At 36.1% G+C, this 54,117-nt stretch overlaps 2 protein-coding genes across 2 annotated transcripts; both read right to left on the reverse strand.

The window, feature by feature from the left end:
- Window positions 1-40,443: 40,443 nt before the first annotated feature.
- On the reverse strand, window positions 40,444-41,166 carry LOC137944641 (protein transport protein SEC23 D-like). Its single transcript, XM_068790346.1, has 2 exons — window positions 40,636-41,166; window positions 40,444-40,533 (listed from the first exon to the last, which is right to left on the reverse strand). The coding sequence occupies exons 1-2, from the start codon at window positions 41,011-41,013 to the stop codon at window positions 40,444-40,446; spliced, it is 468 nt and encodes a 155-aa protein (XP_068646447.1). The 5' UTR covers window positions 41,014-41,166.
- Window positions 40,730-43,026, reverse strand: LOC137944642 (protein transport protein SEC23 D-like). Its single transcript, XM_068790347.1, has 3 exons — window positions 42,512-43,026; window positions 41,869-42,360; window positions 40,730-40,781 (listed from the first exon to the last, which is right to left on the reverse strand). The coding sequence occupies exon 1, from the start codon at window positions 42,935-42,937 to the stop codon at window positions 42,578-42,580; it is 360 nt and encodes a 119-aa protein (XP_068646448.1). The 5' UTR covers window positions 42,938-43,026; the 3' UTR covers window positions 40,730-40,781; window positions 41,869-42,360; window positions 42,512-42,577.
- Window positions 43,027-54,117: the final 11,091 nt, after the last annotated feature.

The following is a 54,117-nucleotide window of genomic DNA, read 5'->3' on the forward strand; positions in this document are numbered from 1 at the left end:
ATAAGTTCCAATGATATTGCACAATAATCTCATAAGGTATTATATAATAATCCTAATTATAAGTAATATATAGGTAATATTCGCAAAACAAATCCCAAAAACTGTTTTATTATCTTATTAATTAACCAAATATACATAAAAAGGTACAGCGGCGTTGTGACAACCGAGAGCAACGCTTGGCTCAACTGAGGCAGAGGCGTTTGTCAGGGCTTAGCCCTCATCCAGTAGTTTCCAGCCTTATATACCTTTCTGTAAAAACGTCTTAAAATAAGGTAGTAAATATGAACAAAAACGAAAATACTCAACACCCAATAAAGCAATAAGTATTAGGGTAACAAGAACGATGCCTAATATTATGAAAACTATAAGCATGAAAGCAATCATGAGAGAAGGAAAAGATAATTGTAAAAACTTCAAGAAGGTAGTTCCTTAAACGCTTTTGTCTTTTAATGTTCTGTCAGAACACTTAGCCAAAAGGTAGTTCCTAAAACGCTTCTGTCTTTAATGCTCTGTCAGAACACTTAGCCTCCCTCCCTCCCTCCCTCCCTCTAGATACCAATTCGGAGGGGAACTACTTTAATCTGCTTTAATCTGGAGTATTTAGAGGTGAATTATTTGGGGTTCTTCTAATTACTTGTCTTCTAGGTATAAAGATTGGCCTAGGAGTCTCTACAAATCTTCTGTATGAATATAAAGAGAACGTAAAACAAACAAAACTAAAGATAACTAAATTACAGATGACTATTATTAAAGCTTTAAAGATAAAAATCATGTATCTAAGGTTATATCTATGATTCTGGCAAAAATATTAAGGAATAAGAATATATCAGAGGCTAAAAGATTATCTACTTGTTCTGGGAGAAATATAAAATATCCAAATAATTCTAATGCTATTATTACCAAGAACAATATGTACCTATAAGTTCCTATGATATGGCACAATAATCTCTTAAGGTATTATATAATAATCCTAAGTATAAGTAATATATAGGTAATATTCGCAAAACAAATCTAAAAAACTGTTTTATTATCTTATTAATTAACCAAATATACGTAAAAAGGTATAGCGGTGTTGTGACAACCGAGAGCAACGCTTGGCTCAACTGAGGCAGAAGCGTTTCCCCTCACCCAGTAGTTTCCAGCCTGATATACCTTTCTGTAATAACGTCTTAAAATAAAGTAGTAAATATGAAGAAAAACGAAAATACTCAACACACAATAAAAGCAGTAAGTATTAAGGTAACAAGAACGATGCCTAATATTATGAAAAGTATAAGCATGAAAGCAATCGTAAGAGAAGGAAAAGATAGTTGTAAAAACTTCCAGAAGGTAGTTCCTAAAACGCTTTTGTCTTTTAATGTTCTGTCAGAACACTTAGCCAGAAGGTAGTTCCTAAAACGCTTCTGTCTTTAATGCTCTGTCAGAACACTTAGCCTCCCTCCCTCCCCCCCTCCCTCTAGATACCAATTCGGAGGGGTACTACTTTAATTTGCTTTAATCTGGAGTATTTAGAGGTGAATTATTTGGGGTTCTTCTAATTACTTGTCTTCTAGGTATAAATATTTGCCTAGGAGTCTCTACAAATCTTCTCTATGAATATAAAGATAAGGTAAAACAGACAAAACTAAAGATAACTAAATTACAGAAGACTATTGTTAAAGCAATAAACATAAAAATCATGTATCTAAGGTTCTATTTATGATTCTGGCTAAAATATTAAGGAATAAGAATATATCAGAGGCTAAAAGATTATCTACTTGTTCTAGGAGAAATATAAAATATCCAAATAATTCTAATGCTATTATTACCAAGAGCAATATGTAGCTATAAGTTCCTATGATATTGCACAATAATCTCTTAAGGTATTATATAATAATCCTAAGTATAAGTAATATATAGGTAATATTCGCAAAACAAATCTCAAAAACTGTTTTATTATCTTATTAATTAACCAAATATACATAAAAAGGTACAGCGGCGTTGTTACAACCGAGAGCAACGCTTGGCTCAACTGAGGCAGAGGCGTTTGTCAGGGCTTAGCCCTCACCCAGTAGTTTTCAGCCTTATAAACCTTTTTTTAATAACGTCTTAAAATAAAGTAGTAAATTTGGACAAAAAAGAGGATTTGCCAAACGGACTGGTTGGCTTAAGCCTATCTCGACTGATTCTGACCAGGACATTCCTATATTACAATATGCTGATGATACTATATTTTTTGGAGAAGGTTCACTTTCTCGAGTATCCCACTCGAAAGCTCTATTGAACCTCTTTGAGTTGTCTTCTGGGCAGAAGGTAAGTTGGTCTAAATCTTCCATTCTGGGTTTCAATATTGATCCTTTGGTTCTTAATTCCATGGCAAACTATTTGGGTTGTAAAGTTGCCTCCTCTCCGGGTACGTATTTGGGCCTCTCCCATTCTCCTTTATTACCCAAAAAGTCTTCTTGGCACCCAGTAATTGAACAGCTTGAAGGTAGGCTGGCTTCATGGAGAGGGAAGTTTTTGTCTAAAGCTGGTAAACTCACTCTGATTAATTCATGTTTACATGGTATTCCATCTTATTTTTTATCATTGTACTGTTGCCCAGCCTCTGTAAGGAAGAGAATAGAGTTTTAAAAAAGAAGATTTTTATGGGGTGGGCAAAATGGTGAAAAAAAATATTGCCTTGTAAAATGGGTTGACATATGTAAACCTTTTGCTGAGGGTGGCCTTGGAATTCGCGACACTGCAACAACAAATTCGGCCCTGCTTTTGAAGTGGATCTGGAAATTCAACATGACCCCATCTTTAGTTTGGCGAAACATGGTGGCGAGTAAAGCAGATAAATTCTTGGGATGGTTGACTGAAGGAGAAAGGTATAACAAATTCTCCTATCTGGAAAAAAATTGCTAAGTTGTTGCCTGTCTTCAAAACCGTTGTCAAGTGTTATATTGGATCTGGAAGTACGACAAGGTTTTGGACGGATTGGTGGATAGGTCAGGCAAGTCTAAACTCTTGCTATGGTCAAATCTACTCTCTCGCCAGAAACAAGGAGGCTTATATTTCTACTGTTGGACAAAATTCTTGTGATTGGAACCTAAATCTCTGTAGAGGGCTCACAGAAGCAAAAACTATTGAAGCCGCCGAACTCATTACGAGTCTTTCTTCGGCCCGTGCCAAAAATGGCCCGGACACCTTGATATGGACACTTTGTCCCAAAGGTACGTTTTCTGTCTCATCTGCCTATAAAGCTCTTCTACCCCCCTCCCATGCTCTTCTACCCCCCTCCCATGCTCAATCCACACGATTACTAAGGTTAATCTCCCTAAAATTGGAAAGTTATTAATCTCCTGCAGCGTCGGTCACATTATCTGGGGCCTTTGGAAAGAACGAAATAACAGAAGGTTTAATAACAAATCCCTTCCTGACTACATTCTCTGTAATCAGATTGTGGGGCAAGTAATCTCTTGGATTCGGATGAGAAAAGAATTCAAAAGTTTTGGAGGGATCATTCTTCGTGAGAGTTGGGATCTTATTGCAAAATTGTCCTCCCCCCCCCGCCCTCCAACTATGGAGACTTGGTCTCTTCCTCCGGCTGGAATTTTTAAACTAAACTTTGATGGAAGTGCGTTAGGTTGTCTGGGGTTAGCTGAATATGGGGGGGTTATCCATGATGACCAAGGAAAATTACTCCACTCTTTTTGCGGCCCACTCGGCATATCAGACTCGCCGAGTTATCTAGGTTGTTCAATTGCCTGAAGCTGTTTCATCAGAGAATGGACGGACCTTTATTTGCAAAATTGTCCTCCCCCCCCCCCCCCCCCCCGCCCTCCGACTATGGAGACTTGGTCTCTTCCTCCGGCTGGAATTTTTAAACTAAACTTTGATGGAAGTGCGTTAGGTTGTCTGGGGTTAGCTGAATATGGGGGGGTTATCCATGATGACCAAGGAAAATTACTCCACTCTTTTTGCGGCCCACTCGGCATATCAGACTCGCCGAGTTATCTAGGTTGTTCAATTGCCTGAAGCTGTTTCATCAGAGAATGGACGGACCTTTATTTGTCGAAGGCGATTCACAAGTTGTTATCAGTTGGTGTAAGAAGACTTGCAAACCCCCATGGCGGCATTGGAATCTTTTTGATGATATATGCACTTTAATTTCCCAAATACAATGTAAGTGGAATTATATTCCTAGATCCGCAAATCACTTGGCGGATAGTCAGGCTAAAAAAGGTGTTTTTCTCCAATAGCTTGTTGTGGAGGAAGGTCCTGTTTAGTAAGGTTTGCATTATTCTGTCTTAGTAATATATTCACACTTTTTTCAAAAAAAAAAAGAACAAAAACGAAAATACTCAACACACAATAAAAGCAGTAAGTATTAAGGTAACAAGAACGATGCCTAATATTATGAAAAGTATAAGCATGAAAGCAATTGTAAGAGAAGGAAAAGATAGTGGTAAAAACTTCCAAAAGGTAGTTCCTAAAACGCTTCTGTCTTTTAATGTTTTGTCAGACAGAACATTAATTCTAAAGATAGTTGTAAAAAGGACATTGCAAACAAGGAGTAAAGAGAACCATTGTTATGAAGAATAAAATTAAGACCTAAAATAAAGTCTACGTTGAGTTTGAGATAAGATCCAGAAAAAGTTGAACAGTTGGTAAAGAACTGGATTTTGCCTTCATCAAAATAGGTTGTATATGGGTTATAGGTACCATCTACCCGTTGGCTAAACACTTGTTTATTGGTTTTCTTAAGGAACTGAGGAGGAACTAATCTTCTATGGATAATACATTTGGTACAGCCGGAATCTACTAAAGCATCTAACACGAGGGATTGTTTGTTAGGGAAAATAATCTTTGCTCTAACAAGGATACTAGAAAAAGATTTATCTTGGTTACATACGTAGGAAGTTTCTGGTTCTTCTAATCCTACAGTAATACCATCATAAGAATCTTTTTCTATTGTATCTAATCTATGTTTGAGAAGAGTTATTTCTGCCTCACAGTTTTCTATTTTTCTGGCCATAATTTCCAATTTAGTATTGTATACCTTATTATGATTAGGGGATTCTACATGTTCAATACCTAAGAGTTTTAAGCAAGGAATACAAGCTTCTAGGAAACATTGAGTGCATATTGCTCTTTGTTTCTTACTAGGATACCAGGAGCATTTAAAGCAAGGGTTACTGTCTAAACCAGTATTCCAGGACCAGGTATGGGTACATTCTATTACTGTATCCATAAGGTCAAGGTTTTCTTCAATATTAAGGTCTAGGACAAGATCTTCATCAGAGTCTGATGTATCTAAAGGAGCATTGGGTATGCTTACAATACTATAGATGGATTCTGTGTCTGACATATATTCATCTACTTCTATAAGATCTTGTTGTACGTTTTCTACAAGGGTGGATCTTCTAGAATTAATGTTCTGTCTTTTAGGGCAAGTGTTGGCTAAGTGTTCTGTCTGACCACAAATATAACATGATAATTTATTTTTATAAGTTCTTTTTGGGTTGTATCTTCTGACATGTCTATCTTTGTTCAGGTAAGGCTTCCTACTCTTAGATCTTCGGATAAAATATCCTTTCTTAAAATATCTTTTATTTCTAGGTTTTTGTCTTGAATCTTTTAGACCATAAGCTTGAGTAGTATATATCTGTTTGCAGAAGCCAAAGTCATTTCCCTTAAGCTGTCTTTGTATCTAGATATCTGTACATTTTTCTTGGAGAACTGTCATAATGAATTTTGTTCTCTGTCCGATGGAGTATACCGATGTAGGGTTTGCTGATTCTATGTTTTGCCATTGTCATAAATTTCTTTTCCTAAAGCTCCAGGTAGTTTTCTAAATAATTTGATTCCTAAGTCTTTGTTAAAGGCATTACCTGAAATGCAGGTATAATAAAAGTAGTCTTGTAGGAATTTTTTAACATATTTATAATTATGTAAACTAAGTTGTTCTAAGTAAACTACACCATCTTTCTGTAGTGTTATAGAACCTAAATTAGGGTCATCTCCTGTTACTAACTGGTAAACTTTGTTAACAAAATTATAAGGGTTGGATCCTAGGCCCATTAAATGGCCAAATTCTTCTGGATTACTTCTTTTGTAGCTTTCCCATAAACCTTTAACACTTTCTCCTAGGAGTGTTTCTAAGTACCTATACATTTCTTCTACATCTTGGGATGAAAAGTTCTGGATATAATCTGATACTACTTGGTTTTTCCAAAGGTCTAATACAGTTGTCCATTCTTGAGGATCATGGGCTGAAAGATTAAGAATTTTTCCTTTGCCCTTTTCCTGAAAAGTTACAGGTCTTTCTATTTCTTTTATGTTTTCCCTGTGGATGTATTTTTCTATCCAAATTTATGGGTTCACTATAAGGAATCCTAGGCATGTTGCCTGAATAATATACTTCTCTAGGTGGAGGTCTTGGATACGTAGTGTAACTACTTCCGGGAATATTAGTAGAACTTTCTTCATCCATATATTCTTTGATACTAAAGGTTTCATCTTCTTTTGGTTCTAAAGGCATTTTTCCTATTCTAATGTTCATTTCACTGTCGTAATACAAGTATTATTCTTCTTTTATCCTCTTGTTTTTTATTAGGTCTTCTTCCAGGTGAACAAGTTCTCTTTCTACCAGTTTTAATTCTAGTTCCTTAGGATATATTATTTCATCTGTTTCTAATTCAATATTAACTAAATCATAGTTCTCACTGGAGGCTGATTCAGTGTCTTCTGTATTTTTCTGTTCGTAGCTATTAAATTTAATGTTTATGTTACCCTTTGTGTCTGTATACATGATACTTTCTTCGGGACTAATTATTCTTTTTTCTCTAAATTTAAGATTCCATTCTAGTCCTACCAAAATATCTGGAGAATATTTAATAGGTTTAAGTAATTTGATTCCTTTATTACCTATTACATTTACTACACCATCTACCTTAACTTTAAACCTGGTGGTACTAGAACTAGTCCATCTTCCTAAGAATCCAATACATAATAATAGATTATTTCCTACAAAGGATTCATATCCTTTTGTTTGGAGACATCTGTATTTGCCTCAAACGGCTTGCTGAAATCAGCAAGGTGCAGCACTGGTTCAGCCACCATGGTGTCCTTTAGCCGTTGGAATGCTCTTTGGCATGAGTCCGTCCACTGCCACTTTTGGTCTTTCTTGAGAAGGTCGGTCAAGGGGGCTGCTATAGCTGAGAAGCCCTTGATAAACCTCCTGTAATAATTTGCAAGACCATGGAAACTCCTAAGCTCAATCACCTTGGAAGGGATCGACCAGTCATGCACAGCCTCCACCTTCTTGCTGTCCATCCATATCCGTCCTCCCCCTATCCAATGTCCAAGAAAGGACACCTCTTGCAACCCAAGGAGCACTTCTCCTCCTTGACATACAGCTGATTATTTCTCAACGTTTCGAAGGTGTTTCTTGTGCTCGTCCATACTCTTGTTGTAGACCACGATGTCATCCAAATAAACAACGACAAACTTGTCCAAGTATTCGGAAAATACCTCGCTCATGAGAGTGAAAAATGTTGCAGGTGCATTGGTTAGGCCAAAGGGCATAACCATGAATTCATCAGCCCCATATCTGGTTACACAAGTAGTCTTCCCCTCCTCTCCTTCAGCAATCCGGACTTGGTAATAACCACTTCGAAAATCCAATTTGGAGAAAACTTGTGCCTCTTTCAACTGATCAAAGAGATCTACAATAAGAGGAATAGGGTACTTATTCTTTATAGTTACCTTGTTGAGCGCCCTACAATCGATGCACAGTCTCATACTTCCATCCTTCTTAGTCTGAAACAGTATAGGGGCCCCATAAGGTGCTTTGCTTGGCCTTATGAACCCAGCGTCCAGCAGCTCACTGAGTTGTCTTCGCAGTTCGTCCAGCTCTTTGGGCGCCATTCGGTATGGTGCTTGTGTTGACTTTCTTGCTCCGAGCTCAAGCTCTATGCGATGGTCCACCCCTCTCCTAGGTGGTAACCTCGCTGGAAGTTGTTCAGGCATGATATCTCTATATTCATGCAGTACGGCTTGTATCTCTTTAGGGGTAGGCATGACCTCTACCAGCACAAATAAAAGCAATGTAAGTAGAGCGGCCCTGCTTAAGACCTTTCTTAAGCTGGAGGGCTGATAGCATTAAGTCCTTTTTTGTTACATCATTGTTGTCAAGTTCAGAAATAGTACAAGGACTTTGCTCGTCTATAATCCCCACTACCCCAACATGCGGCATTACAAATGCCTTACAAACCGTGAAAAACTCCATTCCCAAAATCACATTGAAATCATCCATGACAACAATAGCAAAATTCAGAAATCCAACCCACTTGCCTATCTCCACCGGGACGGTCTTGGCAATGCCTCGGACTTCACGAGCAGCAGAATTTACAGCTTTCATTTTGCTCCCATCTTTCTCTCCTCGTATATTTAGGTGCCTAGCCTCCACCGACGAAAGGAAGTTGTGGGTGGCGCCAGTGTCCACCACTACTCTAACAATACGTCCAGCAAGTGTTAGAGAGATAAAAAGAAGTTCTCTTAAGGGTCTTACCGGAAGTGGAGCAGCCTTCCTCCTTTGAACGGACAACAGCATGGAGAAGTGTTAAGGAGCCCAACCTAGGCTCAATCCCTCCATTGTTCACCTCAGTTTGAGCAGCATTGAGGATCCTCTTCCTAAGACAATCCCTCGCATATGAAACAACGGACCTTCTTTTTCTGTTTGTCCCCTCGTTTCTTCTCTTCCGGCCTAGCCTTGGCGTCCTTTGCCCATGACTTCTTCTCCCCTTTCTCCTTCTCCTTACAATTCGTTATACCATGGTTATTTTCCTTAGGCACTTTGTTAGCCGAATAATTCTTTCTCTCATATTCGGTAAACTTCTAAGCAGTAGATAAGCTGAAGCTAATGTCTTTACTTCCCGTCTTCTCAATTCTTGCTAAGCCCACGGGAAGTAAAGACATTAACTTCAGTTTTATCTACTGCTGAAAAGTTAACCGAATATGAGAGAAAGAATGATTCGGCTAACAAAGTGTCTAAGGAAAATAACAATGGTAAAACGAATTTTAAGAAAAAGGAGCAAATCAAGGGATTTGAATGGAGGATCAAATCAAGGAGATTTTATAAGGGAGGATCTCTGCTCTCATTGGACGGAAGCATGAGAGAAGGGAAGGGTTGAAGCCTATAAATACCAAGGCATTCAACCCTTGTAGATTCATTCAGCATAGACGAGAGGGAGAGTTTTTGTAGAGTGCTGGCCTTCCACCTTGGACAGTCACTCCTTGTAATCTTCTCTAGTATTAATACAAGGTTACTTTCTCTTCCTATTCCATTGTCTTTCTATCTTTCATTGCTCGTGCTTCATTTGAGAGGAAGGAGTTTGCAACGTTGATCTAAGGGGTGAGAGGTTGTACTACCTTTGACGAATTGAAGGTAGGCCATCACGGGAGTTGGAGTTCCGCTAGCCCAAGTGAGTTTAGGCTCATCTGACCTCGTGACAAACTGGGTGGGGGGCCTTGTACCTACCTCGGCGGAGTCTCGAAATGGCAGTGGAAACGGATGCAGGCCAAAAAAGCCAAACAACTCCTAAAGGCCGTCTTTGCCGTGAGTGCCAGATTTACGAAATGAGGCAGAGGGCGGAACTTAGAGCCGCAATTTCTAAGCTTGAGCGACCGAGGGAGGTTGTTGAGCGAGCCCCAACTCTCTTTTCCATCAAAGCCGACGAGCAATTGAAGGCTTTGGCTAACAGGTCTCAATTTTCTGGAGGCTACGATCTGTGGTCGGAGAGGGATTAGACTCAGCTGTTTCATAACCAGGACTGGCTCCCTTCCGCGAGGTTTTTCCCTAAAGGGGTTGTGCACAATGTCAAACCGTATGGTATTATTGACAGTGTTGGGCGCACCAGTTATTCAAAAATGACGGACGTTGAGGAAGATTTACCCAAGAAGAGGAATGGGACTAAAAGATCGATTCTCTTGTTTCGATGCCCATGAAAAATAAGAGAGAAAAAACAGAGAAATGTGATTTCTCTTGTTTGGATGCACAAGGAAAATGGAAAAGAAAAGAAAAGAGAGCATGCATATTACCAACCACTAGTAATATGCATGCTCAGATTTTTACGGAAGTTTCGTATTTCAGTCCTTCCTCAACCTATTTCCGCCATGTTCCATCTTCAGCGCTTTCAATCTCTTCATCGCACAACCGCATTTAGACATTGCTGACCTGGGCGTTGCAGACGAAAGTCACGGAATATATATCAGCCACAGGTAAGCTCATTTCTCCCATTTGATCTCCTTCATCCTTATTCTCTCCATGCAATGTAGTACAGAATTTATGCAATACAAATTATTTTGAGATCCTTTATGAGTTATAGATCTAGTCATATTTCGTTTCTTAGTAACTCTGATATGCAAGATTATCTCTATTTGTTTTCCATACTTTTAGGATTCTTTGAACTTAATATTAAACATGTATTTTATGGAAAGTTTTAAATGTAGGTTAAAGTTCAAACCCGACTCGAGCTTGAGCTCAAATTTGGTTAAAATTCTTGGGCTTGAGCTCGATTCCAATTTTAGTCTCAAAGCTAAGCTTGAGCTCGAACTCAAGTTCAAAGTATTCAAATCAAGCAAAACTCGAACATATACAGGTTCGAGTTTGGCTAGGCTCAAGAGAGTGGGAAATGTATATAAAAGTCAGATTTTGTATATAGGTCATGTTTTTATATAAGTCACATTGGCATAATATTATACAGTGTTTATAAACAATTTTATGCAGAGTTTATAGACAATTTTATGCAGAGTTTATGTACAAAGGTCATGCCCAATTTTAAGTAAAATTTATGCACAGTTTATTTGACTTGTATTTTATGCAAAGTTTTAAATGTAGGTTGGAGCTTGAACCCTGCTCAAGCTCAATTCCAATTTTAAGCTTAAGGCTGGGCTCGGCTCTAGCTTGAGTTCGAAGTATTTAAATCAAGCCCAGCTTGAACATATGCAGATTCAAACTCGGCTCGACTCGACTCGATGCCACCCCTAGGCACTGCACGTATAGGCTGGGCACATACGGACTAGTGCCTGAACACCAAGGCATGGAGGCAAGTCAGATTAGTGGCAGCCAACTTTTTTTTTAATGATGATAAACTTATTTCAAAGAAAGGGAAGATACAGCAAGGGAGACCTCCCCTAACAATAAGAGATTGATGGGGGGACCTAGGCACACAAATCAGCAACCGAAATGGCTGATCTAAGTATATGAGACGAAGTACAAGAAATGGTGGATACAATATCCAAAATATCAAGAAAAATCTGCCAGTGACGCCACGGGGGGAAGGATGAGGTGGAGCAGCATCCGTTGACGACCTTCGAGTCTCCCTCCATGATAAGGAGACCACTAAAGCGATCCTTAAAAATACAGAAGCCGTGACGGAGACCAGAGAGCTCAGCAATGGTCGAGCCAGCAATTCCGAGGGGGCCTCAGTAAGAGAGTATGGCAGTGCCACCCGGATCAAAAATCACCCCGCCAAAATCATCCAAACCCGGGTTCCCGAGGACGCAACTAGGCCGACACAGGTAAAAGTAAATTCAACTTTCCACGGCATAACTGAACCCATGCAACACCTAAGCTCTAACATTACAAGCATGATCTTTTCACAGTATGGCACACCATGAATGAATGAGCAGGCCAAATCGTCTCGCCAAAATCGATTTAAAAAAAAATGATCCCTATTAAAAAAATATTTTCTGAGTAATTAAGAACCTTAAGAGTGGACACTACTTCAGAATGTGTACATGCGTGGTCATGGAATACAGGGTTAGATAGTAATCCTCTTTTTAATGTGCTTGGTATCCTAGCAAAAAACAAAGAGCTAAAATGCAATCAGTGTTCCCTAGAAGCTTGCACCCCTTGTCTAAAAGCCCTAGGTATAGAAGCTGCAGACCAGACTCTCTGTCTCTCTGTCTCTCTGTCTCTCCCTCCCTCCCTCCCGAGGGGTACTACTTTAATCTGGAGTATTTAGAGGTGAATTATTTGGGGTTCTTCTAATTACTTGTCTTCTAGGTATAAATATTTGCCTTGGAGTCTCTACAAATCTTCTGTATGAATATAAAGATAAGGTAAAACAGACAAAACTAAATATAATTAAATTACAGAAGACTATTGTTAAAGCTATAAAGATAAAAATCATGTATCTAAGAATCTATCTATGATTCTGGCTAAAATATTAAGGAATAAGAATATATAAGAGGCTAAAAGATTATCTACTTGTTCTGGGAGAAATATAAAATATCCAAATAATTCTAATGCTATTATTACCAAAAACAATATGTAGCTATAAGTTCCGATGATATTGCACAATAATCTCTTAAGGTATTATATAATAATCCTAAGTATAAGTAATATCTAGGTAATATTCGCAAAACAAATCTCAAAAACTGTTTTATTATCTTATTAATTAACCAAATATACATAAAAAGGTACAGCGGCGTTGTGACAACCTAGAGCAATGCTTGGCTCAACTGAGGTAGAAGCGTTTGTCAAAGCTTAGCCCTCACCCAGTAGTTTCCAGCCTTATATACCTTTATGTAATAACGTCTTAAAATAAAGTAGTAAATATGAACAAAAACGAAAATAGTCAACACACAATAAAAGCAGTAAGTATTAAGGTAACAAGAACGATGCCTAATATTATGAAAAGTATAAGCATGAAAACAATCGGAAGAGAAGGAAAAGATGGTTGTAAAAACTTCCAGAAGGTAGTTCCTAAAACGTTTCTGTCTTTTAATGTTCTGTCAGAACACTTAGCCAGAAGGTAGTTCCTAAAACGCCTCTGTCTTTTAATGTTCTGTCAGAACACTTAGCCTCCCTCCCTCTAGATACCAATCCGGAGGGGTACTACTTTAATCTGCTTTATAATGGAGTATTTAGAGGTGAATTATTTGGGGTTCTTCTAATTACTTGTCTTCTAGGTATAAATATTTGCCTAGGAGTCTCTACAAATCTTCTATATGAATATAAAGATAAAGTAAAACAAACAAAACTAAAGATAACTAAATTACAGAAGACTATTGTTAAAGCTATAAAGATAAACATCGTGTATCTAAGGTTCTATCTATAATTCAGGCAAAAATATTAAGGAATAAGAATATATCAGAGGCTAAAAGATTATCTACTTGTTCTGGGAGAAATATAAAATATCCAAATAATTCTAATGCTATTATTACCAAGAACAATATGTAGCTATAAGTTCCTATGATATTGCACAATAATCTCTTAAGGTATTATATAATACTCCTAAGTATAAGTAATATATAGGTAATATTCGCAAAACAAATCTCAAAAACTATTTTATTATCTTATTAATTAACCAAATATACATAAAAAGGTACAGCAGTGTTGTGACAACCGAGAGCAACGCTTGGCTCAACTGAGGTAGAGGTGTTTGTCAGGGCTTAGCCCTCACCCAGTAGTTTCCAGCCTTATATATCTTTCTGTAAAAACGACTTAAAATAAAGTAGTAAATATGAAAAAAAAAGAAAATACGCAACACACAATAAAAGCATTGAGTATTAGGGTAACAAAAAGATGCCTAATATTATGAAAAGTATAAGCATGAAAGCAATCGTAAGAGAAGGAAAAGATAGTTGTAAAAACATCGAGAAGGTAGTTCCTAAAACGCTTCTGTCTTTTAATGTTCTGTCAGAACACTTAGCCAGAAGGAAGTTGCTAAAACGCTTCTATCTTTAATGTTCTGTCAGAACACTTAGCCTCCCTCCCTCCCTCTAGATACCAATTCGGAGGGGTACTACTTTAATTTGCTTTAATCTGGAGTATTTAGAGGTGAATTATTTGGGGTTCTTCTAATTACTTGTCTTCTAGGTATAAATATTTGCCAAGGAGTCTCTACAAATCTTCTGTACGAATATAAAGATAAGGTAAAACAGACAAAACTAAAGATAACTAAATTACAGAAAACTATTGTTAAAGCTATAAAGATAAAAATCATGTATATAAGGTTCTATCTATAATTCTGGCTAAAATATTATGGAATAAGAATATATCAGAGGTTAAAAGATTATCTACTTGTTCTGGGAGAAATATAAAATATCCAAATAATTCTAATGTTATTATTACCAAAAACAATATGTAGCTATAAGTTCCTATGATATTGCACAATAATCTCTTAAGGTATTATATAATAATCCTAAGTATAAGTAATATAAAGGTAATATTCGCAAAACAAATCTCAAAAACTGTTTTATTATCTTATTAATTAACCAAATATACATAAAAAGGTACAGCGGCGTTGTGACAACCGAGAGCAACGCTTGGCTCAACTGAGGCAGAGGCGTTTGTCAGGGCTTAGCCCTCACCCAGTAGTTTCCATCCTTATATACCTTTTTGTAATATCGTCTTAAAATAAAGTAGTAAATATGAACAAAATAGAAAATACTCAACTCACAATAAAAGCAGTAAGTATTAAGGTAACAAGAACGATGCCTAATATTATGAAAAGTATAAACATGAAAGCAATCATAAGAGAAGGAAAAGATAGTTGTAAAAACTTCCAGAAGGTAGTTCCTAAAACGCTTATGTCTTTTAATGTTCTATCAGAACACTTAGCCAGAAGGTAGTTCCTAAAACGCTTCTGTCTTTAATGTTCTGTCAGAACACTTAGCTTCCCTCCCACCCACCCTCTAGATACCAATTCGGAGGGGTACTACTTTAGTCTGCTTTAATCAGGGGTATTTAGAGGTGAATTATTTGGGGTTCTTCTAATTACTTGTCTTCTATGTATAAATATTGGCCTAGGAGTCTCTACAAATCTTCTGTATGAATATAAAGATAAGGTAAAACAGCAAAAACTAAAGACAACTAAATTACAGAAGACTATTTTTAAAGCTATCAAGATAAAAATCATGTATCTAAGGATCTATCAATCATTCTGGCTAAAATATTAAGGAATAAGAATATATCAGAGGCTAAAAGATTATCTACTTGTTCTGGGAGAAATATAAAATATCCAAATAATTCTAATGCTATTATTACCAAGAACAATATGTAGCTATAAGTTCCTATGATATTGCACAATAATCTCTTAAGGTATTATATGATACTCCTAAGTATAAGTAATATATAGGTAATATTCGCAAAACAAATCTCAAAAACTATTTTATTATCTTATTAATTAACCAAATATACATAAAAAGGTACAGCAGTGTTGTGACAACCGAGAGCAACGCTTGGCTCAACTGAGGTAGAGGTGTTTGTCAGGGCTTAGCCCTCACCCAGTAGTTTCCAGCCTTATATATTTTCTGTAAAAACGACTTAAAATAAAGTAGTAAATATGAAAAAAAACGAAAATACGCAACACAAAATGAAAGCATTGAGTATTAGGGTAACAAAAAGATGCCTAATATTATGAAAAGTATAAGCATGAAAGCAATCGTAAGAGAAGGAAAAGATAGTTGTAAAAACATCGAGAAGGTAGTTCCTAAAACACTTCTGTCTTTTAATGTTCTGTCAGAACACTTAGCCAGAAGGAAGTTGCTAAAACGCTTCTATCTTTAATGTTTTGTCAGAACACTTAGCCTCCTCCCTCCCTCCCTCTAGATACCAATTCGGAGGGGTACTACTTTAATTTGCTTTAATCTGGAGTATTTAGAGGTGAATTATTTGGGGTTCTTCTAATTACTTGTCTTCTAGGTATAAATATTTGCCAAGGAGTCTCTACAAATCTTCTGTACGAATATAAAGATAAGGTAAAACAGACAAAACTAAAGATAACTAAATTACAGAAAACTATTGTTAAAGCTATAAAGATAAAAATCATGTATCTAAGGTTCTATCTATGATTCTGGCTAAAATATTATGGAATAAGAATATATCAGAGGTTAAAAGATTATCTACTTGTTCTGGGAGAAATATAAAATATCCAAATAATTCTAATGTTATTATTACCAAAAACAATATGTAGCTATAAGTTCCTATGATATTGCACAATAATCTCTTAAGGTATTATATAATAATCCTAAGTATAAGTAATGTAAAGGTAATATTCGCAAAACAAATCTCAAAAACTGTTTTATTATGTTATTAATTAACCAAATATACATAAAAAGGTACAGCGGCGTTGTGACAACCGAGAGCAACGCTTGTCTCAACTGAGGCACAGGCGTTTGTCAGGGCTTAGTCCTCACCCAGTAGTTTCCAACCTTATATACCTTTCTGTAATATCGTCTTAAAATAAAGTAGTAAATATGAACAAAAACGAAAATACTCAACACACAATAAAAGCAGTAAGTAATAAGGAAACAAGAACGATGCCTAATATTATGAAAAGTATAAACATGAAAGCAATCATAAGAGAAGGAAAAGATAGTTGTAAAAACATCGAGAAGGTAGTTCCTAAAACGCTTCTGTCTTTTAATGTTCTGTCAGAACACTTAGCCAGAAGGAAGTTGCTAAAACGCTTTTATCTTTAATGTTCTGTCAGAACACTTAGCCTCCCTCCCTCCCTCTAGATACCAATTCGGAGGGGTACTACTTTAATTTGCTTTAATCTGGAGTATTTAGAGGTGAATTATTTGGGGTTCTTCTAATTACTTGTCTTCTAGGTATAAATATTTGCCAAGGAGTCTCTACAAATCTTCTGTACGAATATAAAGATAAGGTAAAACAGACAAAACTAAAGATAACTAAATTACAGAAAACTATTGTTAAAGCTATAAAGATAAAAATCATGTATATAAGGTTCTATCTATGATTCTGGCTAAAATATTAAGGAATAAGAATATATCAGAGGCTAAAAGATTATCTACTTGTTCTGGGAGAAATATAAAATATCCAAATAATTCTAATGTTATTATTACCAAGAACAATATGTAGGTATAAGTTCCTATAATATTGCACAATAATCTCTTATGATATTATATAATAATCCTAAGTATAAGTAATATATAGGTAATATTCACAAAAGAAATCTCAAAAACTGTTTTATTATCTTATTAATTAACCAAATATACTAAAAAAGGTACAGTGGTGTTGTGACAACCGAGAGCAACGCTTGGCTCAACTGAGGCAGAGGCGTTTGTCAGGGCTTAGCCCTCACCCAGTATTTTCCAGCCTTACACCTTTCTGTAATAACGTCTTAAAATAAAGTAGTAAATATGAACAAAAACGAAAATACTCAACACACAATAAAAGCAGTAAGTATTAAGGTAACAAGAACGATGCCTAATATTATGAAAACGTATAAGCATGAAAGCAATCGTAAGAGAAGGGAAAGATAGTTGTAAAAACTTCCAGAAGGTAGTTCCTAAAACGCTTCTGTCTTTTAATGTTCTGTCAGAACACTTAGCCTCCCTCCCTCCCTCCTTGTAGATACTAATTCGGAGGGGTACTACTATAATCTATCTTTTAATGTTCTGTCAGACAGAACACTTAGCCAACACTTGCCCTAAAAGACAGAACATTAATTCTAAAGAGAGTTGTAAAAAGGAAATTGCAAACAAGGAGTAAAGAGAACCTTTGTTATAAAGAATAAAATTAAGACCTAAAATAAAGTCTACTTTGAGTTTTAGATCTCTAACCCCTGTTAAAGGTAAAGGATAAGATCCAGAAAAAGTTGAACAATTGGAAAAGAACTGGATTTGCCCTTCATCATAATAGGTTGTATATGGGTTATAGGTACCATCTACCTGTTGGCTAAACACTTGTTTATTGGTTTTCTTAAGGAACTGAGGAGGAACTAATCTTCTATGGATAATACAATTGGTACAGCCGGAATCTACTAAAGCATCTAACACGAGGGATTGTTTGTTAGGGAAAATAATCTTTGCTCTAACAAGGATACTGGAAAAAGATTTATCTTGGTTACATACGTAGGAAGTTTCTGGTTCTTCTAATCCTACAGTGATACCAGCATAAGAATCTTTTTCTATTGTATCTAATCTAGGTTTGAGAAGAGTTATTTCTGCCTCACAGTTTTCTATTTTTCTAGCCATAATTTCCAATTTAGTATTGTATACCTTATTATGATTAGGGGATTCTACATGTTCAATACCTAAGAGTTTTAAGCAAGGAATACAAGCTTCTAGGAAACATTGAGTGCATATTGCTCTTTGTTTCTTACTAGGATACCAGGAGCATTTAAAGCAGGGGTTACTGTCTAAACCAGTATTCCAGGACCAGGTATGGGTACATTCTATTACTGTATCCATAAGGTCAAGGTTTTCTTCAATATTAAGGTCTAGGACAAGATCTTCATCAGAGTCTGATGTATCTAAAGGAGCATTGGGTATGCTTACAATACTATAGATGGATTCTGTGTCTGACATATATTCATCTACTTCTATAAGATCTTGTTGTACGTTTTCTACAAGGGTGGATCTTCTAGAATTAATGTTCTGTCTTTTAGGGCAAGTGTTGGCTAAGTGTTCAGTCTGACCACAAATATAACATGATAATTTATTTTTATAAGTTCTTTTTGGGTTGTATCTTCTGACATGTCTATCTTTGTTCAGGTAAGGCTTTCTACTCTTAGATCTTCGGATAAAATATCCTTTCTTAAAATATCTTTTATTTCTAGGATTTTGTCTTGAATCTTTTAGACCATAAGCTTGAGTAGTATATATCTGTTTGCAAAAGCCAAAGTCATTTCCCATAAGTTGTCTTTGTATCTAGATATCTGTACATTTTTCTTGGAGAACTGTCATAATGAATTTTGTTCTCTGTCCGATGGAGTATACCGATGTAGGGTTTGCTGATTCTATGTTTTGCCATTGTCATAAATTTCTTTTCCTAAAGCTCCAGGTAGTTTTCTAAATAATTTGATTCCTAAGTCTTTGTTAAAGGCATTACCTGAAATGCAGGTATAATAAAAGTAGTCTTGTAGGAATTTTTTAACATATTTATAATTATGTAAACTAAGTTGTTCTAAGTAAACTACAGCATCTTTCTGTAGTGTTATAGAACCTAAATTAGGGTCATCTTCTGTTACTAACTGGTAAACGTTTTTAACAAAATTATAAGGGTTGGATCCTAGGCCCATTAAATGACCAAATTCTTCTGGATTACTTCTTTTGTAGCTTTCCCATAAAGCTTTAACGCTTTCCCCTAGGAGTGTTTCTAAGTACCTATACATTTCTTCTACATCTTGGGATGAAAAATTCTGTATATAATCTGATACTACTTGGTTTTTCCAAAGGTCTAATACAGTTGTCCATTCTTGAGGATCATGGGCTGAAAGATTAAGAATTTTTCCTTTGCCCATTTCCTGAAAAGTTATAGGTCTTTCTATTTCTTTTATGTTTTCCCTTTGGATGTATTTTTCTATCCAAATTTATGGGTTCACTATAAGGAATCCTAGGCATGTTGCCTGAATAATATACTTCTCTAGGTGGAGGTCTTGGATACGTAGTGTAACTACTTCCGGGAATATTAGTAGACCTTTCTTCATCCATATATTCTTTGATACTAAAGGTTTCATCTTCTTTTGGTTCTAAACGCAATTTTCCTATTCTAATGTTTCATTTCACTGTCGTAATACAAGTATTCTTCTACTTTTATCCTCTTGTTTTTTATCAGATCTTTTTCCAGGTGAAGAAGTTCTCTTTCTACCAGTTTTAATTCTAGTTCCTTAGGATATATTATTTCATCTGTTTCTAATTCAATATTAACTAAATCATAGTTCTCACAGGAGGCTGATTCAGTGTCCTCTGTATTTTTCTGTTCGTAGCTATTAAATCTAATGTTTATGTTACCCTTTGTGTCTGTATACATGATACTTTCTTCGGGACTAATTATTTTTTTTTCTCTAAATTTAAGATTCCATTCTAGTCCTACCAAAATATCTGGAGAATACTTAATAGGTTTAAGTAATTTGATTCCTTTATTACCTATTACATTTACTACATCATCTACCTTAACTTTAAACCTGGTGGTACTAGAACTAGTCCATCTTCCTAAGAATCCAAGACATAATAATAGATTATTTCCTACAAAGGATTCATATCCTTTTGTTTGGAGGCATCTGTATTTACCACAAACGGCTCGCTGAAATCAGCAAGGTGCAGCACAGGTTCAGCCACCATGGTGTCCTTTAGCCGTTGGAGCTCTTTGGCAGAGTCCGTCCATTGCCACTTTTGGTCTTTCTTGAGAAGGTCGGTCAAGGGGGCTGCTATAGCTGAGAAACCCTTGATAAACCTCCTGTAATAATTTGCAAGACCATGGAAACTCCTAAGCTCAATCACCTTGGAAGGGATCGACCAGTCATGCACAGCCTCCACCTTCTTGCTGTCCATCCATATCCGTCCTCCCCCTATCCAATGTCCAAGAAAGGACACCTCTTGCAACCCAAAGGAGCACTTCTCCTCCTTGACATACAGCTGATTATTTCTCAACATTTCGCAGGTGTTTCTTGTGCTTGTCCATACTCTTGTTATACACCACGATGTCATCCAAATAAACAACGACAAGCTTGTCCAAGTATTCGGAAAATACCTCGCTCATGAGATTGAAAAATGTTGCAGGTGCATTGGTTAGGCCAAAGGGCATAACCATGAATTCGTAAGCCCCATATCTGGTTACACAAGTAGTCTTCCCCTCGTCTCCTTCAGCAATCCGGACTTGGTAATAACCACTTTGAAAATCCAATTTGGAGAAAACTTGCGCTTCTTTCAACTGATCAAAGAGATTTGCAATGAGAGAAATAGGGTACTTATTCTTTATAGTTACCTTGTTGAGCGCCCTACAATCGATGCACAGTCTCATACTTCCATCCTTCTTAGTCTGAAACAGTATAGGGGCCCCATAAGGTGCTTTGCTTTGCCTTATGAACCCAGCGTCCAGCAGCTCACTGAGTTGTCTTCGCAGTTCGTCCAGCTCTTTGGGCGCCATTTGGTATGGTGCTTGTGCTGGCTTTCTTGCTCCGAGCTCAAGCTCTATGCGATGGTCTACCCCTCTCCTAGGTGGTAACCTCGCTGGAAGTTGTTCAGGCATGACATCTCTATATTCATGCAGTACGGCTTGTATCTCTTTAGGGGTAGGCATGACCTCTACCAGCACAAATAAAAGCAATGTAAGTAGAGCGGCCCTGCTTAAGACCTTTCTTAAGCTGGAGGGCTGATAGCATTAAGTCCTTTTTTGTTACATCATTGTTGTCAAGTTCAGAAATAGTACAAGGACTTTTCTCGTCCATAATCCCACTACCCCAACATGCGGCATTACAAATGCCTTACAAACCGTGAAAAACTTCATTCCCAAAATCACATTGAAATCATTCATGACAACAATAGTAAAATTCAGAAATCCAACCCACTTGCCTATCTCCACCGGGACGTTCTTGGGAATGCCTTGGACTTCACGAGCAGCAGAATTTACAGCTTTCATTTTGCTCCCATCTTTCTCTCCTCGTATATTTAGGCGCCTAGCCTCCACCGACGAAAGGAAGTTGTGGGTGGCGCCAATGTCTACCACTACTCTAACAGTACGTCCAGCAAGTGTTAGAGAGATAAAAAGAAGTTCTCTTAAGGGTCTTACCGGAAGTGGAGTAGCCTTCTTCCTTTGAACGGACAACAGCATGGAGAAGTGTTAAGGAGCCCAACCTAGGCTCAATCCCTCCATTGTTCACCTCAGTTTGAGCAGCATTGAGGAACCTCTTTCTAAGACAATCCCTCGCATATGAAACAACGGACCTTCTTTTTCAGTTTGTCCCCTCGTTTCTTCTCTTCCGGCTTAGCCTTGGCGTCCTTTGCCCATGACTTCTTCTCCCCTTTCTCCTTCTTCTTAAAATTCGTTATACCATTGTTATTTTCCTTAGGCACTTTGTTAGCCGAATAATTCTTTCTCTCATATTCGGTTAACTTTTCAGCAGTAGATAAAGCTGAAGCTAATGTCTTTACTTCATGTCTTCTCAATTCTTGCTAAGCCCACGGGAAGTAAAAACATTAGCTTCAGCTTTATCTACTGCTGAAAAGTTAACCGAATATGAGAGAAAAAATGATTCGGCTAACAAAGTGTCTAAGGAAAATAACAATGGTAAAACGAATTTTAAGAAAAAGGAGCAAATCAAGGGATTTGAATGGAGGATCAAATGAAGGAGATTTGATAAGGGAGGATCTCTGCTCTCATTGGATGGAAGCATGAGAGAAGGGAGGGGTTGAAGCCTATAAATACCAAGGCATTCAACCCTTGTAGATTCATTCAGCATAGACGAGAGGGAGAGTTTTTGTAGAGTGCTGGCCTTCCACCTTGGACGGTCACTCCTTGTAATCTTCTCTAGTATTAATACAAGGTTACTTTCTCTTCCTATTCCATTGTCTTTCTATCTTTCATTGCTCGTGCTTCATTTGAGAGGAAGGAGTTTGCAACGTTGATCTAAGGGGTGAGAGGTTGTACTACCTTTGATGAATTGAAGGAAGGCCATCACGGGAGTTGGAGTTCCGCTAGCCCAAGTGAGTTTAGGCTCATCTGACCTCGTGACAAACTGGGTGGGGGGCCTTGTACCTACCTCGGCGGAGTCTCAAAATGGCAGTGGAAACGGATGCAGGCCAAAAAAAATAACAGCTCCTAAAGGCCCGTCTTTGCCGTGAGTGCCAGATTTACGAAATGAGGCAGAGGGCGGAACTTAGAGCCGCAGTTTCTGAGCTTGAGCGACCGTGGGAGGTTGTTGAGCGAGCCCCAACTCTCTTTTCCATCAAAGCCGACGAGCAATTGAAGGCTTTGGCTAACAGGTCTTAATTTTCTGGAGGCTACGATCTGTGGTCGGAGAGGGATGAGACTCAGCTGTTTCATAACCAGGACTGGCTCCCTTCCGCGAGGTTTTTCACTAAAGGGGTTGTGCACAATGTCTAACCGTATGGTATTATTGACAGTGTTGGGACGTTGAGGAAGATTTACCCAAGAAGAGGAATGGGACTAAAAGATCGATTCTCTTGTTTCGATGCCCATGAAAAATAAGAGAGAAAAAAAGAGAAATGTGGTTTCTCTTGTTTGGATGCACAAGGAAAATGGAAAAGAAAAGAAAAGAGAGCATGCATATTACCAACCACTAGTAATATGCATGCTCAGATTTTTACGGAAGTTTCGTATTTCAGTCCTTCCTCAACCTATTTCCGCCATGTTCCATCTTCAGCGCTTTCAATCTCTTCATCGCACAACCGCATTTAGACATTGCTGACCTGGGCGTTGCAGACGAAAGTCACGGAATATATGTGAGCCACAGGTAAGCTCATTTTTCCCATTTGATCTCCTTCATCCTTATTCTCTCCATGCAATGTAGTACAGAATTTATGCAATACAAATTATTTTGAGATCCTTTATGAGTTATAGATCTAGTCATATTTCGCTTCTTAATAACTCTGATATGCAAGATTATCTCTATTTGTTTTCCATACTTTTTAGGATTCTTTGAACTTAATATTAAATATGTATTTTATGGAAAGTTTTAAATGTAGGTTAAAGTTCAAACCCGACTCGAGCTTGAGCTCAAATTTGGTTAAAATTCTTGGGCTTGAGCTCGATTCCAATTTTAGTCTCAAAGCTAAGCTTGAGCTCGAACTCAAGTTCAAAGAATTCAAATCAAGCAAAGCTCGAACATATACAGGTTCGAGTTTGGCTAGAGAGTGGGAAATGTATATAAAAGTCACATTTTGTATATAGGTCATGTTTTTATATAAGTCACATTGGCATAATATTATGCAGTGTTTATAAACAATTTTATGCAGAGTTTATAGACAATTTTATGCAAAGTTTATGTACAAAGGTCATGCCCAATTTTATGTAAAATTTATGCATAATTTTATGCACAATTTATTTGACTTGTATTTTATGCAAAGTTTTAAATGTAGGTTGGAGCTTGAACCCTGCTCAAGCTCAATTCCAATTTTAAGCTTAAGGCTGGGCTCGACTCTAGCTTGAGTTCGAAGTATTTAAATCAAGCCCAACTTGAACATATGCAGATTCAAACTCGGCTCGACTCGACTCGATGCCACCCCTAGGCACTGTACGTATAGGCTGGGCACATACGGACTAGTGCCTGACACCAAGGCATGGAGGCAAGTCAGATTAGTGGCAGCCAACTTTTTTTTTAATGATGATAAACTTATTTCAAAGAAAGGGAAGATACATCAAGGGAGACCTCCCCTAACAATAAGAGATTGAAGGGGGGACCTAGGCACACAAATCAGCAACCGAAATGGCTGGTCTAAGTATACGAGACGAAGTACAAGAAATGGTGGATATAATATCCAAAATATCAAGAAAAATCTGCCAGTGACGCCACGGGGGGAAGGATGAGGTGGAGCACCATCCGATGACAACCTTGGAGTCTCCCTCCATGATAAGGAGACCACTAAAGCGATCCTTAAAAGTACACAAGCCGTGAAGGAGACCAAAGAGCTCAGCAGTGGTCGAGTCAACAATTCCGAGGGGGCCACAGTAAGAGAGTATGGCAGTGCCACCCGGATCAAAAATCACCCCGCCAAAATTATCCAAACCCGGGTTCCCAAAGGCGCTACCATCAAAATTCAGCTTATAATGGTTCCTAAACGGTTTCTAGTCACGTGGGCCATGGGGTGTTAGCTGGGGCAGTTGTACATGAGGAGGCATGCGCCAAGAAGCACATGACCATTCGAAGGGGCATGTGGCCAGCAATTTCCCCAACTACATATAGGGGGGCTGGATGAGTGCTAATCAATCAGACATTGACAAAGAGACTCAAAGGAGCGCTCGAATATCTTGTATGTAGACAGATTTGTGTATATGAGAAAAGGTTTATTGTGTGCCAACTATTTGTATGCAAGGGAGGCTGACTAGTGTGGGTTATCCCGAGGACGCAACTAGGCCGACACAGGTAAAAGTAAATTCAACTTTCCACTGCATAACTGAACCCATGCAACACCTAAGCTCTAACATTACAAGCATGATCTTTTCACAGTATGGCACCCCATGAATGAATGAGCATGCCAAATCGTCTCATAAAAATCGATTTAAAAAAAAAAATGATCCCTATTAAAAAAATATTTTCTGAGTAATTAAGAACCTTAAGAGTGGACACTACTTCAGAATGTGTACATGCGTGGTCATGGAATACAGGGTTAGATAGTAATCCTCTTTTTAATGTGCTTGGTATCCTAGCAAAAAACAAAGAGCTAAAATGCAATCAGTGTTCCCTAGAAGCTTGCATCCCTTGTCTAAAAGCCCTAGGTATAGAAGCTGCAGACCAGACTCTCTCTCTCTCTCTCTCTCTCTCTCTCTCTCTCTCTCTCTCTCTATATATATATATATATATATATATATATATATATATATATAATTCTTTAGGGTATATTATCTCATCTGTTTCTAATTCTATATTGACTAGGTCATAATTTTCACTAGAGATTGATTCTGTATCTTCTATATTCTTTTGTTCATAGCTATTAAATCTAATATTTCTGTTACCTTTAGTATCTGTGTACATGATACTTTCTTCAGGACTGATTATTTTTTCTTCTCTAAATTTAAGGTTCCATTCTAATCCTGCTAAAATGTCTGGAGAATATTTAATAGGCTTAATTAATTTTATTCCATTGTTTCCTATTAAATTAACTACATCATCTATTTTAACCTTGAACCTAGTAGTGCTAGAACAAGTACACCTTCCTTAGAATTCAATACACAATAAAAGATTGTTTCCTACAAAGGATTCATATCCTTTTGTCTGAATACCTATTTTGATATATTTTCTAAAATCTTGTAGTCCAATAAGGAAGTCTGGGGAGCAATAAAATATTCCTCCATTTTGATTCATATCTACCTCAGTGATTCCTAACATTGCCTTTTTAGGGTCTGCCCATCTATCATCGTGGATACTAAGTAAGGTTTTAGTTCCTAGATGTTTTCGTTCTAATCCTTTTACCCCTATTACAATCAGACCTAAATGAATCCTTTTACCCCTATTTCTTTAAAGGCTTGTTCTGCTATTAAGTTAATGTTAACAGAATCTTGTCCTACACAACTAATCTGGATTTCTCGGTAATGTCTAAATCCGGTATTAAAGTTTAATGGTCTTGTTCTATATAATTGTCTGGGGTTAAGAAGGTTTAATTGATTCTTGCTAAATATAGCAATGTCTTGATCTATATCTATTATTTCGTCTAATTGTATATCTCTTTGGTCTACACTTCTCCTTCCTGTTATTTTGTCTACTATATTAAGATTTCTAGAAGAACTACCTATTTCCGAGGTAAATCCTTCACCTTGTATCTAATCCTATTTCTGTAATAACGTCTTAAAATAAAGCAGAAATATGAACAAAAACGAAAAATTCTCAACACACAATAAAAGCAGTAAGTATTAAGGTAACAAAAACGATGCCTAATATTATGAAAAGTATAAGCATGAAAGCAATCGTAATAGAAGGAAAAGATAGTTGTAAAAATTTCCAGAAGGTAGTTCCTAAAACGCTTCTGTCTTTTAATGTTCTGTCAGAACACTTAGCCAGAAGGTAGTTCCTAAAACGCTTCTGTCTTTAATATTCTGTCAGAACACTTAGCCTCCCTCCCTCCCTCCCTCTACATACCAATTCGGAGAGGTACTACTTTAATCTACTTTAATATGGAGTATTTAGAGGTTAATTATTTGGGGTTCTTCTAATTACTTGTCTACTAGGTATAAATATTTGCCTAGGAGTCTCTACAAATTTTCTGTATGAATATAAAGATAAGGTAAAACAGACAAAACTAAAGATAACTAAATTACAGAAGACTATTGTTAAAGCTATAAAGATAAAAATCATGTATCCAAGGATCTATCTATGATTCTGGCTAAAATATTAAGGAATAAGAATATATCAAAGGCTAAAAGATTATCTACTTGTTCTGGGAGAAATATAAAATATCCAAATAATTCTAATGCTATTAATACCAAGAACAATATGTAGCTATAAGTTACTATGATATTGCACAATAATCTCTTAAGGTATTATATAATAATCCTAACTATAAGTAATATATAGGTAATATTCGCAAACCAAATCTCAAAAACTGTATTATTATCTTATTAATTAACCAAATATAGATAAAAAGGTACAGCGGCGTTGTGACAAGTGAGAGCAATGCTTGGCTCAACTGAGGCAGAGGCATTTGTCAGGGCTTAGCCCTCACCCAGTAGTTTCCAGCCTTATATACCATTCTTTAATAACGACTTAAAATAAAGTAGTAAATATGAACAAAAACGAAAATACTCAACACAAAATAAAAGCAGTAAGTATTAAGGTAACAAGAACGATGCCTAATATTATCAAAAGTATAACCACGAAAGCAATCGTAAGAGAAGGAAAAGATAGTTGTAAAAACTTCAAGAAGGTAGTTCCTAAAACGCTTCTATCTTTTAATGTTCTGTCAGACAGAACACTTAGCCTCCCTCCCTTCCTGCCTCCCCAGGTGTACTACTTTAATCTGCTTTAATCTGGAGTATTTAGAGGTGAATTATTTAGGGTTCTTCTAATTACTTGTCTTCTAGGTATAAATATTTGCATTGGAGTCTCTACAAATCTTCTGTATGAATATAAAGATAAGGTAAAACAGACAAAACTAAATATAACTAAATTACAGAAGACTATTGTTAAAGCTATAAAGATAAAAATCATGTATCTAAGGTTCTATCTATGATTCAGGCTAAAATATTAACGAATAAGAATATATCAGAGGCTAAAAGATTATCTAATTGTTCTGGGAGAAATATAAAATATCCAAATAATTCTAATGCTATTATTACCAAGAACAATATGTACCTATAAGTTCCTATGATATTGCACAATAATCTCTTAAGGTATTATATAATAATCCTACGTATAAGTAATATATAGGTAATATTCGAAAAATAAATATCAAAAACTGTTTTATTATCTTATTAATTAACCAAATATACATAAAAAGGTACAGCGGCATTGTGACAACCGAGAGCAACGCTTGGCTCAACTGAGGCAGAGGCGTTTGTCAGGGCTTAGCCCTAACCCAGTAGTTTCCAGCCTTATATACCTTTCTGTAATAACGTCTTAAAATAAAGTAGTAAATATGAACAAAAACAAAAATACTCAACACACAATAAAAGCAGTAAGTATTAAGGTAACAAGAACGATGCCTAATATTATGAAAAGAATAAGCATGAAAGCAATCGGAAGAGAAGGAAAAGATAGTTGTAAAAACATCCAGAAGGTAGTTCCTAAAACACTTCTGTCTTTTAACGTTCTGTCAGAACACTTAACCAGAAGGTAGTTCCTAAAAAGCTTCTGTCTTTTAATGTTCTGTCAGAACACTTAGCCTCCCTCCCTCCCTCTAGATACCAATTCGGAGGGGTACTACTTTAATCTGCTTTAATCTGGAGTATTTCGAGGTGAATTATTCGGGGTTCTTCTAATTACTTGTCCTCTAGGTATAAATATTTGCCTTGGAATCTCTACAAATCTTCTGTATGAATATATAAAGATAAGGTAAAACAGACAAAACTAAATATAACTAAATTACAGCAGACTATTGTTAAAGCTATAAAGATAAATATCATGTATCTAAGGTTCTATCTATGATTCTGGCAAAAATATTAAGGAAAAAGAATATATCAGAGGCTAAAAGATTATCTATTTGTTCTGGGAGAAATATAAAATATCGAAATAATTCTAATGCTATTATAACCAAGAACAATATGTAGCTATAAGTTCCTTTGATATTGCACAATAATCTCTTAAGGTATTATATAATAATCTTAAGTATAAGTAATATATAGGTAATATTCGCAAAACAAATATCAAAAACTGTTTTATTATCTTAGTAATTAACCAAATATACATAAAATGGTACAGCGGTGTTGTGACAACCGAGAGCAACGCTTGGCTCAACTGAGGCAGAGGCGTTTGTCAGGGCTTAGCCCTCACCCAGTAGTATCCAGCCTTATATACCTTTTTGTAATAACGTCTTAAAATAAAGTAGTAAATATGAACAAAAACGAAAATACTCAACACAATAAAAGCAGTAAGTATTAAGGTAACAAGAACGATGCGTAATATTATGAAAAGTATAAGCATGAAAGCAATCGGAAGAGAAGGAAAAGATAGTTGTAAAAACTTCCTGAAGGTAGTTCCTAAAATGCTTTTGTCTTTTAATGTTCTATCAGAACACTTAGCAAGAAGGTAGTTCCTAAAACGCTTCAGTGTTTTAATGTTCTGTCAGAACACATAGCCTCCCTCCCTCCCTCCTTGTAGATACCAATTCGGAGGGGTACTACTATAATCTGCTTTAATCTGGAGTATTTAGAGGTGAATTATTTGGGGTTCTTTTAATTACTTGTCTTCTAGGTATAAATATTTGCTTAGGAGTCTCTACAAAACTTCTGTATGAATATAAAGATAAGGTAAAACAGACAAAACTACAGATAACTAAATTACTAAAGACTATTGTTAAAGCTATAAAGATAAAAATCATGTATCTAAGGTACTATCTATGATTCTAGTTAAAATATTAAGGAATAAGAATATATCAGAGGCTAAAAGATTATCTAATTGTTATGGGATAAATATAAAATATCCAAATAATTCTAATGCTACTATTACCAAGAACAATATGTAGCTATAAGTTCCTATGATATTGCACAATAATCTCTTAAGGTATTATATAATAATCCTAAGTATAAGTAATATAAAGGTAATATTCGCAAAACAAATCTCAAAAACTGTTATATTATCTTATTAATTAACAAAATATACATAAAAAGGTACAGCGGCGTTGGGACAACCGAGAGCAACGCTTGGCTCAGTTGAGGCAGAGGCATTTGTCAGGGTTTAGCCCTCACCCAGTAGTTTCCAGCCTTATATACCTTTCTGTAATAACGTCTGAAAATAAAGTATTAAATATGAACAAAAACGAAAATACTCAACACACAATAAAAGCAGTAAGTATTAAGGTAACAAGAACGATGCCTAATATTATGAATAGTATAAGCATGAAAGCAATCGTAAGAGAAAGAAAAGATAGTTGTAAAAACTTCCAGAAGGTAGTTCCTAAAACGCTTCTGTCTTTTAATGTTCTGTCCGAACACTTAGCCAGAAGGTAGTTCCTAAAACGCTTTTGTCTTTAATGTTCTGTCAGAACACTTAGCCTCCCTCCCTCCCTTCCTGTAGATACCAATTTGGAGGGGTACTACTATAATCTGCTTTAATCTGGAGTATTTAGAGGTGAATTATTAGGGGTTCTTCTAATTACTTGTCTTCTTGGTATAAATATTTGCCTAGGAGTCTCTACAAATCTTCTATATGAATATAAAGATAAGGTAAAACAGACAAACCTAAAGATAACTAAATTACAAAAGACTATTGTTAAAGCCATAAAAATAAAAATCATGTATCTAAGGTTCTATCTATGATTCTGGCTAAAATATTAAGGAATAAGAATATATCAGAGGCTAAAAGATTATCTAATTGTTCTGGGAGAAATATAAAATATCCAAATAATTCTATTGCTATTATTACCAAGAATAATATGTAGCTATAAGTTCCTATGATATTGCACAATAATCTCTTAAGTTATTATATAAATTCCTAGGTATAAGTAATATATAGGTAATATTCGCAAAACAAATCTCAAAAATTGTTTTATTATCTTATTAATTAACAAAATATACATAAAAAGGTACAGCGGTCTTGTGACAACCGAGAGCAACGCTTGGCTCAACTGAGGCAGAGGCATTTGTCAGGGATTAGCCCTCACCCAGTAGTTTCCAGCCTTATATACCTTTCTGTAATAACGTCTTAAAATAAAGTAGTAAATATGAACAAAAACGAAAATACTCAACATACAATAAAAGCAGTAAGTATTAAGGTAACAAGAACAATGCCTAATATTATGAAAAGTATAAGCATGAAAGCAATCGTAAGAGAAGGAAAAGATAGTTGTAAAAACTTCCAGAAGTTAGTTCCTAAAACGCTTCTGTCTTTTAATGTTCTGTCAAACAGAACACTTAGCCAACACTTGCCCTAAAAGACAGAACATTAATTATAAAGATAGTTGTAAAAAGGACATTGCAAACAAGGAGTAAAGAGAACCATTGTTATGAAGAATAAAATTAAGACCTAAAATAAAGTCTACTTTGAGTTTGAGATCTCTAACCCATGTTAAAGGTCAAGGATAAGATCCAGAAAAAGTTGAACAGTTGGTCAAGAACTAGATTTTGCCTTCATCAAAATAGGTTGTATATGGGTTATAGGTTCCTTGTACCTGTTGGTTAAACACTTATTTATTGGTTTTTTTAAGGAACTGAGGAGGAACTAATCTTCTATGGATAATACATTTGGTACAGCCGGAATCTACTAAAGCATCTAACACGAGGGATTGTTTGTTAGGGAAAATAATCTTTGCTCTAACAAGGATACTGGAAAAAAATTTATCTTGGTTACATACGTAGGAAGTTTCTGGTTCTTCTAATCCTACAGTGATACCATCATAAGAATCTTTTTCTATTTTATCTAATCTTTGTTTGAGAAGAGTTATTCCTGCCTCACAGTTTTCTATTTTTCTGGCCATAATTTCCAATTTAGTATTGTATACCTCTTTCTAAGACAATCCCTCGCATATGAAACAATGGACCTTCTTTTTCTGTTTGTCCCCTCGTTTCTTCTCTTCCGGCCAAGCCTTGGCGTCCTTTGCCCATGACTTCTTCTCCCTTTTCTCCTTCTTCTGAAAATTCGTTATACCATTGTTATTTTTCTTAGGCACTTTGTTAGCCGAATAATTCTTTCTCTCATATTCGGTTAACTTTTCAGCAGTAGATAAAGCTGAAGCTAATGTCTTTACTTCCCGTGGGCTGAGCAAGAATTGAGAAGACGGGAAGTAAAGACATTAGCTTCAGTTTTATCTACTGCTGAAAAGTTAACCGAATATGAGAGAAAGAATGATTCGGCTAACAAAGTGTCTAAGGAAAATAACAATGGTAAAACAAATTTTAAGAAAAAGGAGCAAATCAAAGGATTTGAATGGAGGATCAAATCAAGGAGATTTGATAAGGGAGTATCTCTGCTCTCATAAGACGGAAGCATGAGAGAAGGGAGGGGTTGAAGCCTATAAATACCAAGGCATTCAACCCTTGTAGATTCATTCAACATAGACGAGAGGGAGAGATTTTGTAGAGTGCTGGCCTTCCACCTTGGACGGCCACTCCTTGTAATCTTCTCTAGTATTAATACAAGGTTACTTTCTCTTCCTATTCCATTGTCTTTCTATCTTTTCATTGCTCGTGCTTCATTTGAGAGGAAGGAGTTTGCAACGTTGATCTAAGGGGTGAGAGGCTGTACTACCTTTGACGAATTGAAGGTAGGCCATCACGGGAGTTGGAGTTTCGCTAGCCTAAATGAGTTTAGGCTCATCTGACCTCGTGACAAACTGGGTGGGGGGCCTTGTACCTACCTCGGTGGAGTCTCGAAATGACAGTGGAAGCGGATGCAGGCCACAAAAGCCAAACAACTCCTAAAGGCCCGTCTTTGCCGTGAGTGCCAGATTTACGAAATGAGGCAGAGGGCGGAGCTTAGAGCCGCAGTTTCTGAGCTTGAGCGAGCCCCAACTCTCTTTTCCATCAAAGCCGACGAGCAGTTGAAGGCTTTGGCTAACAGGTCTCAGTTTTCTGGAGGCTACGATCTGTGGTCGGAGCGGGATGAGACTCAGCTTTTTCATAACCAGGACTGGCTCCCTTCTGCAAGGTTTTTCCCTAAAGGGGTTGTGCACAATGTCAAACCGTATGGTATTATTGACAGTGTTGGGCGCACCAGTTATTCAAAAATGATGTTGAGGAAAATTTACCCAAGAAGAGGAATGGGACTAAAAGATCGATTCTCTTGTTTGGATGCCCATGAAAAATAAGAGAGAAAAAAAAACAAAAAAGTGGTTTCTCTTGTTTGGATGCACAAGGAAAATGGAAAAGAAAAGAAAAGAGAGCATGCATATTACCAACCACTAGTAATATGCATGCTCAGATTTTTACGGAAGTTTCGTATTTCAGTCCTTCCTCAACCTATTTCCGCCATGTTCCATCTTCAGCGCTTTCAATCTCTTCATCGCACAACCGCATTTAGACATTGCTGACCTGGGCGTTACAGACAAAAGTCACGGAATATATGTCAGCCACAGGTAAGCTCATTTCTCCCATTTGATCTCCTTCATCCTTATTCTCTCCATGCAATGTAGTACAGAATTTATGCAATACAAATTATTTTGAGATCCTTTATGAGTTATAGATCTAGTCATATTTCGTTTCTTAATAACTCTGATATGCAAGATTATCTCTATTTGTTTTCCATACTTTTAGGATTCTTTGAACTTAATATTAAATATGTATTTTATGGAAAGTTTTAAATGTAGATTAAAGTTCAAACCCGACTCGAGCTTGAGCTCAAATTTGGTTAAAATTCTTGGGCTCGAGCTCGATTCCAATTTTAGTCTCAAAGCTAAGCTTGAGCTCGAACTCAAGTTCAAAGTATTCAAATCAAGCAAAGCACGAAAAATAAAGTAGTAAATATGAACAAAAACGAAAAATTCTCAACACACAATAAAAGCAGTAAGTATTAAGGTAACAAAAACGATGCCTAATATTATGAAAAGTATAAGCATGAAAGCATTCGTAAGAGAAGGAAAAGATAGTTGTAAAAACTTCCAGAAGGTAGTTCCTAAAACGCTTCTGTCTTTTAATGTTCTGTCAGAACACTTAGCCAGAAGGTAGTTCCTAAAACGCTACTGTCTTTTAATGTTCAGTCAGAACACTTAGCCTCCCTCCCTCCCTCCCTCCCTCCCTCTAGATACCAATTCGGAGGGGTACAACTTTAATCTGCTTTAATATGGAGTATTTAGAGGTGAATTATTTGGGGTTCTTCTAATTACTTGTCTTCTAGGTATAAATATTTGCCTAGGAGTCTCTACAAATCTTCTGTATGAATATAAAGATAAGATAAAACAGACAAAACTAAAGATAACTAAATTACAGAAGACTATTGTTAAAGCTATAAAGATAAAAATCATGTATCTAAGGAACTATCTATGATTCTGGCTAAAATATTAAGGAATAAGAATATATCAGATGCTAAAAGATTATCTACTTGTTCTGGGAGAAATATAAAATATCCAAATAATTCTAATGCTATTATTACCAAGAACAATATGTACCTATAAGTTCCTATGATATTGCACAATAATCTCTTAAGGTATTATATAATAATCCTAAGTATAAGTAATATATAGGTAATATTCGCAAAACAAATCGCAAAAACTGTTTTATTATCTTATTAATTAACCAAATATACGTAAAAAGGTACAGCGGCGTTGTGACAACCGAGAGCAACGCTTGGCTCAAGTGAGGTAGAGGCGTTTGCCAGGGCTTAGCCCTCACCTGAAAGTTTCCAGCCATATATACCTTTCTGTAATAACGTTTTAAAATAAAGTAGTAAATATGAACAAAAACGAAAATAATCAACACAAAATAAAAGCAGTAAGTATCAAGGTAACAAGAACGATGCCTAATATTATGAAAAGTATAAGCATGAAAGCAATCGTAAGAGAAGGAAAAGATAGTTGTAAAAACTTCCGGAAGGTAGTTCCTAAAACGCTTCTGTCTTTTAATGTTTTGTCCCTAATATTATGAAAAGTATAAGCATGAAAGCAATCGGAAGAGAAGGAAAAGATAGTTGTAAAAACTTCCAGAAGGTAGTTCCTAAAACGCTTCTGTCTTTTAATGTTCTGTCAAACAGAACACTTAGCCTCCCTCCCTCCCTCCCTCCCAAGGGTACTACTTTAATCTGCTTTAATCTGAAGTATTTAGAGGTGAATTATTTGGGGTTCTTCTAATTACTTGTCCTCTAGGTATAAATATTTGCCTTGGAGTCTCTACAAATCTTCTGTATGAATATAAAGATAAGGTAAAACAGACAAAACTAAAGATAACAAAACTACAGAAGACTATTGTTAAAGCTATAAAGATAAAAATTATGTATCTAAGGTTCTATCTATGATTCTGGCTAAAATATTAAGGAATAAGAATATATCAGAGGCTAAAAGATTATCTAATTGTTCTGGGAGAAATATAAAATACCCAAATACTTCTAATGCTATTATTACCAAGAACAAAATGTAGCTATAAGTTCCTATGATATTGCACAATAATCTCTTAAGGTATTATATAATAATCCTACGTATAAGTAATATATACGTAATATTCGCAAAACAAATATCAAAAACTGTTTTATTATCTTATTAATTAACCAAATATACATAAAAAGGTACAGCGGCGTTGTGACAACCGAGAGCAACGCTTGGCTCAACTGAAGCAGAGGCGTTTGTCAAGGTTTAGCCCTCACCCAGTAGTTTTCAGCCTTATATACCTTTCTGTAATAACGTCTTAAAATAAAGTAGTAAATATGAACAAAAACGAAAAATTCTCAACACACAATAAAAGCAGTAAGTATTAAGGTAACAAGAACGATGCCTAATATTATGAAAAGTATAAGCATGAAAGCAATCGGAAGAGAAGGAAAAGATAGTTGTAAAAACTTAGCCAGAAGGTAGCTCCTAAAACGCTTCTGTCTTTTAATGTTCTGTCAGAACACTTAGCCTCCCTCCCTCCCTCTAGATACCAATTCGGAGGGGTACTACTTTAATCTGCTTTAATCTGGAGTATTTAGAGGTGAATTATTTGGGGTTCTACTTATTACTTGTCCTCTAGGTATATATATTTGCCTTGGAGTCTCTACAAATCTTCTGTATGAATATATAAAGATAAGGTAAAACAGACAAAACTAAAGATAACTAAATTATAAAAGACTATTGTTAAAGCTATAAAGATAAATATCATGTATCTAAGGTTCTATCTATGATTCTGGCTAAAATATTAAGGAATATATATATCAGAGGCTAAAAGATTATCTAATTGTCCTGGGAGAAATATAAAATATCCAAATAATTCTATTGCTATTATTACCAAGAATAATATGGAGCTATAAGTTCCTATGATATTGCACAATAATCTCTTAAGGTATTATATAATGATCCTAAGTATAAGTAATATATAGGTAATATTCGCAAAACAAATCTCAAAAACTGTTTTATTATCTTATTAATTAACCAAATATACATAAAAAGGTACAGCGGCGTTGTGACAACCGAGAGCAACGCTTGGCTCAACTGAGGCAGAGGCGTTTGTGAGGGCTTAGCCCTCACCCAGTAGTTTCCTGCCTTATATACCTTTCTGTAATAACATCTTAAAATAAAGTAGTAAATATGAACAAAAACGAAAAATACTCAACACACAATAAAAGCAGTAAGTATTAAGGTAAGAAGAACGATGTCTAATATTATGAAAAGTATAAGCAAGAAAGCAATCGTAAGAGAAAGAAAAGATAGTTGTAAAAACTTCCAGAAGATAGTTCCAAAACGCTTTTGTCTTTTTTAATGTTCTGTCAGACAGAACACTTAGCCTCCCTTCCTCCCTCCCTCCCGCGGGGTACTACTTTAATCGGCTTTAATCTGGAGTATTTAGAGGTGATTTATTTGGGGTTCTTCTAATTAGATATCTTCTAGGTATAAATATTTGCCTAGGAGTCTTTACAAATCTTCTGTATGAATATAAAGATAAGGTAAAACAGATAAAACTAAAGATAACTAAATTACAAAAGACTATTGTTAAAGCTATAATGATAAAAATCATGTATCTAAGGTTCTATCTATGATTTAGGCCAAAATATTAAGGAATAAAAATATATCAGAGGCTAAAAGATTATGTACTTGTTCTGGGAGAAATATAAAATATCCAAATAATTCTAATGCTATTATTACCAAGAACAATATGTAGCTATAAGTTCCTATGATATTGCACAATAATCTCTTGAGGTATTATATAATAATCCTAAGTATAAGTAATATATAGGTAATATTCGCAAAACAAATCTCAAAAACTGTTTTATTATCTTATTAATTAACAAAATATACATAAAAAGGTACAGCAGCGTTGTGACAACCAAGAGCAACGCTTGGCTCAACTGAGGCAGAGGCATTTGTCAGGGATTAGCCCTCACCCAGTAGTTTCCAGCCTTATATACCTTTCTGAAATAACGTCTTAAAATAAAGTAGTAAATATGAACAAAAACGAAAATACTCAACACACAATAAAAGCAATAAGTATTAAGGTAACAAGAACGATGCGTAATATTATGAAAAGTATAAGCATGAAAGCAATCGGAAGAGAAGGAAAAGATAGTTGTAAAAACTTCCAAAAGGTAGTTCCTAAAACACTTCTGTCTTTTAAAGTTCTGTCAGAACACTTAGCCAGAAGGTAGTTCCTAAAACGCTTCTGTCTTTTAATGTTCTGTCAAAACACTTAGCCTCCCTCCCTCCCTCCTTGTAGATACCAATTCGGAGGGGTACTACTATAATCTGCTTTAATCTGGAGTATTTTGAGGTGAATTATTTGGGGTTCTTCTAATTACTTGTCTTGTAGGTATAAATATTGGCCTAGGAGTCTCTAAAAATCTTCTGTATGAATATAAAGATAAGGTAAAACAGACAAAACTAAAGATAACTAAATTACAAAAGACTATTGTTAAAGCTATAAAGATAAAAATCATGTATCTAAGGTATTATCTATGATTCTGGCTAAAATATTAAGGAATAAGAATATATCAGAGGCTAAAAGATTATCTACTTGTTCTGGGAGAAATATAAAATATCCAAATAATTCTAATGCTATTATTACCAAGAACAATATGTAGCTATAAGTTCCTATGATATTGCACAATAATCTCTTGAGGTATTATATAATAATCCTAAGTATAAGTAATATATAGGTAATATTCGCAAAACAAATCTCAAAAACTGTTTTATTATCTTATTAATTAACAAAATATACATAAAAAGGTACAGCGGCGTTGTGACAACCGAGAGCAACGCTTGGCTCAACTGAGGCAGAGGCATTTGTTAGTTTCCAGCCTTATATACCTTTCTGTAATAACGTCTGAATATAAAGTATTAAATATGAACAAAAACGAAAATACTCAACACACAATAAAAGCAGTAAGTATTAAGGTAACAAGAACGATGCCTAATATTATGAATAGTATAAGCATGAAAGCAATCGTAAGAGAAAGAAAAGATAGTTGTAAAAACTTCCAGAAGGTAGTTCCTAAAACGCTTTTGTCTTTTAATGTTCTGTCAGAACACTTAGCCAGAAGGTAGTTCCTAAAACGCTTTTGTCTTTAATGTTCTGTCAAAACACTTAGCCTCCCTCCCTCCCATCCTATAGATACCAATTCGGAGGGGTACTACTATAATCTGCTTTAATTTGGAGTATTTAGAGGTGAATTATTTGGGGTTCTTCTAATTACTTGTCTTCTAGGTATAAATATTTGCCTAGGAGTCTCTACAAATCTTCTGTATGAATATAAAAATAAGGTAAATCAGACAAAACTAAAGATAACTAAATTACAAAAGACTATTGTTAAAGCTACAAAGATAAAAATCATGTATCTAAGGTACTATCTATGATTCTGGCTAAAATATTAAGGAATAAGAATATATCAGAGGCTAAAAGATTATCTACTTGTTATGGGAGAAATATAAAATATCCAAATAATTCTAATGCTATTATTACCAAGAACAATATGTTGCTATAAGTTCCTATGATATTGCACAATAATCTCTTAAGGTATTATATAATAATCCTAAGTATAAGTAATATATAGGTAATATTCGCAAAACAAATCTCAAAAACTGTTTTATTATCTTATTAATTAACCAAATATACATAAAAAGGTACAGCGGTGTTGTGACAACCGAGAGCAACGCTTGGCTCAACTGAGGCAGAGGCGTTTGTCAGGGCTTAGCCCTCACCCAGTAGTTTCCAGCCTTATATACCTTTCTGTAATGACGTCTTAAAATAAAGTAGTAAATATGAACAAAAACGAAAATACTCAACACACAATAAAAGCAGTAAGTATTAAGGTAACAAGAACAATGCCTAATATTATGAAAAGTATAAGCATGAAAGCAATCGTAAGAGAAGGAAAAGATAGTTGTAAAAACTTCCAGAAGGAAGTTCCAAAAACACTTCTATCTTTTAATGTTCTGTCAGACAGAACACTTAGCCAACACTTGCCCTAAAAGACAGAACATTAATTATAAAGATAGTTGTAAAAAGGACATTGCAAACAAGGAGTAAAGAGAACCATTGTTATGAAGAATAAAATTAAGACCTAAAATAAAGTCTACTTTGAGTTTGAGATCTCTAACCCATGTTAAAGGTCAAGGATAAGATCCAGAAAAAGTTGAACAGTTGGTAAAGAACTGGATTTTGCCTTCATCAAAATAGGTTGTATATGGGTTATAGGTACCTTCTACCTATTGGTTAAACACTTATTTATTGGTTTTCTTAAGGAACTGAGGAGGAACTAATCTTCTATGGATAATACATTTGGTACAGCCGGAATCTACTAAAGCATCTAACACGAGGGATTGTTTGTTCGGGAAAATAATCTTTGCTCTAACAAGGATACTGGAAAAAAATTTATCTTGGTTACATACGTAGGAAGTTTCTGGTTCTTCTAATCCTACAGTGATACCATCATAAGAATCTTTTTCTATTGTATCTAATCTATGTTTGAGAAGAGTTATTCCTGCCTCACAGTTTTCTATTTTTCTGGCCATAATTTCCAATTTAGTATTGTATACCTCTTTCTAAGACAATCCCTCGCATATGAAACAATGGACCTTCTTTTTCTGTTTGTCCCCTCGTTTCTTCTATTCCGGCCTAGCCTTGGCGTCCTTTGCCCATGACTTCTTCTCCCCTTTCTCCTTCTTCTTAAAATTCGTTATACCATTGTTATTTTTCTTAGGCACTTTGTTAGCCAAATAATTCTTTCTCTCATATTCGGTTAACTTTTCAGCAGTAGATAAAGCTGAAGCTAATGTCTTTACTTCTCGTGGGCTGAGCAAGAATTGAGAAGACGGGAAGTAAAGACATTAGCTTCAGTTTTATCTACTGCTGAAAAGTTAACCGAATATGAGAGAAAGAATGATTCGGCTAACAAAGTGTCTAAGGAAAATAACAATGGTAAAACGAATTTTAAGAAAAAGGAGCAAATCAAGGATTTGAATGGAGGATCAAATCAAGGAGATTTAATAAGGGAGGATCTCTGCTCTCATTGGACGGAAGCATGAGAGAAGGGAGGGGTTGAAGCCTGTAAATACCAAGGCATTCAACCCTTGTAGATTCTTTCAGCATAGAAGAGAGGGAGAGTTTTTGTAGAGTGCTGGCCTTCCACCTTGGACGGCCACTCCTTGTAATCTTCTCTAGTATTAATACAAGGTTACTTTCTCTTCCTATTCCATTGTCTTTCTATCTTTTCATTGCTCGTGTTTCATTTGAGAGGAAGGAGTTTGCAACGTTGATCTAAGGGGTGAGAGGTTGTACTACCATTGACGAATTGAAGGTAAGTCTGTATATTCATTGGTAACAGCAAATATGTCCACACAAACCCCCGATTGAACAGCAACAGCTGCCTGTGCAAAGTCATCATGGGTTATTTTTCCAAAGGTCTGTAGATTCTACAAAACTCAACCATTTCAGCACTTGGTTGTATATAGAGGCATAAGGCAATTTACCAGTTCTTTGTAGAAGGGTGTCTGCTCAGGAAGCAGTGCACAGTCTGCATCCTCTCCTTTACTGGCATATTGCTCACCATAACGCCTTGTATCTAATTGACTGGCTCCATAATCAGGAGGACCAGACAAAAATGTAAAAACCCTAGCTGCAATCAATTTTTGACCCACATAAATATCTAATAAACAAATGCTGATAATCACTAATGCAGTCGATTTTGGAGCCACATAACCAATAAACGAATGTTTATAAATACTAATACAATTAGTACAGTCAATTTTAAGAAAACAAAATTCAGAAAGGTAAATTGAGACAAGATATTCTTGCAGGCCCCTATTGTCGCCCTTGAGAGGAAACACTTCACCCAAGGAAAAGAACATGTTATTACCTGGTAAGAGGAAGTATCCAAAAAAATTGTGACCAGTGCTTTTCCAGGAAACTGATAATCAACCATTGAAAAACCAATTCTTTCAATTGGCAACATTTAGCTCATTTCCAGCCATTATGGTTTCACAAGACATAATTAATAGAATTAACATATACTTTTCATAGTGAGGGATAAAGACAATCCTAGATTCAAAGCAGAAATCTTCAAAAATACGAATAGAAAAACAAGGAATGACTCTCCAGATTTATCCCTCACAATAAGTTGCATGCATATGACTAATGAACATCAATGGGAAAAGAACAATGAAAACACTCAACTTTTTTAAAGAGAGAGCATCCAGCAATAAGGGGTACAGGCCATTTTTTCAATAATGAAAAAGATTTTATTAGAAAAAAGTTAATGATAGATTTTAGTTGAAAGAATAAGTCTACCCATAAGGAAAACAGAACCAGATATATCTTGTGCATGGAAAAGAGGAAGACATCAAACATGGATGACACACTTTGGTGGCAGTAACTGCAAGAATGTTTGATGATCTAAATCTGGTGCCACTAGATGTCAATAAGTTGAAAGATTAACCGAAATTTCCTCATAGCACTGCTCCATCCTCAATGGGAATCAGAAGCCTTTTCTCATCCGAGGATGGAGGCTTTGCAATTCAAGACCACTTCCTAAGAAACAAAATGTCATTCTGTAAATCCATTTACAGGTTATATGCATTTACTTGATTTTCAACAAACATCACTAAATAGTTAGAACAAAGATGACTATAAAAGAAACATATGTTAATTTATTTTGGTCCATGATAATGTAAAAGAAGCACAGGGAAGTAAGAATTGGACTTTACCATACCCAGTGCAAATGTATTTCCGTATTCTGATCCAAGGTAGTTAATTAGAGCCTCCATTGCAGCTCCAAAACCTCTGCCACCTAATAATATACCATCAAGTCCTTGTCCAGCAGCTATAGTTCTTTCCCATGAAGTTGTAGGTTTCAGTGTTTCCAAGGCTGCAGCTATTCGGTCTTTGGAAGTATCTACCTGTTGGAGAATGAACCAAACCTTCGCTAAAATCCATTTTCCAATTGATTGTAGTGTTGGTAGAGATTCTTTTTTTTTAACAATTTGAAGTCAAGGGTATGTTGACATTGTCCATCATAAACATACAGGAGCCAAGAAAGAAAACAATGGCATGGCATCTTCAAGCTCAAAGGGCAATGAAGCATCTGTATCTGGGGGGAATAAAGACATTTTTGACAACTGGTATGGGTCCTTGCACATCGTATAAGCCTATCTTATGACTGAATGTAACAAGCCCAAACAGAGAACCCGGCCCAAGTGCTGCAAATGTAAAAGGTAATTGGTATTAAAACATTATCATAACAAGAATAATAATTACCAATGCAACCACAAATGTGTGAAAAGCTGAGGGTGATCTTCTAAAATATTGATCACCTTATGAAGGCCAATACTGAGATAAACAATTGCCCACCTTCTAAAGCAGCCAGTAGCGCACTTTTGATCAACTCCAAAAACTCCTCAGATGCTGCATTTATGTTCAGAAGTACAACAAAAAACTAGGAAGAGCACAAGTCCAAGCCCATTGTTCAAGCTCGCAGTAGGAATTGAAATACGCCCAGCAATTATCGCAGCGAGGAACAAGGTTACCGTTGGACCCGGAAACAGGGGGGTTACCAAGCTCGTCAACTGGAGAAAATGGGGAAACGGTGACTCCCCAAGGAAGGCCGGAGGCTTCCTGTGCATCGGGATCGGTCGGGAAACGAGATACTGTCGCCCTAATCGCAGCGAGGAACAAGGTTACCGTTGGACCCGGAAACAGGGGGGTTACCAAGCTCGTCAACTGGAGAAAATGGGGAAACGGTGACTCCCCAAGGAAGGCAGGAGGCTTCCTGTGCATCGGGATCGGTCGGGAAACGAGATACTGTCGCCCTAATCGCAGCTAGGAACAAGGTTACCGTTGGACCCGGAAACAGGGGGGTTACCAAGCTCGTCAACTGGAGAAAATGGGGAAACGGTGACTCCCCAAGGAAGGCCGGAGGCTTCCTGTGCATCGGGATCGGTCGGGAAACGAGATACTGTCGCCCTAACCGCCATCGACGAGAAGACAGCAGCAGAGTTGCAGAGTCGCGAGGTCGATAAAAACCCAAATAATGAGGGAGAAAAAAAACACACAGACTTCGTACCCTGCTTGCCTCGATTCGTATAAACCAGCGATATAATAAACGCCGTTTGAGCTAGTCCGGCCAAAGAAAAAACGGGTTAATTCAGAGGCGAAAGCATGGGTCCGGTTTTGAGAACCCGAACCCCAACTCAGAAACCCGAACGGTTTAGAAATCAAACATTATCCATTGTCTCATTCCCAAATCAACCTAGTAATTCTCCAATTAAAATATTTTTTAAATATAAAAATAGTTAAAGAATACAATGCATAAAATTATTATACAATGTCAAAATATAAATAATAAAAAATAAAAAAATAGATAAGTTTTATATATATGTTATTTTAATTTTAAAAAAATATCAATAAGGTATTTCCATCAAGTTTAGGCCAAATTTGGGAAAACCCAAGCCTACCTCCAACTTCGGTTTCTTTCCCTCCATCCCTTCTCCTCCCAACGGAGTGAATTTAAGTTTTTTTTTTTTTGCCCACTCCTAACTTTGATTATGTGTTGGACCTCGAGTCCCAAACTTGACCTGAACTTAGGGTTTTCTCCTTCTATCCCTTCTCCACCCAACGGAGTGAATTTAAGTTTTTTTTTTTTCGCACACTCCTAGTTTTGATTATGTGTTGGACCCGAGTCTTTGATGAGGACAATGTAACCTCAAGTTTGTGGAGGTCATGAGAAACATGATTGAAAAATAACAAGGTATACCCTAGCTAGCACATATTTTACTTATGTTATGGAGATTACATGTAACGAGTCATAAAAAATTTAAGGGTGTGTATATGCCGATAGAACATTATAAGAAAAATAAATAGAGGAATTTTTTTTTTAATTTTTTTCTAATATTTGCACTATTTAATGAATAGAAAAAGTTTTCTTTTTGATCTTCTTGTCTTTTAAAAAAATAACTATGTTTCTTATTGTTTAATCTGATATCATGGGAAAAGTAAGCCAAGAAGATTTTTGTTGATTGCTCATTTTCTATATTTAATTTCTTATTTTGTTCCAATTGTAAACACTACAGCCACATAATTATTATTTTATTTTATTTTCAATGGCATCACAAATGCAAGAAAATTTTCTAAGAGAATTTGTCAATAAAAACATCATCCAATGAGAAAATTAGTAAAAGAAAAAATAATTTTCTCACCGTTTGATTTTCCTAAGTCGACACAAATGATCGTTAAGCGTTGATGTTAATGTCTTATGCAACTATGAAAACTAACTAAATCATCTCTTACAACAGCTGAATTGCCATCAATTGTGCATTAAATAGGAAATTGAAGTGAAAAAAAGTATTGATGTTGTTAGATACATACCCTTTATTACACACTCTAGTGGTCTATGGTATGAGTTGGAGCGAGAAAATAGAAGATTTAAGTTGTTGAGTCAATACCCCAAAGGAAAAATTGAAAGAAAACTATTATGAAGATGGCAAGTAAAGTGGAAGACCTTAAAGATCGTAAAAGTCAAATTTTATATAAAGTTATAAAACGTAGTTCATATGGATTAAACCATGGAATTTAATAATAATTCAAGTCCATCCAAGAAAAAAAATGTATTATTGATCCATTCAGTGTTTTTCATGGGTTACCCTAGATTTGAGAAAGGGTATATAGATGTTATGACCCTCAAAGTAGAACTTGGTATGTTTCGACATATGTTTCCTTCTTTTAAGATAATCCTTAACTACCGGCCCAACATGTTCAAATATCATTCTCATGGGGAAATACTTATTGTCCTACCAATGAATGCATTGGAAGATACAGATAATGGCAGAGTTGAGAATTGTGATGCGCCTCTTCAAGGCTCCCTGTAGTCATTTCTTCCGAAGGAGAGTCCTCCTCTTCCTTATTTCCTAATTTGCATTTGCTTGTTGTTATTAGGAAGGGAGTTAGACAATGTACTTGATTTCCCATCTCAAAGTTTTTGTCATCATTTGATTGATTCTCTTCTTGCTATAAGGTTTGTTTTGTCTACTCTTGATGTTTCATGTGTTCCCATTACTTGTGTCGAAGCTTTTTAGAGTCCTCATTGAAAATCTAGAATTGAAGAGGAAAGTGTTGCTCTTGTGTCTTAGAGTACTTGGTATCTCTTTATATTCCTCCCCTAAATGCCAAAAATGTAGATTGCATATGGGTCTTTACCATTCAAGTCAAAGCTCAATTGGTAACTAAATCACATACAAACTTACGGCATTGACTATCGTGTGAGATTTTTCCTAGTTGCTAAATTAAATTCAAACCAATTTGATATCTATGGTTGTGAAAAAGGGATGCTCACTTCAACAATTGGATGACATTTTTTATACAGTGATCTCAATGCAAAAGTCTATATAGAACAACCACCTAGTTTTGTTGCTTAGGGAGAGTTAAGTAAAGCATGCAAATTGCATAAAGCCATTTATGGGTTGAAACAAACCCTTCGATCATAGTTTGAGCAATTCAATCGTGTTGTTCTAGGGTTTCAATTTCATAGAAGTAACTATGATCAATCTATATTTATTTTGGAAAGAGTAACAAGTTGTGTGATATTGATAGTACTTTATGTAGATGATAAAATTTTGTCTGGAGATGACAAAGGTGGACTTGTTAAGATTAATGCCTATCTTCAAAAGCATTTTCAAATTAAAGACTTTGGGATTCTTAAATACTTTTTTTGGAAATAGATGTGGCAAGAAACAAATCATGTATTATTTTGTCTCAAAGGAAATCTATAATTTATCTTCTAAGTGAAATTGAATTATTGGGAGCTAAACTAGTTGATACACCACTAGAACCTAATCATGATTTATTTTATGCTAGTTCTCCTCCTTTAAAAGATCTAACTTCTTATATATGCTTAGTTGGAAAGCTCATATATGTTATTGGTGATGAGGCCGATATATTGTATGTTGTGGGACTAGTTAGTAGGTTTATGGGAAAACATAGAAAAGTTCATGCAAAGGCTGTTCAATGAATACTTTAGCATCTAAAAGGAGGACTAGGGAGAAAATATTTTGTAAGTATTAGCATCAGATAAAAGTGATGGACTACTATGCTAGAGACTATGTTAGATAAAAGGTGACATGAAGTCAAGCACTGGTTATTGTACCTTTGTTGGGAACATTTGGAGCATTGAAAAGTAAATGAACAAGAAGTAATAGCAAGATCAAGTACAGAGGCTGAATGCAAATCTATGGCACCTATCACTTGTGAAATGATCCAGATACAATCTCTTTTGTCAAAATTTGGTGTGGAGGTAAATTTGATTGATAGTTATCAAGTGATGATCAGACCTTTATCTTTATAGCCAATAATTTGTTTTTTATGAACCAACGAAGTTCATCAAATTATATGGTCATTTCACCAAAGATTAAGTGTACTAAGTGGAAGAATCATAACCCCTCATATGAGAATTGAACATCAATTGACAAATATATTTACTAAGGCATTGCATGGAGCATAGTGTGATACCTCGTGCTCCAAACTGGTATTATTTGATGCATATTTCTTAGCTTGAGGAGGAGTGTTAAAAGTTAATTAAAATATGTACGAGTGTAGTTTATTGAGAACCTTGGGGGTAATTTTGCAATCATGTAATCACTCTCATACTTAAGTAAATGCAATGCATGAGTGAGGTGTAGTCGAATTTTTCAAGTTTGCCCTCTTTAAATGTTTCTCTTTTCTTTCTTCTTCTTCCTTCGTCTTCTACTACTTTACTTCTTTCTTTTTCCTTATCTTCATCTCTCTTACTTCATTTTTTTTATGTTCTTAATTAACAAAAGATCATAACTTTATTTTGTCAGCTGAATTTTTCCAAATATAATGTCCATTAACAAGCCATGCCTCAATTAGCCCAGTGTCAGCAAAATTAACAGCAGAAAACCAATTAAAAAAAATCTTTCCAAGAATAGAGCCTTTTAAGTTAGTACCACATGAGATTCACCTCCTTGGGACCCTCAGGTGCCTCGAACAGCCCCTCCTACCCACATTAGAAAGTCCAATCTCTTGCAATGATTGGGTTCTCCTCACTGACATTTTAACTTGCATGAATTTAAAACAAATATAGTCAGGAAAAAGAGAGAGAGAGAGAGAGAGAGAGAGAGAGAGAGAGAGAGAGAGAGAGAAAATGTCTCCTTCTCCAAACCCCAAAAGCTCAAAATTTGATAAAAATGTCCTACTATTTGGCTTTCATATCTACTGGTTGAACTCCAAAAACACATTTAAATAAGGCCCCGAGTTTGTTCACACTTCAAATTGAGTAAGGGCATCCTGAGAGCACATGCTAACATTCCTTACTCCCATCAGGGCTTTTAAAATAAAATTCAGGAGAATCCCATTGAAGAAACTCCAGAATAGCTATTGTTTCTAAAAGCTTAGAAACCCTCAAAATTCTCACAGAGAGTAAAAAAACTCTCCAGCTTTAACTTACCTCGTTCTCATTATATGCTTTGCTTGAGATTCTTCTTATACTGTCCTTGAGCTCCATGCGTTTCAGATATCAAGAAATCCTGTCTTCCTTGACCATTCTTGTTTTGGCTTTTTATCTCGACTTGATACAGATGCCAATCTCTACAGTGTGAATAACCCACGTTAGAAAACAACATCTCTGTCCTTTGTCGTCCTCCTTGACTTGGATCTTCATGGAAAGAACTATAAACCCTCCTTTTTTTCATCAGACAGATCATTTGGGTCTCCCAGTAATTTTGTTGGGACCACTCTCTCTCTGAACAGCTGTTTGATAGTGGAAGACAGTCTCACATGTGAATTTTGTTGAGCAACCACTCAAAAGAAGGAAAATGTAATCTCCATGGAAATGGAATCAAGACCCTTTTTTTTCTCTTTCTTGTAATGGTGAAATGCCAACAGAGGTGTCTATGTACCTACTGCAGCAGAGCAAGGAACGATGCTGTTTCAAGCATCCATTGTAAGAACTGGTCAAGAATGGAATAGTAGCAATAACTCTACTGCCTACAAATGGAGGTAGAGGGGAACTGAAAATAGCTGGAAACAACCCCACCGTGAAAGCAGAATCGTCGACATGGACATGGCATGCCAGAACCGAACCCCTCACGGGAGTCGGAGCTAGCAATGCATCTGGGTTTGTTGATCAGTATATGCTGCTTCTGCATGTGTTTGTTATATTGACTACGTCAATTCCCATGGTTTACCATATCCATGCAGACATAGATGTACCCACTAAGAGCTCAAATATGGATTTACTGAACTTAAAACAACTGAAGATGGAGTGTCTAATTCGTTCTAAGTGCAGCTGAAACGAAGAACTATGAGAAGACATGGACATGCCCTTTGGCGCACACATGGCCAGGCATGCAAGCACTGGTTGGCGATGGTGGCTGATATCGACAAGAAGATGTCAGTCTGGGCCCAGGACTCAGTCGCAGATGATATCGAAGATGACGATGATGATGGGAATGATGATCTGAGGATCAAAGCATGGAAATCGAAACTAGGGTTTTTGTGTTTGGTGGGGGGTGGGGGAGGGACTGAGTAGTCTATTATGAACCTGGAACAAAAGGGATCCTACATAGAGATGGCCAACAGTTCCTTTTTCTATCTGGTGCAGATTCTCATTGTGAGACTCCTAACTTTGGGGTTGGGATTTTAATAGATGTGAAATTTAGAAAAAAAACTGAGTTGGAGATAAAAGGCCACAATATGTTATATGCTCTCACATGCTTTGTATATATTAGGCATAGTTTGTAAGGTTGGCAAGGAACAAATTTAGAAGGGTGGTGAATAAGTTTGTTAACTTTTGCTTTTAATTTTAAATGGTTTTGCTTAATTCCTATGTATGTATTTGTTTCTTCAATTAATCCAATGTGTAAAACTAAATATATAGTTTAAAACCAATTTCACAGTTTACATTTATGCATAGTGATCAACGGCAACGGCGCCAAAAACTTGATGTAGAATTTAGTTACATCGGCTTTAATACCTCGCAAGCGTACGAATCGTTCATGTAATTTAGCGGGAACCGAGGGTCATATCCACAGGGAGGACTGAATTTTGTGTATTCTTCAGTCAACTAGCCTAACCAAATATGATGAATTAATATTAACTAAACACTAATTATATCCTAAATTATCAAGCAATCATCTGGTTAACTACTTGCACAACAGGAAACGTCAACTCTGGATTTTACGGTGATTCGTGCCTCTCTCGAGCGCCACGTAACCACGGATCCGATTTCTCAATCCTTGCGTCTAGCCCCTCTCGGGCGCATAGAGTGAAAGACAGAAATTGGATTAAAATACCAAAATCCAACCTCAATTATAATCCTACCCTAATTAGCTAATTTAATCAAATATCTGGAAAACAAATATTCAATAAACATTAATTATCAAATCAGATTCAATAAACATTCAAAACCTAAGTTCAAACTATATAAAAAATTAAATTAAAAAATGACGAATTACTCCCCTTCTCCTTCCTCTCGCTCGGGCAGCAACTCGTTCTCACGGGTGCTGCAATTTCCCAAAATTGATGGCTTCGGGTAGCAAGAGTGAGTGGCCGGAGGTAGAGATGACGCCGACGACGAAGGATAGAAGCCGACGGACGGAGTTGACATCCGGCGAAGAACGAAACAGAGCTGAAGTCCTCTAACTGGCTCTCTCGAGTCTCGGTCGGAGTCGGAATAGCTCCGGGAATGGTCGGAAATATGTAATAGACGTCGAAGGATGGTCAGAATGCGGAATTGGCACCGGAGAAGCCCTCTCGGATCACCTCCCGGCCTGGCGAGCGAAAACTAGCATTGTCGAACTCACCTCGACGGAGACTCTCTCGAGCTCTCCTCGGGTTTGTTCTCGGTTGCTGGACGGCGGTGGACGGCGGTGGACGACGGTGGCGCGGCGAAAGACAGTGGCGCGGCGAACGACGGTGGGAAACTCCTCTCGGGTCTTCCCTTGTTTCCGGTCCAAGGTCCTCTGTTTTGGTCGATGCCCCCTGTTTTCTCTTGACGCTCTCCTCTCGCCTTCGACGCTCCTCTTTTCCTTTAATACCATCTTATTTTTTTTAAAACGATTTGCCCTAGAAATCACCTCCATTTCACTAAGGGCATTTTGGTAAATATCTCCTTCTCCACCAAAATTCTCCTGAAATTCCATAATTGAATCTATAAAAAGCATTTCAGGAAGAAATAAACCTTAAAAACAATGAAATATAATTCAGGAGAGAAAAATATGCAATATCGACAGTGATTAATGCCAAATTCAATAAATACTCATTTCATTTGAAAACCGATAAATAACCACCTATAACACAATTATAAAGGTTATTCTATTATAATTAACCTAGTTCTCATGTCAGAATATGGCATCTATCAGGTGGTGAATAAGTTTGTTAACTTTTGCTTTTAATTTTAAATGGTTTTGCTTAATTCCAATGTATGTATTTGTTTCTTCAATTAATCCAATGTGTAAAACTAAATATATAGTTTAAAACCAATTTCACAGTTTACATTTATGCATAGTGATCAAGGTACAAGCCGGAGTAATCACATAGAAAGTACACATATACAATATTTTTAGGTGGTTCATAATTCTTTCACAGATTGCTAGTCCCCCTCCCAAGATGTTTTGGCACCTTGAAACTCCGTTAAGTTGGGGTTGGCCTATGATATTTACAATAAATTGTCTTTAAGGCCAATTATAATACTAGCCATGCAAGGACTTACAACAATTCACTAAGCTCACTAGCCTAACCGGCAAAAGGTTTTTCCAATAGCTAACTAGGGTGGTCTAGCCTAGACTTTTCCACAAATTTGCAACAACTCACTAGGCACATCAACTTAAACCTACAAAAAGATTTTCAACACCGCCTACCTACAAGGTCTTATGCCTCACACAACACAACAACAAACACAACTTTCCAACTTCTATTCTCAACCACGATAATTTTTCTCAAATAATTTTGGAATTAGGACGATTTTACCTATTCAAAGTTTGACCCAATTGCAAATGATTACTTGCTTAGAATATAGTCCAATGTAAATTACATGTTAATAGATAGATTTTAACAATCTAAACACAAGCAAATAAGTACACCAACTCTAAGTACTTACCCATGTAATTAGCAACTTAAAATATCCATTAATGATAGATTTAAAAATATAATCAAGTCAATATAATCTTCAATGACTTGATTAAAAAGTGTAGTCTTCATGTAAATTCGAGATTGGTTTTAATTGCAAACTGGGTAATGCACATACAACTACTTAATGTAATGATTGAAATATCTCAAAGTATATGCATGTCAAATACTTAGATTTGATCCACATTTTAATACTTAAGAAAGGCCCTTTCAAATACCCCACTAAAACAACATACAAACATGTATTGATATTATTGATGCTCCAAAATTGATTTCAAATGGTTGTCAACCGCACAGCTATTCACAATGTTATGATTGATTCAAATATGAACTTAAAATTACTTGGCACACATTTAAAAGGCTGAAATATAAGCATTCGATAAGGATTTAAATGATCAAGTAAAAAAATACATAGGTCAATGAAAAAAATTATCGAGTTTGGCTTCTTTCAAGCTTTAGAGGAGGTAAAAAACTCCTTGAATCATGCGGGAGGGCTTAGGAGGTTTGGTTTTCACTGTGATGAGAGAGAAAGTTTGTTCGGGGTGTGTTTGGGTTAAATAGCACGAGTTCCAACATTTAAAAAATTAGTTATTATGGCTAGAAAATGACTTTTTTTGTATTTTAGAAATAATGGGTTAACAAAGGTTAAGTCCTACCTCCTTCTCTATTTCATGTAAGTCCTACATGTGGTCTTGATTGTTTCAATATCAATTATTTATGCACAAAGTTGATTTTTTACAACATGACATTTTAAGAGGGTTGAATTGTATATTTAGATAAATAAATTTCATCTACATATGATTAGTCAATAATAAAAATTGAATCAAGCTAGGGGAGGCTGATTTCTCTATTGATACCTAAACGAGCTTAAAGATGGAAGACTCCAAAATGGTGGAATAAACTCCATCCAGCCCCAAAAGCGGCGGAACCCTAAGAGTCTTAAAAGTAATTACAAATGATTTGCTCATGATATGGCCTGGCCCGTGAGCTAAACAGACTTCCAATCCCCTTCTTCCCTTTCATTACAAGACAAAATCCAACACCCATGTCAGGATAATTGCAAGGCCGGCCACCTCACTTGCCACCAAAACCAGAAACAAAACCAGACTCCTCCTCTGTAATCTTCTGCAGTCTCTTCAATCCTATATCTTCCCCTCTTCTGCAGCCTCTCCGTCCTATATCTTCTCCTCTTCTCCTTGTTTTTTTTTTCTTCTTCTTCTTCTTCGGCCGAGAGGGTGAGAACAAGAGCGAGAGGAGACTTTGATGGATTATCTGTTACCCGCCCCCTGCTCTGAGAGTTAAAATCTTCTGCAACTGAAAAGTTGAGACAACTCTGGGCTTTACTTCGCATAATTTGACTGGAGAGTGAGTTTTTGGGATGTGGGTTTTATTTTTGGTTTTCATCGGAAGAACTAAAAATCCCTAAAAGCTGAACTGTCGATTTTCTTGATCCAGTTGCAGAATTCACCCGAAATATGCAGAGCTAGCTTCTGTGATGGCTCTTTTCCCTAGGCTTTCAGTGATGGGGGACTTGTCTCTTTCTTCTTCTGCCCCACCTCTACCGTCTGCTCCCTTTTGAAATTCCTTTCTTTCTCTCTCTCTCTCTCTCTCTCTTTCTCTCTCATAGCATACTCAGTAAGTGCAAAAAGATTATCAGCAAACACAATGATCTTATCACCGCGCTGTTGTTCATGAAACCGGATAAGAAACTCACATGCCCTGAATTTATTTGGGTTCATTATATATAAAGCCTGAAAGAATAAAGACCGTTGCAAAGAAATAAATAAGACCACAATTTTATTCAAAAAATAAAATATAAGAACAGTTAAGTAGGAAAGAAGAGTAACTAATAGAAATACTCTTTGGGTGAAGCAGACTGTTAACATCCTAAAAATAAGAGCATGATGACATAAACACAGTATCAATGTATTTTTTAATAACAATCCAATTAGTTTATGACGGTGCATTTCCATGATTTCAGTGTGAAATTCCCCAGTACAAGAAATAAAACTGCAAAGATTGTACTTGTTCAATACCAAAATCATGGCATACTCATCTGAAGGGTGAACTTCTACATATGCTGACTCCTACCAAAAGAGAGATCTAAGTTGGTTGAAGTCAAAATCAAGTTACTTCAACACTATGGGCAATTCATTAACGAAGTCAGCTTCATGCAGATTAAATTAATAAACCCATCCACTTGAAAAAATAAAGTACATTTAGATAGTCTTTTTAAAATGTAAATTCACTTAAATTAGTCTAGGAACAGGACTGCTAACACCTCGAAATTGTTGGAAAATTGTAATGTCACTAAAAATTGCATTGTCAATTGATATACACTTAAAGGTGTAAAATTACTATATGCTAAAAGGCACAAGCTCTCACAATGCATAACAGCTGTCAATAAGAAATATAGGACATAACATATTTCATATTTAAGGCAATCAAAATCAGAAACTGTTTTTTTACATAACCAAATTTATGAATAATCTAGAAAGGTGAAAATACAAACGAGTGCAGAGAGCATATGTAACTAACCTATTTTTTTTTAGAATTTTCTTTCTTCAAATATTCTAAAAAAAACTCTTTTGTCATTGGACACCATACTTCAGCACACTAGACATTTGCAATGAACCCTCCTTTTACAAGATCCAACCAGTTTGATTCATATAATTTAGGGCCAATAAGGAAGTTCAAATCTGTGATACGTTCATCCTCTCTCACGAGGGCTGTGGTATGAAGTTCGAAAGTCAGTTCCTAGCAAATATGAAGAGTGAAGACAACATTCTTTAAGAAGGGCAGATCCAAAATCCATCAAA

The sequence above is a fragment of the Aristolochia californica genome, unplaced genomic scaffold, assembly GCF_029961685.1.
Source record: "Aristolochia californica isolate CCGP_79_NKW_82.1479 unplaced genomic scaffold, dmAriCali1.0.hap1 SCAF_11, whole genome shotgun sequence".
NCBI lineage: Eukaryota > Viridiplantae > Streptophyta > Magnoliopsida > Piperales > Aristolochiaceae > Aristolochia > Aristolochia californica.

Coding starts and splice junctions, on each gene's coding strand:
- LOC137944641 (XM_068790346.1), bottom strand. CDS start 41,013: ATGTTCTTTTCCTTGGGTGAAGTGTTTCCTCTCAAGGGCGACAATAGG. Junction 40,534..40,635: donor CACCCTTCTACAAAGAACTG/GTAAATTGCCTT, acceptor GACTTTGCACAG/GCAGCTGTTGCTGTTCAATC.
- LOC137944642 (XM_068790347.1), bottom strand. CDS start 42,937: ATGCACAGGAAGCCTCCTGCCTTCCTTGGGGAGTCACCGTTTCCCCAT.